The 54,474-nt window shown below is 36.2% G+C and overlaps 1 long non-coding RNA gene across 1 annotated transcript; it reads left to right on the top strand.

Annotated features, from left to right (window-relative positions):
- Nucleotides 1-23,404: 23,404 nt before the first annotated feature.
- On the top strand, nt 23,405-53,207 carry LOC110455894. The gene is made up of 4 exons (XR_002463517.1): nt 23,405-23,551; nt 26,307-26,348; nt 26,926-27,034; nt 53,043-53,207. It is a non-coding gene; the product is annotated as an uncharacterized LOC110455894 (long non-coding RNA).
- The last annotated feature ends 1,267 nt before the right edge of the window (nt 53,208-54,474 follow it).

Below are 54,474 nucleotides of genomic sequence, written 5' to 3'. Positions count from 1 at the left end.
AGCCCGAGGGCTTCCGGGTTACTGATATCATGTACATGGTCAATTTTGGAAATAAGACGAATTTTTTTATTGTGTAAAGCAATATCATACATATATCTATAAAGCGTATACGTGTTCAGAAAAAAGAGAATGAAGGATACTGAAATACTGAAACATACTGTTTTTTCAGAAGATATTTGAGAAAAATGATCATTCTAGAATATTTAACCATCTTTGGCTCTGTTTGCAACAAATTGGTAAAATCGATTTTTTTTAAATTCATATGAATAAAAATAGATACGAAAAATAAAACACATCAATAAAAGGTATCGCTGTCATCTATAATTCCTTCAAAAAGGGAACTTACTCCAAACGTTTTCAGATCAAAATTTTCCTTTTAGGAACATGTTGTGTTGACTTGAAAAGTTAAGTAATGAAACTACGCGTTTTCTTTTCTTTCGTGTGATGGTGGGAGAGGTGGTTTCATCTAGCTTGTTCATCGATAGCTGACTTCCGGTTCTGTTGCCAATTATACTCCATAATACATCATCACCGGAAGTCCATTTGACACATAATGTGAATTTAAAGCAAATAGTACTCAATCAATTGCATTAGAAGGGAAGTTGAATGCAAAACACATGCATTCCATGATTTTTGCTTGGAATGCAAAATTTTTGGTCAACGAAAATGAATTTTGTTAGAACATCATGAATCGCTGTTTAAAATATACATACAAATGTATGTGTAAAGGGCAGGCACGTGTTTTGGAGCGTTCTATGCAGGACTACGGACATTTTACGTGTCCACTTTTGAAAATTATTGTACCAAACATTATGATAACCCAGGCAATATCAAAGGAAACCCATGCCTGACGTCTGAGAATATATAATTTTTTTTAGGGATATGTCACATTTACGAATACATGCTAATGGAATTTGTGTTATTTTCTCTATAAACGGAATCAGAATGGACGATACCTATCATAAACAGTTATTTAGGTCAAAATGACGACAGACCAGGAGTACCTAATGCATGTGACACTTACACTGACATACCATAGCGTGGCCTTTTATTGTTAATGCAGAACCGATACCATAAATCATATAGCCAGCTTAGACACTTTACCGGCGTAAATATAAACAGTTACGACCCTGTCAGTGCTTCGTCTCGTATTTGTGCCTCGTGTTTCACCTTGGTATTTTATAAAACTGTGGTATATCAATAGGAATCGTCTTAGGCAGAGCAGTAAGTACACACCTGGTGTATATAGGTATAGATACTTAGGAGCTGTTTATATATCATCAGTACAAATACGAAAATTAGTAAAACAAGATGAAGTGGAATGTGGAATTGTATAGGCAAATTAAAACAGTTCGAGGCAGGGCCAAGTGTTGGCCAAATACTTATAAACATATTAACATGAACATTTCGTTTGATTATTGTTTTCGACTTTATAGGTCAGGCGCAAATTTTATCTCTCTTGAATAAACACCATTTCAACACAATCTCTAGGAATAATTAATACTGATAACGTGAAAATGTTTTTCTTAATTAAGAATTTTCCCCTCTTGTCCAAGTTTAACCCCCTAAAAAAGTCGAGTATTATTGGATACTCCTAGACCATCGTGCCATTCGATTATCTAAGTAACTGTACACAGAGTGTAAAATAGTTTTTGGCTCGCGCCAATCCTAAGTGACAAACTATTCGGACAGAGGTTTTCAGGAGCCAATCCTAAGTGCCCAAAGCCACAGACAGTCTTTTAAAAGGAACCAATCATGAGTGACAATTTCCTCGGACAGAGGTTTTCAGGAACAACTCCTTAGTGACCAAATATCCGGACAGACGTTTGACAGGAGCCAATCCTAAGTGACCTAAACATAGGACAGCGGTTTTTAGGAACCAATCATAAGTGATTAAACATTCGGATAGATATTTGAAAGGAGCCAATCATTTGTGAACAAAAACATTGACAGACTTTTGGTAGGAGCCAATCCTGATTTACGAAACCTTCGGATAGACGTTTGACATAAAGCAATTCTATGTTTCCAAATCCTCAGACAGACGTTTGATAGGTGACAATCCTAATTGCCCACCTCCTCGGATACAAGTTTGTCAGGACCAAATCCTAAGTCCCCAAATCCTCGGATACAAGATTAACAGGAGCCAATCCTAAGTGTCCCAACCCACTACAAGTTTGACAGGAGCCAATCCTAAGTGCCGAAACCCTCGGTTGGACATTTGACAGGAGCGAATCCTAAGTGACCTAACCCTTGTGTAGACATTTGACAGGAGCCAATCCTAAGTGACCTAACCCTTGTGTAGACATTTGACAGGAGCCAATCCTAAGAGACCTAACCTTTGGTAAGACATTTGACAGGAGCAAATCCTAAGTGACCAAATCTTCGGATAAACGTTAGAAAGAAGCCAATCGTACGAGACCGGACCTCTTTAGATAGAAGATTGACAGGAGCCAGTCTTTAGTGACAAAACACACGGATACACGTTTGACAGGAGCCAGTCCTTAGTGACAAATCACTCGGATACACGTTTGACAGGATCCAGTCCTTAGTGACAAAACACTCGGATACACGTTTGACCGGAGCTAGTCCTTAGTGACAAAACACTCGAATACACGTTTGGCAGGTGCCAGTCCTTAGTGACAAATTACTCGGATACACGTTTGAAAGGAGTCAGTCCTTAGTGACAAAACACTCGGATACACGTTTGACAGGAGCCAGTCCTTCGTGACAAATCACTCGGATACACGTTTGACAGGATCCAGTCCTTAGTGACAAAACACTCGGATACACGTTTGACAGGAGCCAGTCCTTAGTGACAAAACACTCGGATACACGTTTGACGGGAGCCAGTCCTTAGTGACAAAACACTCGGATACACGTTTGACAGGTGCCAGTCCTTAGTGACAAATTACTCGGATACACGTTTGAAAGGAGTCAGTCCTTAGTGACAAAACACTCGGATACAAGTTGGACAGGAGCCAGTCCTTAGTGACAAAACACTCAGATACACGTTTGACAGGTGCCAGTCCTTAGTGACAAAAATCGGATACACGTTTGAAAGGAGTCAGTCCTTAGTGACAAATCACTCGGATACACTTTTGACAGGAGCCAGTCCTTAATGACAAATCACTCGGATACACGTTTGGCAGGAGCCAGTCCTTAGTGACAAATCACTCGGATACACGTTTGACAGGAGCTAGTCCTTAGTGACAAAATACTCGGATACACGTTTGACAGGAGCCAGTCCTTAGTGACAAATCCCTCGGATACACGTTTGACAGGAGCCAGTCCTTAGTGACAAAACACTCGCATACACGTTTGAAAGGAGCCAGCCCTTAGTGACAAATCACTCGGATACAAGTTTGACCGGAGCCGGTCCTTAGTGACAAAACACTCGAATACACGTTTGACAGGTGCCAGTCCTTAGTGACAAATCACTCGGATACACGTTTGACAGGAGCCAGTCCTTAGTGACAAATCACTCGGATACACGATTGACAAGAGCCAGTCCTTAGTGACAAAACACTCGGATACAAGTTGGACAGGAGCCAGTCCTTAGTGACAAAACACTCGGATACACGTTTGACAGGAGTCAGTCCTTAGTGACAAATCACTCGGATACACGATTGGCAAGAGCCAGTCCTTAGTGACAAAACACTCGGATACACGTTTGACAGGAGCTAGTCCTTAGTGACAAAACACTCGGATACACGTTTGACAGGAGGCAGTCCTTAGTGACAAATCACTCGGATACACGATTGACAGGAGCCAGTCCTTAGTGACAAATCACTCGGATACACGTTTGAAAGGAGTCAGTCCTTAGTGACAACACACTCGGATACACGTTTGACGGGAGCCAGTCCTTAGTGACAAAACACTCGGATACACGATTGACAAGAGCCAGTCCTTAGTGACAAATCACTCGGATACACGATTGACAGGAGCCAGTCCTTAGTGACAAATCACTCAGATACACGTTTGACAGGAGCTAGTTCTTAGTGACAAATCACTCGGATACCCGTTTGACAGGAACCAGTCCTTAGTGACAAATCCCTCGGATACACGATTGACAAGAGCCAGTCCTTAGGGACAAAACACTCGGATACACGTTTGAAAGGAGCCAGCCCTTAGTGACAAATCACTCGGATACACGTTTGACAGGAGCTAGCTCTTAGTGACAAATCACTCGGATACACGTTTGACCGGAGCCAGTCCTTAGTGACAAAACACTCGAATACACGTTTGACAGGTGCCACTCCTTAGTGACAAATCACTCGGATACACGTTTGACAGGAGCTAGTTCTTAGTGACAAATCACTCGGATACACGTTTGACAGGAACCAGTCCTTAGTGACAAATCACTCGGATACACGATTGACAAGAGCCAGTCCTTAGTGACAAAACACTCGGATACACGTTTGATAGGAGCCAATCCTTAGTGACAAAACACTCGGATACACGTTTGAAAGGAGCCAGTCCTTAGTGACAAATCACTCGGATACACGTTTGCCAGGAGCAAGTCCTTAGTGACAAAACACTCGGATACACGTTTGAAAGGAGCCAATCCTTAGTGACAAAACACTCGGATACACGTTTGAAAGGAGCCAGCCCTTAGTGACAAATCACTCGGATACACGTTTGACAGAAGCTAGTCCTTCGTGACAAATCACTCGGATACACGTTTGACAGGATCCAGTCCTTAGTGACAAAACACTCGGATACACGTTTGAAAGGAGCCAGCCCTTAGTGACAAATCACTCGGATACACGTTTGACCGATGTCAGACCTTAGTGACAAATCACTCGGATACACGTTTGACAGAAGCTCGTCCTTAGTGACAAATCACTCGGATACACGTTTGCCAGGAGCAAGTCCTTAGTGACAAAACACTCGGATACACGTTTGAAAGGAGCCAGCCCTTAGTGACAAATCACTCGGATACACGTTTGAAAGGAGCCAGTCCTTAGTGACAAATCCCTCGGATACACGATTGACAAGAGCCAGTCTTAGTGACAAAACACTCGGATACACGTTTGACCGGAGCCAGTCCTTAGTGACAAATCACTCGGATACACGATAGACAAGAGCCAGTCCTTAGTGACAAAACACTCGGATCCACGTTTGATAGGAGCCAATCCTTAGTGACAAAACACTCGGATACACGTTTGACCGGAGCCAGTCCTAAGTGACAAATCACTCGGATACACGTTTGACAGGAGCTAGTTCTTAGTGACAAATCACTCGGATACCCGTTTGACAGGAACCAGTCCTTAGTGACAAATCACTCGGATGCACGATTGACAAGAGCCAGTCCTTAGTGACAAATCACTCGGCTACACGTTTGACAGGAGCTAGTTCTTAGTGACAAATCACTCGGATACACGTTTGCCAGGAACCAGTCCTTAGTGACAAATCACTCGGATGCACGATTGACAAGAGCCAGTCCTTAGTGACAAATCACTCGGATACACGTTTGACCGATGTCAGTCCTTAGTGACAAATCACTCGGATACACGTTTGACAGAAGCTAGTCCTTAGTGACAAATCACTCGGATACACGTTTGACAGGAGCCAGTCCTTAGTGACAAATCACTCGGATACACGTTTGACCGGAGCCAGTCCTTAGTGACAAATCACTCGGATACACGTTTGACAGAAGCTAGTCCTTAGTGACAAATCACTCGGATACACGTTTGACAGGAGCCAGTCCTTAGTGACAAATCACTCGGATACACGTTTGACCGGAGCCAGTCCTTAGTGACAAATCACTCGGATACACGTTTGACAGAAGCTAGTCCTTAGTGACAAATCACTCGGATACACGTTTGACAGGAGCCAGTCCTTAGTGACAAATCACTCGGATACACGTTTGACCGGAGCCAGTCCTTAGTGACAAATCACTCGGATACACGTTTGACAGAAGCTAGTCCTTAGTGACAAATCACTCGGATACACGTTTGACAGGAGCCAGTCCTTAGTGACAAACCACTCGGATACACGATTGACAAGAGCCAGTCCTTAGTGACAAAACACTCGGATACACGTTTGACTGGAGCCAGTCCTTAGTGACAAAACGTTTGAAAGGAGCCGATTCCAAGTGATCAAACCCTCAAACACACGTTCAAGTGATGATGTGTTAGTCCTTGACTTTAGTACCTACTTGGGAACCCTATTTAGATCAGTATTATTAAGTAATACATATATATGCTTGTGTAGCTTCATTTGCGTCATCAACAATATATTTCTATATATATACTTAAGTATAAGGAAGTGGTCTCACATTAATGTTTTCTATGTCAGATCATTTTGAATGACTGGGAAAGAGGAAACTTATATCAAGCTAAAACAGTATAACTCTTTCAGTTTTTTGTGTTGATGAAAAAAGGTTTCCCTCAAAACTGATAGTCTTTGAAATAATCACATTGTTAAGTAATATTTTGGCTATTGAAAATCAAGGTCATAGATTTTCTCAATCTACCAAAATTTAGGCGACAGACATTTCACATTTTCGCACGACGTAAAATTCTAATGACATTTCCGACCCAATTTTAAGAAAATGGATTTTGTAGGGACATATTTCATGTCCAATATAGCGGTGTATGTGCGAAGTTGTTAAAACATCCCAATGTTACGAGATCGAGAAAATGCATATTTCAACTTGTTTTTGTGGAACCTGCAATGTTTTATTCGACATGAAAAAATAGCGCCGAAATATAGTTTTAAGAGGGTCTAGATGGATGTTTAAATCAACAAAAGACACAACAGTTTTTTTGCACAACATTCTAACAATAAATAGAAGTGGTTCATAAATGTCTCTGGAGTTGGACAAGTATTAAGCAGGAATGGAGACTGAACAAAACTTACCGTTAAATTTCTGTCAGCGTCCCCCTTTCCTCTCCCACACATTTGGAAGTCAATGGATGAGCGTAGTATACATTATTAAAGGATATTTAAAGTGAAAATGAAGCTGTGCTCCATGTTAGGTGTTGGAATATCCTGGGGGGAGGGGGTTGGCGTCCGATCGGGATATCGAACCCCGGCCGCTTTGGTGAAAGGCAAGTGCACAATCAACTGCGCCTCCCGCCTACCAAGAAGTTATTCGTTATTCTGCAGTACTTACAGAAGGAAAACAGCGAAAGAAGAGTAGCATCCGTGCGCCTATCTTCTTTATTGTTTTTTGTCAATGATGACAGTTATATATACAGAATACTTCCAAAAGATTGAAGACCAATAGACGTGCATCGCAACTCTAAGCAAGTAATCTGTTCTTACAGGATATCTTAAAGTATACAAAAAACGAACAAAATACAGCAGAGACAGCTTCAGTTAAAAGTTTTTGTTGATGAAATAAGTGTTATTATTATGATAAACGTAATAGGTAGTCAATACGGAAATCAATGATTTTGCAACGTTAACGTCGTACTATTCTTTAAATAATGAAAAAAAATCTTCAATTTTTACATTATTGAGAATACATACTGTACGAACTAAATATATGATACACTCGTTATAAATTAACGTGGATTGATATTAGCATGTTGATTATTTTAAATATTTTTTAGAAAAAAATGCACGCTTCTCCTTAAACACTACCAGGTTACAAACATGAAACGGTAACACTGGTTCAGAACGTTAAAAAATGACTCCGAAAAAAACAGACAGTCATCTGGCGGATCATTTGTATATATGTCTGTATTTACATATGAAAGAACGGGAGTTGTGACTTCCGGCAACATATACGAAACATGGAAAATCACAATCGTCAGCATTTGAATCTATTATTTGGATGTACGACCTCAATCCACATGAGAGAGATTCATACAATATTGCTGTACATTGTATTCATATTATTGAAACACAAACCGGATATAAACGCCGTGCTCCTATTAGTGGTAAACAAACCGGATGTAACCGGCGCGAAGGATTTGGTTTACAGGCTTTTAACAGCTGGGTTCAGCAAAGGACGTACATCCATATGGCTTCGTGTGATAGCCTTAATGCCACGCCGAATGCACTCAAAACTGTCTTCTACCCGGTCGCTTTTTACTGACAACGGTACACCAGTCGTTAACCTAAAGCTGAATGTTGAGAAATTAGTAACATCTACCATGTTTAGGGCTTTTATCAATATTTATCGGCACACAAGGACATACCAGCGAACAGAAGGATTACATAACAGATCCAAAGAGTTGCGATATGACAGTAGATCATTTCTTGATGATTCATTATTAGTCGTCTCTCATGATCATGACATAGGGTACATGTATAACGTCCCAGAACCAGTATAGAACGGATTTAGGGAGCAAGAACACAACGGTGAGAGAGAAACAGAGAGCAGGGTACGAGCAAAACGGTAAGAGAGGGTGGACTGGGACGGAACAAAAGAGCAAGAACACAATGGCAAGGGTTGATTGGTTGGTTGTAAAGGGTTTGACGTTCTAGCAACTGCTGAGATCATTAAAGGACGTGCCTCCATATGTGTTGTGTATGCGTGCATGTGTGTATGTGTGCCGGAGACATGGTATGTTGGTGTATTTGCCTCCTTGTGAAAGCACGGATATAGGCTAAGCAAGGGAACGAGAACACGACAGGAAGGGAGTATTTCTGGGAAATAAGGGCGGAGCAATGGAGGGAGAACACAACGTCATGTTCTTCCCTCTATGTTGTGTTCTTGTTCCCTCTTCGTCGTGTTCCTCCCTCTTTGCCGTGTTCTTGTTCTCTCTTTGTCGTGTTCTGTTCCTCTTTTTCTCGTTCTCGTTCTCTATTTGTCGTGTTCTCACTAAATATTGAAGTATTTTAACAAGCTCCGAAACAAATATGACTGACTCTTTGTTCTCTTTGGCAGAAAAACACTTCAAATAGGTCTGGGATACATTTCTGAACCTGACTATAAAGGCCGTGTATCTATTATAAACGAAGTTCTGCGAGCGGTCGAAAGGTCAAAAGGTCATGGTTCAGAAACAGTCTACCGCGTCAATGAAAATTAGGGATGATTAGAACACACACTCAGGAAGAGAAAAGCTAAAAATAGTTTACACTAATTTGTCTGTCAATGACTATTGACGTATGTTATTTATGTAACAATGAAGGACAAAGGATGGCCGTACCTTTGTTTTTCATTGGCGTTAACGCTAGTGTTAAGTGCAAATCGCAAAAATGATGCTTTAAAATGTTCACCTATCAGTCTCATACCTCGACATGGGTAACGCCTACTGCAGACAACTCTTATTCAATTTCCTACTACAAATTTTGTGTTATTGAAATAAAAATATGATTTCATTATTTCAAACCCAAAATATTTAATTCTTTTTCTTATTATTTTTTTATTTTTGTATATATTCAGTAGATGAAACCATACAAAAACACACATACTGAGTGATATATTGCTCCTTGGAAAATTTCATTTCAATTGTATTTCTATTTTAGGGCAAACATTCTGATTTATCAAATCGTCGTTTCCCAAATTTAAATGAAAATAATATTCTTTAGTTATCAATTTCAATCCGTGTTCATTTCGCAATTTTTAAATTGAGCGCGTGCCAGGCACCTAATACCATCGCTCTAGTTAGTCGCGACAACATGCTGGCCGTGTCCTGATGTTTTTGTGGTTGGGGAATATTGCTAAAGCCACGACAGATGTGACTAAATCTTCGTAAAAGGCACCAGATTTGAGCTAATTGGGTTTCTTTTCCTTGGTACATGATTACACCTTAAGGGTGAAAGACAACCGGGAAATTATAATGACGCGGATGCATCGCCCTGTGTTTTCTCAAGAATATATAATGCATACGTTTCGGAGTATTAGTTATATGTAAATAAATAAGTATACAAATGTAGGTTGTGAAATCGACCTGACAGTAGTTTTAGCGAAAGCAATCATTATTTGTGTGATTTCAGTTCTGATTAATTTAACATTTACAGATAATGTGTTGATTTCGCCTGTTCTTCCAGGATGTGTGTTATACGGAATTTTTAATAATCCTGACACGACTCGGTCCCCAGTTGGACGGCCAAATAAACGACCCAGTCTCTCCTGAACGTTCTAATAAGGGGCGAAATGAGGCATATGGTTGTAATGCGTTTCTGTACCTGATGACTTCATTGCAGTGTTCCTTCCGGCATTTCTTTCCAAGTCGCGTCGATATTGGAGCAGTATTTTTTTTCTGGCATGCTGTTCACAAATATTTATATTTTATTATTCGACTTGAACACGAAGATAGCAAAAATGTGTTTGTTATAAATCCTTTTCGTGCTTATAATTTATGCATATATATATTTACTGAGATATTTCTACAAAGCGTTTTTGTTTCAAATAATGTAGAATATGTTTAGATATATGACTGCAACTTTGAGTAAAACGATCACTTCCGGTCGGGATCGAATTACAAATTAATACACTTCAGTACATTTTTTGACATTGTTGGGTTTTATGATCATCATAGAGGCAAAAACGTAAACAAATAAACTGCTTATTCAGTGTGAATAAAACAGTTTGTCGTAGACGTATCCTACGGGCGAAATTGTCACATTTGTACACAAAGCCCAAAGGCAACATTGGACGAACGTGCCTACTGACAACTCGTATGAATGGCAACTACGAGACTGCTTACCTTACATTTATGTACTTACCTCACCTTCACACTAACTCTACGTATGGTTGACAATTTGCCTTCAAGGCTCGCGAGTCGCAAAAGGATCCAGAATGCCTTGGAGGGGTATAGAGATGTGTCAAAACTCCCACAAGGCTAAGGTAGTGATGTAGACCTTTTGTTAAAGTACATTGTCTCCAATATAGGTCTCACGGCACCCCAGGCACTAGGCCATGTATACATCAGATATATATATTTATATATATAGGTGTAATTTCTTCCTTCCGGCATCTTTCTCGTACACTAATTAATTGTGCAAGATGGCTTCGGGATATTTTGTCTGGCTAGCCGCCTCTTACATGTCTGATGACAATGACGACCCAGTTCAGTCAGGGCGATGATAGTTATAATAATATTATTACCATAGACATGAGCAATCACACATTTTGGCATCAAATAATGCCATTACTGCTGCTGGTTATAAGAATGACTTTGCCGAATACACCGACATACATCTGATAATTTAAAGTGCCCTAAGCACTTAAACAGGTCTGAAGGTACAAGCTCAAATATTTTCCTGGTTTCTAAGAATGATTCTGTTTGCAACTGATGTCTCTCCATTTGTTTTCGTGTCTCCTCGGTTGCTGTGGTGTGCTTATGGCGACTTTGTTTTCGTGTCTCCTCGGTTGCTGTGGTGTGCTTATGGCGACTTGGTTTTCCGGGGTAGTGTGGTGACGCTGTTGTACATATATATCTTTATTCCCTTTGCCTCACATGTAAGGATATATCTAGGTTACTTGGTAATATATTTTTGGTGGTATTTCTGTTCCTGTTTCTTCCTTCCTATGCCTTTTTTGGTTTCTGAGTTTGTGTGTTGATGTTGCGACATATATTTTATTCTTTTCCCTCCTGCATTGCATGGGTTTTGTTAACATATTTGGGTGCCTACTCCGTTCCGGTTGTTTTCTGCCCCAGCCAACTCTGGTTTCCGAGTTTGTGTGTTAGCTACATGCATAGATATATTTTGTCCTGCCTTTACTTCCTACATATGAATATGTATTGTTCATCTGTACATGTCTAATCATTTTTCCTGATAGGAGGGGCATTGTAAGGCAATATAAGAGCTGTCATGTCACTTCATAGTTGCGACTCTGTAAGTACACAATTCTAAAAGCAGTTCTATTTTTGTTGAAGGCCAGTGCGGGTGTTGTCCATCACACATATAATGTAGCTCATTTCTATGTCAAAACGTCATATTCCAGGCAACATGACTGTCTGGTATACTGACAATTTCACTAATACAAAACTTTCTATATTTTCAAAAGAATTTGTATTCCAATAAACGTTTAAAGATAATTATAGATATTGGGATATATTAGTATTTTACTATCGAATTTTTGTGACGTATGTGATTATTATCGACCGTTTTATAAACTGAACACCGAGGAAGGACATTTCTGAAATATTATACAGACATTTGGAGGAATAAAGAAAATCAATGCAATGATGTTATCCCCACAAGCAGTAGAGTTATTAGCGTTATACACAGTTTTCTGATAGATTGAAACTTAAAATCCCAGGGATATCCGTACTATACCTATACATCGGATATGCCTTACAATTACAAGCATGCTTATTGAGTATTTTAATTCCTCCGGCGGAAGTAGTTATTTTCAGTAGCTGCCAATTGAGAGAAAGCCTACTACATGTATATAACACTTGTGCTGGTGTTGTGACATATAATGCTGACACCTCGTTGATGATCCACGGCTCAAATAATAATGAAATCTAGTTGATGTTCCACGGCATGCATAAAAGTGACATCTCGTTGTTGTCCACGTCTCAGATAATAGTGATATCTCGTTAATGTTCCATTGCGCACATACTAGTGATATCTCGTTAATGTTCCATTGCTCACATAATAGTGACATCTCGTTAATGTTCCATTGCTCACATAATAGTGACATCTCGTTAATGTTCCATTGCTCACATGATAGTGATATCTCGTTAATGTTCCATTGCGCACATACTAGTGATATATCGGTAATGTTCCATTGCTCACATGATAGTGACATCTCGTTAATGTTCCATTGCTCACATACTAGTGACATCTCGATAATGTTCCATTGCTCACATGATAGTGACATCTCGTTAATGTTCCATTGCTCACATGATAGTGATATCTCGTTAATGTTCCATTGCGCACAGACTAGTGATATATCGGTAATGTTCCATTGCTCACATGATAGTGACATCTCGTTAATGTTCCATTGCTCACATAATTGTGACATCTCGTTAATGTTCCACTGCTCCCATAATAGTGATATCTCGTTAATGTTCCATTGCTCACATGATAGTGATATATCGTTAATGTTCATTGCTCACATAATAGTGATATATCGTTAATGTTCCATTGCTCACATGATAGTGATATCTCGTTATTGTTCCATTGCGCACATACTAGTGATATATCGGTAATGTTCCATTCCTCACATGATAGTGACATCTCGTTAATGTTCCATTGATCACATACTAGTGACATCTCGATAATGTTCCATTGCTCACATGATAGTGACATCTCGTTAATGTTCCATTGCTCACATACTAGTGACATCTCGATAATGTTCCATTGCTCACATGATAGTGACATCTCGTTAATGTTCCATTGAGCACATACTAGTGACATCTCGTTAATGTTCATTGCCCACATAATAGTGATATATCGTTAATGTTCCATTGCTCACATAATAGTGACATCTCTTTAATGTTCCATTGCTCACATGATAGTGATATCTCGTTAATGTTCCCTTGCTCACATAATAGTGACATCTCGTTAATGTTCCATTGCTCACATACTAGTGACATCTCGATAATGTTCCATTGCTCACATGATAGTGACATCTCGTTAATGTTCCATTGAGCACATACTAGTGACATCTCGTTAATGTTCATTGCCCACATAATAGTGATATATCGTTAATGTTCCATTGCTCACATGATAGTGATATCTCGTTAATGTTCCATTGCGCACATACTAGTGATATATCGGTAATGTTCCATTCCTCACATGATAGTGACATCTCGTTAATGTTCCATTGCTCACATAAAGTGATATCATGTTAATGTGCATTGCTCACATAATAGTGACATCTCGTTAATGTTCCATTGCTCACATGATCGTGATATCTCGTTAATGTTCCATTGCGCACATACTAGTGATATATCGGTAATGTTCCATTCCTCACATGATAGTGACATCTCGTTAATGTTCCATTGCTCACATAAAGTGATATCATGTCAATGTTCATTGCTCACATAATAGTGACATCTCGTTAATGTTCCATTGCTCACATAAAGTGATATCATGTTAATGTTCATTGCTCACATAATAGTGACATCTCGTTAATGTTCATTGCTACATAAAAGTGATATCATGTTAATGTTCCATTGCTCACATAAAGTGACATCTCGTTTATGTTCAATTGGTCACCTAATAGTGATATCTTTCTAATGTTCCGTTGCTCACATAATAGCGATATCTCGTTAATGTTCCATTAGTCACATGGTAGTGATATCTCGTTAATGTTCCATTATTAACATGATAGTGACATCTCGTTAATGTTCCATTGCTCACATGGCATTGATATCTCGTTAATATAACATTGCTCACATGATAGTGACATCTCGTTAATGTTCCATTGCTCCCATTCGTTAAGGTTCCATTGCTCACATGATAGTGATATCTCGTTAATGTTCCATTGCTCACATATTAGTGATATCTCGTTAATGTTCCATTGCTCACATGATAGTGATATCTCGCTAATGTTCCATTGCTCACATAATAGTGATTTATCGTTAATGTTCCATTGCTCCCATAATAGTGATATCTCGTTAATGTTCCATTGCTCACATAATAGTGACATCTCGTTAATGTTCATTGCTCACATAATAGTGATATATCGTTAATGTTCCATTGCTCACATGATAGTGATATCTCGTTAATGTTCCATTGCTCACATAATAGTGATATCTCGTTGATGTTCCATTGCTCACATAATAGTGCATTCTAGATATCCAGGGGTTAGGCTCACTTTCGCTCTCAACACCCATGGAATATGTTACAAAAATTGAAGGCAAACTGCTAGCTATTTGATTGGTGTCAGGAAAAAAACCCTGACCAATCATTTGGCTGATACTTGTCCTTTGAAGATTACAAAGGAGCGACGCCCGACTTCAAAGCCTGTCATGTTTTTTCCGTTATCACTTCATATTTATCAGGTGGTATTATACAATAAATTATCATAGTGTGTTGTTAAAATCAAAAACAGAAGAAGAAGGTTTATACTACAATCTGTATTTAAAGAACATCAAAAGGAGAAAGCTTAACTGGTCTTAATCGACAGAGTGGGACATACTATTTTAAATATTCTTCAAATTGTATGCAAAGAAAGGTGGTCTTTGTAGAGAGTTGGTCTAAATGGCAGATTTTACAGGACTGTTTATTCATGATTTGTCGGAAGAGTTACGAATGTCACACGAACTACGCATAACAATATCAATAGAAATGTGCGTCATACTTACCATACAAAACGATTACAATAGAAACGTATGTCACATGAACCATACATAACAATAACAATAGGAATGTATATCACACCCACCATACAGAGCGATAACAATAGAAATGTGCGTCATACTTACCATACAAAACGATTACAATAGAAACGTATGTCACACGAACCATACATAACAATAACAATAGGAATGTATATCACACCCACCATACAGAGCGATAACAATAGAAATGTGCGTCATACTTCCCATACAAAACGATTACAATAGAAACGTATGTCACACGAACCATGCATAACAATAACAATAGGAATGTATATCACACCCACCATACAGAGCAATAACAATAGAAATGTATGACACAAGAACCATATAAAACAATAACAATAGAAATATTTTTCTAATTTATCATTCAAAATAATAACAATAGAAACGTATATCACAAGAACAGTTCATACCAAAGCAATGGCAATTGTATGTCTCATGAACCATACCTGACACTGGAAATTGTATGTCTCACGAACCATCCCTGACAATGGAAATTGTATGTCTCACGAACCATACTTGACAATGGAAATTTTATGTCTCACAAACCATACCTGACAATGGCAATTGTATGTCTCACGAACCATACCTGACAATGGAAATTGTATGTCTCACGAACCATACTTGACAATGGCAATTGAAACATATGTCACATTAACCATAAACAAAATAACAATAGAAATATATGTCACACGAACCAAATATGACAATAGCAATATAAATGTTTGACAATAGGAATAGAAACGTAAGTCACACTAACCATAGAAAATAATATCAATAGATTATAATTTAATACAAACCATACATAACAATATCAATAAATGTATATTACAAGAACCATAGATTAAAATAAAAACAATTAATACAACTTAACGTTGCGTTGTGTCGGTGTAATAATATATGGTCACCCCAACATTTCTCCTACACACATGTAGCTTCCACGTACTGTATTCGTAATGAGGAACAATGAGCTATTGATGACACAAAAATAGAAATTATTCCCGTCTTACCTTGGTAGAATAATAAAGTACTTTCTTGTGATTTATTACTGTTTAGCATTAACATAATATGACATGTGTGAATGTTAGTGTAGCGTGACGATAGTTCATATTCATACACAGTAAAGAACGACTCTCATATATGTATCAGTTTCTGTACAGGAAAGTACGACTCTCATACATGTATTAGTTTCTGTACAGTAAAGTACGACTCTCATACATGTATCAGTTTCTGTACAGTAAAGTACGACTCTCATATATGTATCAGGTTCAGTATAGTAAAGTACGGTTCTCATACTTGTATTAGTTTCTGTTCAGTAAAGTACGGCTCTCATATATGTATCAGTTTCTGTACAGTAAAGTATGGCTCTCATACATGTATCAGTTTTAGTCCAGTAAAGTACGACTCTCATATATATATAAGTTTCTGTACAGTAAAGTACGACTCTCATATATATATCAGTTTCTGTACAGTAAAGTACGACTCTCATATATATATCGGTTTCTGTATAGTAAAGTAAGACTCTCATATATATATCAGTTTCTGTACAGTAAAGTACGGCTCTCATATATATATCAGTTTCTGTACAGTAAAGTACGACTCTCATATATGTATCAGTTTCAGTCCAATAACGTACGGTTCTCATATATGTATAAAATTCTGTACAATAAAGTACGACTCTCATATATGTATCAGTTTCTGTACAGTAAAGTACGACTCTCATATATATATCAGATTCTGTACAGAAAAGTACGACCCTCATACATGTATCAGTTTCTGTACAGTAAAGTAAGACCCTCATACATGTATCAGTTTCTGTACAGTAAAGTACGGCTCTCATACATGTATCAGTTTCTGTGCAGTAAAGTACGGCTCTCATACATGTATCAGTTTCTGTGCAGTAAAGTGCGACTCTCATACATGTATCAGTTTCAGTACAGTAAAGTACGACTCTCATGCATGTATCAGTTTCAGTCCAGTAAAGTACGGCTCTCATACATGTATCAGTTTCTGTGCAGTAAAGTACGGCTCTCATACATGTATCAGTTTCTGTGCAGTAAAGTACGGCTCTCATACATGTATCAGTTTCAGTACAGTAAAGTACGACTCTCATACATGTATCAGTTTCAGTCAAGTAAAGTATGGCTCTCATACATGTATCAGTTTCTGTACAGTAAAGTACGACTCTCATGCATGTATCAGTTTCAGGCCAGTAAAGTACGGCTCTCATACATGTATCAGTTTCTGTACAGTAAAGTAAGGCTCTCATACATGTATCAGTTTCAGTTCAGTAAAGTACGTCTCTCATACATGTATCATTTTCAGTACAGTAAAGTACGGCTCTCATACATGTATCAGTTTCAGTACAGTAAAGTAAGGCTCTCATACATGTATCAGTTTCAGAACAGTAAAGTACGACTCTCATACATGTATCAGTTTCGGTACAGTAAAACAAGGATCTTAGGTCAGTACAAGTACAAAATAATAGGGCTCTTATATCAGGTACTTTGGGGACAACCTTCTGTTTTTGAGATTTGCGGCGGTATAGCGTGATTATAGTGTCGCAAATTGAGTTTTACTGGCGACGTAAAGAGTAACCGGTCAAACGGATATTTGCGACAGTATAATAACAATATACTGACGCAAATCTCAAAATACAGTCGGGTCATCCACATTCTAATATTTAAAGATGTGTTGTGCGTTTACTTAAAAACATGTGTCTCTCTGCCGTGGATTAGTGACGCCTGGAATATTCAAAATGAGGCAGAACATTGACCTTTCGAGGTCAAGATATTGTTCGTGACATCTTTAATAATTAACTTCATGACGTGTCCGGGTCATTTGGGTTATTGCAGGAATTTCCGATTGCAATCCGGGATTCACACACTTATGAGTAAGCGGCCTGTATATTGTGGTTATACCGTCGAAGATTATTTCGAGTGAACAATAAAATGTCTTGTTAAACATCGAATAAAGAATCTTTCATATCAGGTAAGGTCAAGAATAGTGAGTTTGACATAAAAGGCTAGGTACAGTAACGCGTGTTTCACATATCAGGTTAGGTACAGTATAGCGTGTTTCTCATATCAGGTTAGGTACAGTATAGCGTGTTTCTCATATCAGGTTAGGTACAGTATAGCGTGTTTCTCATATCAGGATAGGTACAGTATAGCGTGTTTCTCATATCAGACAATATAGCGAGTCTTTGATATCAGATTAGGTACATTATAGTTTGTTTCTCCTAACAAGTTAGGTACAGTATAACGTGTTTTTCCTAACAAGTTAGGTACAGTATAGCGAGTTTCTCCTAACAAGTTAGGTACAGTATAGCGTGTTTCTCGTATCAGGTTAGGAACAGTATAGCATGATTCACATATAATTCAGGTACAGTTTCAAAGTATGGTACTTGCAATGTTTAAAGGTAACACGTTTTTAACTAGTCAGTCAGCACTGATTGGTCATTATCAACGTATGCATTATTGAATACATTTGAATTTTTTTATTCATTGCATTAACCGTTATTTACATTTTATTCACGATATTTTTTATTTGTTTTTAACAAACATGCCTGTAGCTTAAGCAAGCCCTTTTACACCTTATTTTGTAAACAAAGCCGTATTTATATTTATAAAGCTACTTTGTTGATTGTTATGTTTTCAATACATACTGCATATCGCTTTAAATTCTATTGAGCAATACAAGAGCAGGAACAGTATTTTAATTGACTAGACTAGAATTGAGGTACTATATTGTAACAATGCTATACATTGTAACCAGCATATTGAAACATGACATCATCCCACTGTCATACATGCTACGTAGAGATTACGATGACTCCGCAAAACAAGTGATTTAATATAAAATTCCGCGTGTATAAATCAATGATATAGACTTGTTATCACGTGTCCAATGTCTGTTGTATGTTGTAGGTAAGTGTACGCCAAATTAGCGACGAGAGGAGGCCTCGATACAGGTCAGTGAGTTATTCATGATTTATATCTGTATCCGAGTTTTTGTTTTCTATACTGTTACCATTCAGGTCAGTGGTTATTGTGGTTTTAATGTACAAAAGGTTCATAGCCAATCGTTTAAGGGAAAAAGATATTGAGCAAAAACCTTGCAATTGTGAAGCAATATTTTGAACTGAGAACACTCCTGTGCTTGGTTCCTTTCCTTTAGCAGACCTTACCGGCAATCCAAAATGATCATACGATTGTTTAAGCGTTGCATTTCTGATTCACACTATTTTCAGTTTGATATAAGAAATTTGAAGTTTGAATACAACTGAATGATACACATGTACCAAGTATATTTTTCCTGTTGGATTTTACAACGACTCAGACAAAGTCAGCTTATCCTATATAATGTCAGATGTTAACGCTTAAGTGTAATTGGTATACTGCTGCAATCGAGCAGAGCATACAATTGTGAAGACGATATGTTCAAGGTAAACATTACCTTTCTATTTACTTATGTACTAGACTTACATCTACAATGAAAATTTATACCGCAGTCATCTTCATCTGATTTTTAACACTGATGTTTCTGTGTCGCTTTTATAAAAGACTTTAATTTTAACAGTGTCTTCAATTGTTTGCTGTTTTATCCTTTCCTGGAATTACGTGATCCATAATGAAGAGGGCTACATGTGTGATAGGAACCGCTTACCCTTCCTGAACACCTGGAGACGGTGATTGTTGTGTGCATTCACAATGTGTTTTGTTTGTTGTTGTTTTTTCATTTTTAATTTGAAGTGCTTTTCTGTCCTTTTGCTTTGACTCTGGTAAATATTTAATCAAACTATAACTGCATTCTGTGCAGGGTTATACTTCTATTTTTCTGAACAGATTAGCAGACAAATATTCATAACAAGCTTACGTTTTATATACATATTGACACAGTGTTTTACTTATATGAAGTATTTAATCTCTTGTCTCAAGTAAAACGTGAATGAAATGCATACCTTATCAGGGTCTCTTTGTTTTTATCATATCCTATATGTTATCACACTGACTGATGAATCAACTTGTAATTAAATCATTAACTTGTTATCATACCCGTGTTTGTCTTAGAAATAGCTGCCTTAGTGAATACACATGCGACGTTAAATGAAGACTCTTGTTTCTTATAAGCTGCATACAATCATACTGTTAATGCGTGGGACATTTTCAGTTTTTCAGAACAATATTTTAACCTTGTGGTATTTTTCTATGCGCCACATTTTGCAACAATATGCAATGCATTTTCATTTTTGTCATGAAAAATGTAAGACGTTTCATAGGAGCTACATTTTGGTTATTCCTATCTAATATGTGACGTATTGTTTAATATGTTACATGAAGATATTTTGTTCATTCATCAATTTAATAAACAACGATTATTGGGTCCATAATCTTTGTTATTCATTCATAACCAATCAAGCAATCTGTGAGACTGATATCTCCAATTCCAGTAAAAATTAAGAGTTCAGTACACATGGTGGTGTTTTTAACATTATATATCCACTCCGACAGCATTGAACATAAGTCATATTTAAAAATAGAAATATTACGTTTATCATAAAAATCCTTTCTTGTTTAGTCTATGTCATGAATAATAACTATAATCACAATGAAAAGACAGAACATCCAAAAGTGAATACTGAAGAAAACATATCGGATAAGGTTCATTGTTTTAATCGCATCGTTATACAAACGATTCTCCGTATATCTGAATGCTTCAAAATAGCATTGAACATGTTGTTCTAGCGATAGCTGAACAAAATGAAACTTGTCCAAATGCCTGTCAAACATTCCTAATTAAATTCACAACATTATAGCATATCACATTTTTGAAATTTGAAATTAATTTGTTATTAGACTGACAGTGATGGTTTTATGCCATTATCTGTTATATTACGAAGGTAAAAACATACAATGAGTTATTGTTATAAATATTAAAAAGCTGAATCTAAAGGAAATACAGTTTTAGAAGTGGTATATAAGTACAACACAGTTTATAAGTGGTATATAAGTACAACACAGTTTATAAGTAGCATATAAATACAACACAGTTTATAAGTGGTGTATAAGTACAACACAATATGTAAGGTGTATTTATAAGGGAAAACACGGGTTGTAAGTTGTTTATAACGACAGCTTAGTTCTATTAGCTATATCGAAAGACAACGAAATAAAACAAAAACTGCATCTCAGGACAAAGGGGTTTTATATTATCTAAGACCATCAGTGTTTAATAAGTTGTATATAAGGACAGCACATTTCGAGAAAGGTATTTGCGAAGTTGATTGAGGAGAATTATGGTGTTGTTATTGATTCAGCACGCTGCAACTTTTGACTTGTTCTTCCGGTTGATTCGATATGTGTTTTTGCTATTATATTGATCTTTTAGACTGGATCATTTCAGCCTACAGCATCACTGATGAGATTTAATTAATCACATCGTTAATGACAGATACAGTAACTGTTGTATTATTTTTACGTTTAATAATAATATAATATTTACTACCAGATTAAGCACGCTGCAAATTTTGTTTGATTAGTATAGCTGTTCAGATACGTCGTTTTGCTATAGACTTTTTGTTGAGACTTATTAATTTCGGCCTACAGCATGACTGATGAGATTTAATTGATGAAATCATTATTGTCAGATTTAGTTGTATTATTTTTACTTATACTTATAAAATACAGCGAACTATTTATTTCACACAATGATCACAACTCCATATTTAATCAAGTTTGATTACCCTTTTGATGTGATCAACGTTTTAAACTGATTGGTTAACAATAAACGACGATTGTGTATTTAGCTCACACATTTGTTGATTGGCAAAATCAAGTAATCAATCGAAACCGGAGAAGGAAATAATGAAATTTCATATAAGTATCGACAAAAATACTAATATGTATTATAATCGATTTCATTTTGACACATGTCATAAAACAGCTAAAGTCAACCACCGTTAGGAAACTATGTCCTCAGCGTATTAAAAATTATAAAAAGAAGGAAAATTTAGCTTCAGTCAATTGTAAGCGTGTATTATTATAAGTCGACGTAAATGAAAATACAAGTTATCTTTATTTTTCACTGTGTAGGAAGAAATAGGACAAATTTGGATTTTAACCGTGAGTATTAAACGAAACATTTTTAGTATTTAGAAATGCAAATATAAATGTCGGAGATGATATAATTATTGCATCATTCCCTAGAATTTCATTCAAATGCAAGACAATTCCTAATGGCTCAATACGGACATTCTCATTGAACAAATTCTTCATGGGGAGTGTAAACCTAGAAAAATAAAACTTGCACTGGATATGGAGGTACAACATTTGCTAAAATCAAATCAAAAGCTTGAAAATGGAATAAAAATATGTGTAAATTCAACATGTAGGTTAGTGTATGCCGTATTATCTATTTTTGAAAATTGTATAGTCTACAACAAAGCTATGCTGTCTTGAAACTTGAATTTTCTTAGTTCAATAACTAATGAACATTTTGCGCAATAAGCACACTTACACATCCACATATTGTCCTTATTCGTATTGAGATTCACCAGTTTGGAATGAATAATAAATGGCACCTATTTGAGAGGACTTATATAGGCTTGTCTGTTGTCCAATCCATTTGTTTTATGAACAATATTATTTATTGAAATGAAATAAAAAATGCTAAAATTGTTTTCAACAAATAGAGCAATTGAATTATTTTCCTTTTTTCAACAAATTGTACTGTTCAATGACAAATGGATTGGACAAAAGGCAAGCCCATATAAGTACTATCCAATATATTTTTTTAAAAATAGATTTTATATATTTTACAATGAAACTTATTTCCGAGCTTTCGAAAACGTCTGTTCGAGTTGTCAAATGACCGGTGTCTTGACTCTTTACCGCTCAAAACACCCAACTTAGCCAGTGCGACGAGTCAGTAAAGTAAGCTGTTAGCATAAACTAATTTTGCACATAAAACAAAAGTCACTTTACTGAATAATTTATAAATAAACAAAGACTCCCTTGGTAGCTTACTCAGACATTACAATTACACAGAACACAGGTGTTCGTGGCTTGTTTACCTGTTCAGCTATGCATAGAGACATCACATATACTCGGCTCATTCGCCACTTCATTGAACATGCTACTTATGACATCAGAGGTGAGAATCTGACCTGGAAGTGACGTCAAGTCAACTATCTCCGATGTGGAGTCTTGTTCGCTTAACGGTTCTTCAATAATATATGCCAATCCAAGATATTGCATCATTTTAAGACAGAAATGTAGTTGTTGGTTTGCACAGACACATTGTACAGTGGCCACTATTAGGCAGACCACATAATTACTTTCAAGGTAGGTACATTATACCATTTGAATTGAACACAACGACTGTTTAGGAACTGTTATGTCTGTGTGGTTTTGGGAGTGTCGTACCTAATCAGACTGACATAATGTATATACGTATACATAAACATTAAACTTACATTAATGTAGCCTTCCTGTTTTATAAAAAAAGAAATCTGTAAAATGAATGTTTTGTTATTATTGTACATTGGAAGATTTATGAATCATAAATACCATTCAAGCTGGCTCAATATTCTTTAATCGTCAAAAATATTTTTCAGTCTCCTTATTTAAACCGATCAACATCTAAATGATATTCACCGGTTTCTAATATCAAATTTATATGGACATGTTTCCTTTCACAAAATAACACATGTTTGTAATGAAAATACAAATACATTTTGACGTTGTCTTAAGAGAATGATACTGTATTTTGTTGAAAGAACAATCGCTATTAAACATATAACATGTTTTTGTAACATATAATCTTAATGTTATAATTATCAGTACAATGCATTACTGCACGAACGAGAGAATATACAAACAATTTTTAATTAAACTATTAATTTCTGATTCACGGTTACTCAATATACAATGGAATACACCGATCGTTTCTATCAACAGTATATAAAGTTATTTCACAGAACTGCAATTATTAGACATCACACTGTTGGAAATTCCATCGTTTTGTTTCTTGAAGAAATATAAACAGATCAATTATATTTCAATACATTACAGTTTTTATATGACATTTATATAAATTAATAATACCATTTCTCATGTTATGCATAAATATTCAATACTACTCCTACACAATGATTGAAATACTGGTTTATCTATAAAAGTATATAATAGAATGATAAGCACCGGTAAGTTACATATTTATAACATTTACTTTACGAGATACGTTTTATGAGCACTCGCGAGAATCCAAAATAGGATTGGGCATTTTAATCAGCATAAAAATAATTTCAGATAGAACATAGATATGAATGAGTCAGACCGACCAAACTGAAATAGACGCCGTTGACTGTCCTTGAAAACAATCTGTCCTAAAAGCAAATAGCGTTTTATTACAAATTGTGCACAAATGACATTCATTAACGTTTTAAACAATTAAATGTATTATTTATTGTAATGATTGATACTTTTGTTTAGTTTCTCATCAAAATTTAAATATTTGTCATAAATCAATAGATGCCTAATCTAACTGATGAAATATACATGGACGCCTATATATCGTTACGTTTGTATAAGCTTTTAAGTCAGGTCGTTCTATGCTTTATCATAAAAAAATAGAGTTGTATCGGCATGATAAAATAGAATTCTTCTCTGGCAAGAAAGTGTAGCTTTAGGGCAATAGATAAGAAGGGAAATACATGATGAATGATTTAACCCTATTTTTGAATAGATTCTTCAAATTCTTTTTCTGTGTAATGTTTTAAGTATCATGCAGACAGAATGTGGATTCGATAACATGCTTAACGAGTTATTCTATAAATATATAAATATGTATGTATAATTATATTAAGCAACTGACTACACATAATAGGAATGTTTTCTATTGTGAATATGTCGCTAAGCTTCAATGGATATCAAGGGTAGATCAATGAGTCAACAATGTAATATATCTATGAATGAAGCTGACATTGTATTCTTTGACCTCTGGGTTCATAGCATAAATTGTTTCTTGATAAATTGAAACTTCAAAACAATTTCAAGGGAAATAACAAAAAATAAATAGAAATATTTTTTTGAACGTGTATTCTTCGCTATTATAGCAATACTTTCCATAATATTCTATGATTTGGTTTGCTTGTGTTTTACGTGCTATTAAGAGATATGGGCTTATGAACGAACATATAACAAATATCAATAGAAATGAACAGGGAGTAAATATGGAGTCAACACCATGCTAACAGACCATACACAGAAATAGATATATTTTGACACACAGCTTAAGGTAGGAACTTAATATTTATGGTTCACACATATACTTGCAATATAATTTTCAGTGTAGCAATACATTTTACTCCATGATGGTATTGTACCTAGTTAGAATACGATAAAAAGAACAGTCAGCCAGGTGGAGACGTTCCCACTCCTCAGTCACAAATGTTCAATTTAGTGGTAGTCACACATCGTGACCATACATGTGTGTGTAGACAAAGGGACCTGGATATCTTGTCAACAATTGGCTCCAATCGGCACCGCCCACTAACGTCTATATCACTGCCAATCATGCGATGCCCTCGCTCAAAACAATGACATTCTGTCTTCTAATTAGGTCATGACTCCTTTACAATAATACACATAACACAAAACAGTTAAACTTAAATGCCAATTTAACAACATATAAGATTCGCTTGCAGCTGTTTTATGCATTAATTCATTATGTTATTTGAGGACAATGCATACATATATTCATTTTGTGCATTCAATAACATACTTTATATTGATCTGCCTGTGGATAATACAGAGAAGGAACAGGTTGATTTGATCAAGTTTTACTTGTAGTGTTATCGGATTTCGGTATAAAAAAACTGTGCAGTTTCTCAATAATGATGTGTAAAAATAACAGCTTACTTTCTTGTCTGAAATAATTAGATAATGGAATAAAATATCCATATACCATAGATTTTAGAAATGTATTTCCTATTTCAATCAATCAATTGTTATTTGCAATGATTTGGGCCAACAATCAGCTCTATTATTAACACGTTCCTTTGTCAGCTATAGGCAAATTTCTCTTTCATTTTTGCAGAGTGATTCTTTCAGTACGACGTTTATTTCCAAATGAGGACAGGTAAGCGGAATATCAGCGTCCTAGTTGATCAATTATGACTGATGAACGCGGGGTGAGTGAGGGTAGGTACCTGCGGGTAACTAGCAAGCACCCCAAATGTCAACCTCGCCTGTCAGAGGAGGACTTTGTTGACCACCCACGTGATCGCCGAAAGCAACATCAAAGACACATTGTCAGACCAAGCAAATGTGATTTTCTGCTCTTCAGTTTGACGATCATCCATACCATTGCTGTGGAACGTTTGGATTTGCTCTCCTTGTTTACGACATTATCTCCAGGCTAGCACCATCAACTATTTCATTATTATTATTGTGGGTGCTTTGCTTTGTTTTAAATGAAATTATGGATTTAACATTGTCAGTAAACACCGTTTAAGGTGAAGTGTTGACGTGTTATATAGGTATTACACTACCTGTGATAGACGAGTGTTTAGTTTACGTTGGTGTTTGAAATATACAAGTGGTGCGCATCAGTTACCATTGATTTCGGTTTACTATTGAGTATCAAAATACTGTTTATGAATTATCAAATGAAATATATATGCAATCGTATAGCTAATTAACTCTATCTGTTATAGATAACTACATGTGACGTTATCAATCTGAAGGATTCCAGAAATGCTGTCAAATACAACTTCAAAGGCCATACATCTCTATCCTAAACCCGACACACCTTGGAAACTTAACGTAAGATACACATATACATCTAAAAGCTTTTTAAATAGATAACGTTGATAATAAATTACCTATGAATTGCAAGTGTCCGAAAGGTGTAGTTGTTCATTGATAATTTTAAAAGTGTGCATATTACTATATAACCATGCCACCACTCATAAGAGATACTTTAAGGCTACGGCCAACCGCAGGGACTTAGACATTCGCCGGCAATGTTTGCCACCTTGAACGTTCATGTGATTACACATATACATTTTTATAATACATACAGTATGCCAAAATAAGCTCCACGGCACTTTACAGCGGTTCAGTCCTTACAGAACTCATCGATGATGGCAGGGACAAATTGGTCTAAAATACTCCTAAAACAGTAAGGGAAGCGCATAAAAGAGATTATTAAACCTATATTTCCATAGATTGACATATAACGTGTTTGTTTAACGTTTGACCCCGACGTTTCCTTTGGTTTAGTGTTATCAATTATTACAACATGAAAGGTAAACCAATTACATAATTTAATAACGATGTTTAGAGAATTGTAGTTTGTTACAATGTATAAATATATTATCCTGTATATTACTTAAATCTTGTTCACTTGAATTAAATTTTAATTGAAAACACGATCTTACACAGTGGGGACATTCTACGTTATTTATAAGTCAGTGGTTTCCTGGTACATTTCTATAGTATTCTCACGCTTTTAATTTTTTACTTATGACAAAAAGACATGTGACAAGGAAAAGGATCACATACGTTCTGTAGTATGAACATAAGGTGTCACTTCTAAGCTTTCCTTGACAAGGAGATTATTTTTCAGACCCGGTGGTAATGTTTTAATTTACCAGTTTTAATATTACACCCCCATGAATGTAACTTTTAGAGATTGCCATCGCGTTTATTAATTCCTCCGCGTGGTTTGTCGTTGATCCACTAATGTTTATGTCAGCGTCTAAATTCCACCCAACTCGGTGTGTCGATCCGGAAATAGAATGGCTAACAGATTTGGAATTATTAAATACCGTCCTTGTACTGACGAAGTGAGCAGGAGAATTCCCGTCTTCATCGCCACCATGTTAAACCAAATGCAATAACATGTTTATATTGTACGTTGGCTAAGTGTCACACATGTATACACAGTGCACAAGTCATACAGAGTCGTTTAAAGCCGAGTCTCTCTCTACCTCATTACTTAGAAATGTTAATTACATTTTCAGCTGTATAATCATTTGCATATATTCGATAATTATCCAATATACGCTATAATTGTGTATGTGTCATTCAGAAATATATATAACAGTGCGTTACGCACATCACGATTTGATTTTACTAATTTTAATGTGATTTTATGCAAATAACACGCTGCATTCTTTAAGCGAACATATATATGGATTGTTTATAGTAAGTGCGATATCCCGGGACCACGGTGAGTACATCATTTTCGTATGTAAATATACTAAGAATTTCTTGTACATTATCCATAAATAAAAGATGTTCAATATGACAGATTCACGTCTTGGTGTCACAGACAAGTTGATACAAAATGTACACTATACGTTTGCATTGCTCCAATGAGCAATTGAGGGAATGATATATCTGTGTAAGTGTATATCAGAATAATTCAATATCCAATTTAATGATGTTTATACATAGATTAGAACTCAGATAAATGACTATTTCCTCTCAGATGTATAATTTAACAGAGTAACTTACAGTGCATAGCGGCAATGGATATTAAGTCCAGGTTGTATTTGTGTGTTTAAGTAGAATCAAATCTCGTGTGCTATCCTGGTCAATGCAGTATGTTTTAATATCGTTACAAATATGAGACCTGTGCTGATGTTTAAATATTTTGTATACTTTGGTTTATGAATGATTTACTGTTTCGATCTTGTCATCATATGGCTAAATTATGTTTCTTCAGCAATACGATTCATCAGTTTTGAAATATGAAATATCAATGTTTTACTTTATGCACAAAAAATGTACGTATTAAACGTGTCGCAACGTTTCAAGACCGACTGGTCCCTTTGTCAAGCTTAATGCTAGCTTGACAAAGTAACCAGTTGGTCTTGAAACGGTGCGACACTTTTAATTAATTGTGTATAAAGCAAAACTTTGATATAGATAAATTATTTGTATAAAAGGCAAGGACCAAAACATAGGCTAACAAACCACTTGTATTGGTGATCTTAAGGTAACACATGCACGTGAGGTGAGGTAAAAATAATATTTAGCTATTATATGTGGATGCAATGACGTGTTCAATTTAATATATTGTGGACGTACTGGTTCGATATTAGTTATGATTGAATTGACTGGTCCCCATGAGATTCAGTGGAATTGACTGGTTTCAACATGAGCTGTTGTGGAATTGACTGGTTTCAACATTAGATTCAGTGGAATTGACTGTTTCCACATGAACAGCATTCTATTTAACGGTTGCACGACATCTGTAGATAACCTGAAATGTCCGACATGATCCTTTGACGATTTTCACATTGTGTGTGAGACACTAAACGAGATCCATAAAAGGTGTATGGGCGACTTTTACGGAGGTCATGTGGGGTAAAAACAATATAGTTTATTGACGATTTAATTTTGGTGCCAAATTATGTCAAAGGGCTAGATGTCAGTAGGATTTCAATGAGGTATGAGTAAAAAATGTGCGTTATATTTGCAGAAAGATAGCCTCAGCGCAACGCATCTCTCATTTGTTTGTTAAATTTTATATGAAACATTCACGAATGTTTCCCTTCGTAGGTAGTTTGATTGTCTGTGCTTTATCATTATTTATGTTTTACATTGCTTTCTACAACATATTAATGATCAATATCTGCTTGGTCATGAAATATCACTAGAGTAGCTTTGACCCTTTGACTTATATATTTTTGGTTTTGCTCTTAGCATATACACTAATAGGGGTTCTCTGTATTTATTATACCATTTGATAAAAGAGAAAATTCCGAGAGAACTAAACCACACTTTAGGTGCAAAAATAAGAATATATTAGATGTATAACGAATTAAGCTGATCAACAGGATTTTTCTTTCAAGAAAAAATGGGGGCAAAACTGTTATAAGCAAGCGAACTCATTGCCACCGTGGAAAACATCGTCTGGTTTAGATCAAAGACTAATTCCAAAGTAATCCGCATGTCGGAGATGTACTGGAGTTTGTGATTTCTGTTCGTCTTGGCACCAGGGCGTTAACAGGACGTGCAGATATTGTTCCGGACGATTTTGGATACTATAAACGGAATCAGTGAGACTGTTCATTTTGGCAAGCTTGTTATCTTTTACAGGTATTACCACTGATTCTTGCATTTCTACTTACCGGCGATAATCACACATCTTAGACTTCGCATTACCCACAACATTTTCGGCACAATCCAGTGCTTTCTATTTTATATAAATACCAAGATGAATAATTAATCCAAGAAGAAAGAGAAAATTAATGTTTATCTATAAGGCTTATGTTATCTGGAATGTCGGTATAAACGTTTCTGCCGACTTTCCATCAAAAATCTCTCTCGAAAAAAAATTCATATGCTCTCGACGCTCGACATCTTTTTAAAGTAGTGATGAAGCGATATGCTATTAAGATGTCTAAGATCAGCCTGTGTGAGCGCCGTCCAATGTTGTGTACCATATACCGTGGATGTGAGAGTTCTGGACGAGCGGGCAAGATTGATTGTGTTGATAGTGTAAAAATGATGACTTTATCGTATTCTGTATGCCGGTAACTACAGCACAGCGATCACGTTGAATGCCACATATAAACTACGTATCAAAATACACAGTAGGTATGTACGTAAATCTGGTCATGTTAAGTATCATATTGAACTAACGAACATTATTTGTATCTGGCTATTTCATATTAGTAACGCCTAATGTTTTGAATCCTTATTATAGATGACTATGTCCCACCATAACGAGCGTGAATTTTCTTTTATGTTAGTCATGCATTTCACCAATGAGGCCTAACTGCTTTTTACCTATTTTTCACAAAGGTACACATATCATCTCCACACACCGTCACTGACGGCGCTCCCATGTCATGACCTCTTGACCTCGATATCGTAGATAAGTGACGTCATGTCCGCTATGTAAATTCCATTTGTATTAGTCGTCTTTAAACTTCCAACACTGTATATGATCTTCATATTTATCTTTTTCACTTTCAGGAACATGTGGTTGAGTTAAGAGGAACACATTTACTGTTTAACAGTAGATATATGGGAAAGCCCACCAGAAATGTCTTGTAGCATGATATATTATATCATCTAACACAATTATCTGACGGCTTTGAGTTTTATACATCGTATGAAATTTATCCGGATGTACACAATATATCTTTTTTTTTAATCTCTTCATAGCTGTGATTTCCAAAATATAATAATGTAATTAACACTTCAGATTTTGTAAGTTATCTTCTAGAGGAATACTTGTTATATGCATCATTAACGTTTACTGGGGATATATGTATGTCCATGCATATCTTCCCTGATGAAACCTTTATATAAGTTGAATGCATAATCAATTTCTCCATTCTTTGCAGAGAATTTCCAACGACATGAACATGAGTGGATTGTCGATTCCATTTCATATGGAAATTATGAAACGGTTATTGTTTGGAAATTTCGAGCTTGAATAAAGTTTCGGAACCAATTTTACAAATCTTAGAATATTCCTGTTGAGCTAAACGGAAACTTCTAGATGGGTTATTTTACATTCATTCAAATTACACAGAAAGCATGTTTTTTCCGACCTTAAAGAGCCTCATCAGCTTTATTTGATGTTTATTATCTTCATCAAGACGTTATAGTATATATGTATATGAATATACATCATATGGATAATAATTGATAGAGTACGTGTGATTGGTTCAATCAAAACAGTGATATGTAAATAACCCAACAAGAAGACAGAGTTGCAAGCGCATCTGAACCCATAGGTTACCTCCCCCTAATACCTGTTTCAAGTGAGTGTACCCAACGAGGCTGCTTTTGCCGACCCTGAACCCGCATAGGAAAAATCGTCTGGAAACACATGCGTGACTTATCACCTTTCAAATGTGTTCTAAAAGTGACAATAATAAATTCCAATTCCAATTTTCATAGATTTACTCCGATTTCATTATTATGTAATTAAAATCAAAATTTATAAAGAAAACATGTTTTAGTTTCCTTAATGTAATTGATATGCTATGGTGTAAATGTGTCGTATTCATTCCGATAACATTATTATGAAATTCAAATTACAATCAAAAAATCAAATTTCTTGTTGTGAAAACATGTTGGAAAGAATACGTTTCTCTGTTTTGAAGATGTTATATATTTTTTCTCTATTTAGCTGTCATTGTTCCCAGACTAGAATTCATATCGATTGACGTTCTTACATTATTATCTTACTGTACGATTTTGAGTCACTCTACTAAAGCAAAAAGCATAATATCATAAAAAGGATATGCTGGGTTGCTAATGTCATTTCGGCATTGTAAAGGAAATGTAACTGCAAGTATAAACTGTTTGGATGGCTATCATTTTTTTTTTGAATTATCAATATTTTATTCGTAACATTGTATTTTCCACATTGACTGATAAAAGTATTATGTAATTTTTATATCTTCATTGTCGTCATCCATTTGATAATGTTTAAGATACTTAAATAATTCTCGTTGATTTTGGTTTTCCTCATAGTAATCTTTCAACTTGCTGGAAAATGATAAGCGTTTGCGTGACGGAGCTCCAGTTGACCGCGATAATTCAATTGAAACAATACGGCTTTCACCTGATAACAAACGTTTTGGTGATGTCGCCTGATTTTATTTCTTCCCAAGTAACAATGTAGATTCCGATCTCGGGAATTATCGTGATATCACAGTCGGCGATATCTGAATCTATATCTACGAGGTCGGTAAAAGCTTTTACGGCAGTTTATTGATATTGCTTGACTATTGGTTGAAGTGTTAAAAACTTTCTTCCGCGATAAATGAATAGAAAGTTATTGTGTTGGTTTTACAACGGAACAAATCAGATATTGATGTAGACAATGGGAAACAATGCTGTCAGGTTTACGTTGCATAAATGACGAGATCACCAGTACAATTTGACTTAGTCTCGGCCATACATTAGTCTGCACACTCTAAGAGCATTGTGGTTGTTCGTTTGTTGGAGTAATTTAAAAGAAATGTGAATTCACCTTCGGCAATTTAATAATAAAAAGTTTCTAGTTGTGAAAAAAATGATTTTTCCTTTATTTAGCTGGTATGATGAACAATAATGGAAACAGAGGTAAGTAATACGAACAAGGAAACATGAATCAATATATCAATTGCGTATCCTGTTCACATTCTCATTGTAATGTTATATAATTTGGAATAAAATATAAACAGACATAATGGTATTCTAAAACGTCAAACGATGAATCAAATTGGAGATCATTTCCAATAGCAAAACGACAGAAAATAGACTGAATTGAACGAAACAATCTTCATTTGCTTCGATATATCAGAGGTGAAAGCAGTTGTAACCGAGAGTTCAAATACAACATATAATAAAAAAACGAATTAAGTTGTCTCCAGCATACACCACATGTAACACACGTTTTTTGTCTCCTGTCAACAGAGAATTTTACACCAACTGTTACACTCGACCTTTGTCTCGTAACTACTGAGAATTTCCATACTACTACATGTAACACTCGTCTTTGTCTCCTGTCTGCAGTGAATTTGTACACCAACTACATGTAACACTCGTCTTTGTCGCTTGTTTACAGAGAATTTGTACACCACTACATGTAACACTCGACCTTTATCTCCTTTCTACAGAGAGATTGTTCGCCACTAAATGTGACACTCGTCTTTGTCTTCTGTCTACAGAGGATTTGTACACCACTACATGTAACACTCGTCTTTGTCTCTTGTTTTCAGAGAGTTTGTGCACCACTACATGTAACACTCGACTTTTACTCTTGTTACAGAGAGTTTATTCACCACTACATGTACCACTCGACCTTTGTCTCATTTCTACAGAGAGATTGTTCGCCACTAAATGTGACACACGACCTTTGTCTCCTGTTTACAGAGAGTTTGTTCACCACTTCATGTAACACTCGTCTTTGTCTCTTGTTTACAGAGAATTTGTACACCACTACATGTAACACTCGTCTTTGTCTCCTGTCTACAGAGAATTTGTACACCACTACATGTAACACTCGTCTTTGTCTCTTGTTTACAGATAATTTGTACACCACTACATGTAACACTCCTCTTTGTCTCCTGTCTACAGAGAGATTGTTCACCACTACATGTGACACACGACCCTTGTCTCCCGTCTACAGAGAGTTTGTGCACCACAACATGTAACACACGACCTTTGTCTCCTGTCTTCAGAGAGTTTGTTCACCACTTCATGTAACACTCGTCTTTGTCTCTTGTTTACAGAGAATTTGTACACCACTACATGTAACACTCGTCTTTGTCTCCTGTCTACAGAGAATTTGTACACCACTACATGTAACACTCGTCTTTGTCTCTTGTTTACAGATAATTTGTACACCACTACATGTAACACTCCTCTTTGTCTCCTGTCTACAGAGAGATTGTTCACCACTACATGTGACACACGACCCTTGTCTCCCGTCTACAGAGAGTTTGTGCACCACAACATGTAACACACGACCTTTGTCTCCTGTCTTCAGAGAGTTTGTTCACCACTTCATGTAACACTCGTCTTTGTCTCTTGTTTACAGAGAATTTGTACACCACTACATGTAACACTCGTCTTTGTCTCCTGTCTACAGAGAATTTGTACACCACTACATGTAACACTCGTCTTTGTCTCTTGTTTACAGATAATTTGTACACCACTACATGTAACACTCCTCTTTGTCTCCTGTCTACAGAGAGATTGTTCACCACTACATGTGACACACGACCCTTGTCTCCCGTCTACAGAGAGTTTGTTCACCACAACATGTAACACACGACCTTTGTCTCCTGTCTTCAGAGAGTTTGTTCACCACTTCATGTAACACTCGTCTTTGTCTCTTGTTTACAGAGAATTTGTACACCACTACATGTAACACTCGTCTTTGTCTCCTGTCTACAGAGAATTTGTACACCACTACATGTAACACTCGTCTTTGTCTCTTGTTTACAGATAATTTGTACACCACTACATGTAACACTCCTCTTTGTCTCCTGTCTACAGAGAGATTGTTCACCACTACATGTGACACACGACCCTTGTCTCCCGTCTACAGAGAGTTTGTGCACCACAACATGTAACACACGACCTTTGTCTCCTGTCTAAAGAGAGTTTGTTCACCACTACATGTAACACTCGTCTTTGTCTCCTGTCTACAGAGAGATTGTACACCACTACATGTAACACTGGTCTTTGTCTCCTGTCTACAGAGAGATTGTTCACCACTACATGTCACACACGACCTTTGTCTCCTACCACTACATGTAACACTCGTCTTTGTCTCCTGTCTACAGAGAATTTGTACACCAACTACATGTAACACTCGTCTTTGTCTCTTGTTTACAGAGAGTTTGTGCACCACTACATGTTACACTCGACTTTGTCTCCTGTTTACAGAGAGTTTGTTCACCACTACATGTACCACTCGACCTTTGTCTCCTTTCTACAGAGAGATTGTTCGCCACTAAATGTGACACACGACCTTTGTCTACTGTTTACAGAGAGTTTGTTCACCACTTCATGTAACACTCGTCTTTGTCTCTTGTTTACAGAGAATTTGTACACCACTACATGTAACACTCGCCTTGGTCTCCTGTCTACAGAGAATGTGTACACCACTACATGTAACACTGGTCTTTGTCACTTGTTTACAGAGAATTTGTACACCACTACATGTAACACTCCTCTTTGTCTCCTGTCTACAGAGAGCTTGTTCACCACTACATGTAACACTCGTCTTTGTCTCTTGTTTACTGAGAATTTGTACACCACTACATGTAACGCTCCTCTTTGTCTCCTGTCTACAGAGAGATTGTTCACCACTACATGTCACACACGACCTTTGTCTCCTGTCTACAGAGAGTTTGTACATCACTACATGTCACACACGACCTTTGTCTCCTGTCTACAGAGAGTTTGTACACCACTACATGTACCACTCGACCTTTGTCTCCTTTTTACAGAGAGATTGTTCGCCACTAAATGTGACACAAGACCCTTGTCTCCTGTTTACCGAGAGTTTGTTCACCACTTCATGTAACACTCGTCTTTGTCTCTTGTTTACGGAGAATTTGTACACCACTACATGTAACTCTTGTTTACAGAGAATTTGTACACCACTACTTGTAACACTCCTCTTTGTCTCCTGTCTACAGAGAGCTTGTTCACCACTACATGTAACACTCGTCTTTGTCTCTTGTTAACAGAGAGTTTGTGAATCACTACATGTAACACTCGACTTTTACTCTTGTTACAGAGAGTTTATTCACCACTACATGTACCACTCGACCTTTGTCTCCTTTTTACAGAGAGATTGTTCGCCACTAAATGTGACACTCGTCTTTGTCTCCTTTCTACAGAGGATTTGTACACCACTACATGTAACACTCGACCTTTATCTCCTTTCTACAGAGAGATTGTTCGCCACTAAATGTGACACACGACCTTTGTCTTCTGTTTACAGAGAGTTTGTTCACCACTTCATGTACCACTCGTCTTTGTCTCTTGTTTACAGAGAGTTTGTGCACCACTACATGTTACACTCGACTTTGTCTCCTGTTTACAGAGAGTTTGTCCACCACTACATGTACCACTCGACCTTTGTCTCCTTTTTACAGAGAGATTGTTCGCCACTAAATGTGACACTCGTCTTTGTCTCCTTTCTACAGAGGATTTGTACACCACTACATGTAACACTCCTCTTTGTCTCCTGTCTACAGAGAGTTTGTTCACCACTACATCTAACACTCGTCTTTGTCTCCTGTCTACAGAGAAGTTGTACACCACTACATGTAACACTCGACTTTGTCTCCTGATTACAGAGAGTTTGTTCACCACTACATATACCACTCGACCTTTGTCTCCTTCTAACAGAGAGATTGTTCCCCACTAAATGTGACACACGACCTTTGTCTTCTGTTTACAGAGAGTTTGTTCACCACTACATGTACCACTCGACCTTTGTCTCCTTCTAACAGAGAGATTGTTCCCCACTAAATGTGACACACGACCTTTGTCTCCTGTTTACAGAGAGTTTGTGCACCTCTTAATGTAACACTCGTCTTTGTCTCCTGTCTACAGAGAATTTGTACACCACTACATGTAACACTCCTCTTTGTCTCCTGTCTACAGAGAGATTTTTCACCACTACATGTGACACACGACCCTTGTCTCCCTTCTACAGAGAGTTTGTGCACCACAACATGTAACACACGGCCTTTGTCTCCTTTCTACAGAGAGTTTTTGCACCACAACATGTAACAATCGTCTTTGTCTCCTTTCTACAGAAAGATTGTTCGCCACTAAATGTGACACTTGTCTTTGTCTCTTGTTTACAGAGACATGTAACACTGGTCTTTGTCACTTGTTTACAGAGAATTTGTACACCACTACATCTACCACTCGACCTTTGTATCCTTTTTTCAGAGAGATTGTTCGTCACTAAATGTGACACTCGTCTTTGTATCCTGTCTACAGAGAGTTTGTACACCACAACATGTAACTCACGACCTTTGTCTCCTTTCTACAGAGAGTTTGTACCCCACAACATGTAACACTCGCCTTTGTCTACTGTCTACAGAGAATGTGTACACAACTACATGTAACACTCCTCTTTTTCTCCTGTCTACAGAGAGATTTTTCCCCACTACATGTGACACACGACCCTTATCTCCCTTCTACAGAGAGTTTGTGCACCACTACATGTAACCCTCCTCTTTGTCTCCTGTCTGCAGAAGAGTTTGTACACCACAACATGAACCACTCGACCTTTGTATCCTTTTTTCAGAGAGATTGTTCGTCACTAAATGTGACACTTGTCTTTGTCTCTTGTTTACAGAGACATGTAACACTGGTCTTTGTCACTTGTTTACAGAGAATTTGTACACCACTATATGTAACTCTCGACTTTGTCTCCGGTTTACAGAGAGTTTGTACATCACTACATGTGACACACGACCTTGGTCTCCTGTTTACAGAGAGTTTGGTCACCACTACATGTACCAGTCGACCTTTGTATCCTTTTTTCAGAGAGATTGTTCGCCACTAAATGTGACACTTGTCTTTGTCTCTTGTTTACAGAGACATGTAACACTGGTCTTGGTCACGTGTTTACAGAGAATTTGTACACCACTATATGTAACTCTCGACTTTGTCTCCGGTTTACAGAGAGTTTGGTCACCACTACATGTACCACTCGACCTTTGTCTCATTTTTACAGAGAGATTGTTCGCCATTAAATGTGACACACGACCTTTGTCTCCTGTTTACAGAGAGTTTGTACACCACTACATGTAACACTCGTCTTTGTCTCCTGTTTACAGAGAGTTGGTGCACCACTACATGTAACACTCGTCTTTGTCTCCTTTTATAGAGAGATTGTTCGCCACTAAATGTGACACACGACCTTTGTCTCCCGTCTAAAGATAGTTTGTACACCACTACATGTATACTTCTTCATTTTATTAGCTTTAGTATATAATGTCGTAAGAACATGTTTTTCATTCAATTTGCCATGGAATATATTGTCTTGGGAATGCGTTTTTTGAGCATTATTTAAAATATCGGCGCTAAATTCCCCTAATGCATACTGACAAATATTTTTTTTCAGTCAGCAAGTAGTGTACCTACTCGGAAACCATTTTGGTTTTTCATACCAACCATGAAAGTTGTTTATAAAGTCCCTAATCATTCAGGACCGTCTGAGCTATGTGTATAATGAGCCCTGTGCACCCTCTATGTATTACTACTCTATGTTGCTGAAGCTTCATCAGGTCTTTTCTGCTGCCACCATGTATCTTCCATTCTCGTTGTAATCATTTCTGTCGCCTTTCAGTTCCTCACTGCGAATTTAAGCTGTGGTTATATACCCATATTTGTATGTTTTGTACTGTACTGTAATACTGCATACAAGCTTCAGTTTTATTATTTGCTAAAATACGAGTCGAAGCAATTGAGTATTATGCAGTCAAGGGAGTTAAAATGAAACCTAGAAACATCCATATTTGAAACATTTAAATTGTTTACACCTACTTGCTCAGCGTAGAAATATTATACCAGAGCATAATTACAACTTACCTGTAAACTTCTATTAATATACGCGATAATTCATGTTTTCCTCATAGGTTGGTACTTTATAAAATATTCCTTTTGTACCTAGCCCATAACGGCAATAGCATATGAATTATTGAATGCAAAACATTCCAGTATTTAGCGCGTCACACTGAAGCGAGAACAAACCTTGGTCTCCGTACTTGCATATCGTTCTTGTCGATCTTATCATGTATATTGGGATACATGTTTCTACACGGAAATGGTGAATAGGTGTATTTCACAGGTGTAACATGTAATCGGTAGAGAAAATGTGATATAAAGAAAAACTTTGCCATGTCGAAGTCGTAAATAACAGGAAATTCGGTATATCCAATATACTGCATTGCGCCATAAATTGACTCTCTGAAAACAAGAGGGTTTCAACATGTTATATTGAAGTGGGATTGTCAAAACTTATCTGCTTTAGCAATCGAAACACTAATTATTCTGAACATCTGACAGGCACTATCGTAATTAACCTAACGAAAATAGTTCACGTGTACATATGAGGTGTTTGCACACATAAAAAAAAAGAAGAAAAAAACTACTTTACAAACTAAATACTTTGCAATATGCATTTGATCATTCAACCTAAATAGTATTTGTCACGTCATTACATTTGATTGTTTACATTTTACACGCGATTGCAGTAGGACAGCAAGAAATAAGGATTCATTTATATTAGACGGATCACTCCGACTTTCAGTATATGGGATTATCAATGAATTTTTGAAAGCTTTTGTTTCGCTCAAGTTATCTTGATATCTATGGCATTGGGAATTCATGCACATTACTTTTGTGGAGTAAATACTTGCATTTATGTATACTTGTCTATATACATAATGATTCACTACTCTCAGTCATCATTTTTCTTACGGAGAATTAAAAGAACGATACAAAGACTGGTATGCTATGTGCAAGAAGTCTTTTAAAAGAAAAGTAGGGCAATGATATACGGACACTTATTGTTTAGTTATTGTTCTGACAATAAAAAATAATATTGATTTTAATTTGTTCGTAAACGAGACTACACATGGGCAGCACATCGTGAGATTCTGTTGAAAATCTTCTGGGAACGAATATTGGAATTAAAACAGTGATGTTATGCTAATGTTTATATTTTCCTCTGCGGTTACGCACCTGCCTCACCATGACCTTTACTTACGTGGAATATGCATATGCGATATTCTAACTGATAAGGGTATGCCTTCACTTCCGGAACACCTGATTCGTTTCCGTTTTTTATGTTCTCTTCACGACGACTTTATTTTTGGTGTCATATGAATGGATGCTATAGTATATATTTACCTTTTGGTTATATATATCAACGCATTAATCAAGGAACTATATCGATGTGCCGTTGCTTTGCTTCCAGTTCTATGTCGACAATATATTTCGTTCTAAAATAATTAAATATAATTACCCCTTGATATATGTAAACGGAGTCCTATTATATGTCTTCGTCAATATACCTGAACGGATCGGGACGGGGGGCTATTTTATCACTCTGGCATCAACAACTAATGTGAGTGGTTTTTGGGAAGAAGGATTTACTCATATTCCCTCCCGATTAGGCGATTTACTGAGCGAAGGTTGACTATTAACATCATTGCAATATAAAGTTTCGTTATCTTTTCCTTCTCACATGTTTTTTTTGTCTTTATCAGCATGTCGCTCTAGTCCGTTTGAAGAAGCCCTCGTTCACCTGTGATTACACAGACATGCTATCTTTCGGTTGAGTTCGTTGATCGACACATATTGGATAACAATCTTAAAGTAATTACCAAATGCATTTATGTTGAATTTATATTTTGTATAAATTAGCATCGGCTGATATTTAGACTGAATATAACGACTGGAATAACCCCATTTTTTACAATTTACGTTTATCAAACCATGGTTGACTTATTTACTGTACATTTAACATCAACTGTCAATATGCATGCAGTAAACAACGTATCGTGAAGGTGTTCATTGCACTCACTATTTTCACTCGGAACAGACAGCATGATACAAATGTCTTCCCTATAGATGACCATGTCATGTGAATAAACTAAATGAACAATGTCTCGAGTGCATCAACGCACAGTTCTAGAATGTGAAGCGTCAACACCAGCAACCGGAAAGAAGACACAAATCTAGAGCAAAAACAAAGTGTTTAAGAAATGCAGGCATTTCCTCCACCACTTGTTGCACCCAGAAGAATGATGTCACATTAAAAGAAACATTTAGGTATGTGTGTCACCAATTATCTGAAACATTGACAATAAGTCTTTCATCATTGAAGACTCCTAAACGTCATTGTTGAAAATCAGCTGGTCATGATGTTTATCTTAAATTAGTTAAACGTACATCAAAATCTCTATGATAGAACATCAAAGCTATGTTGTTCTCTTACTAACAAAGGTGGTGAAATCAAAAATACATCTGATTAAGAATTACATATATCTACTCCTATGCTGTTAGATTAATAGATGCATTCAAAATTGAACCGTGACATTTTTCGAACAAACGTACACGTGTATATGGTAATAATGTATTGAGTGATGCCTTAACTGCTTCTTGTGCTAAAATGTTATAAAATAATCGATATTTGTACTTAATAATGTCGACGTAGTATGCTCTATCCCTTTTTACATATCCGTAACTGGGTGCGTGTTTATACCTTTCACACAAGGCATACATCCGGTATAATTTCCATTGATAAATAAATGTATTTGCTTTTGAGACAATTTAGCAGGGAGATGGGTTCATGGATCCGTTAAAACTGTGTAGGACATTTCACTCGAAATGACACCATGATTGACAGTTAGAGAGAGCAACCAATATGGAATTAAACATTCGTACCATCAGTGTTCACTGGTACGATATGGGTCTGGTTTTCCGGGCCACTTAGAAACGTGATAGTAATGTTTGATGGTTAGTTTGTGTATTAAATTAATTTCCTTCCGCCAAATTGCTGAGATAAATAAATGCCAGTGAAAAGATAAATTGTATACAGAAGACATTCAAATTTAAGTACAAGAAAGATGAATAAATTACATTATGGCATGAACTGTTGACATAGCGTATCTGAATATAGGCCAAGCCTCTACACTCGTTTCTATAGTACATTTTTGGTTGGTATTTTTCATAATTTTAAAGGTTTAACACAACGTAGATTTTCATATATATTTTTTGTTTTTTCAGGAAGAATTGTCTTTTAAAATGTATATTCAGTTTTATTTCAATATGGATATTATTCTTATGAGTGAAAACGTATTTCATTTAAAGAAAGGTATTCACCTACGGTCCGAATTAACAAGAAGTTCTATATGTATCGTGTTATAACACTAAATGTAACGTTACATGTAACGGTGAGTCTGAATCATGCAACTATGACAACGGCAAAACACGTTTTTTTCAACAGTTCGTTCCAATTTCACTAATTTCATTTTACTTTTGTGAATCTCCGGCTATATTAGCGAAATTAAATTCTTAATAAGCTATATAAAATACTCTAGCTGGCTAATGTCGCTATTTTTTCAGACTTCTTATCATATTATGACAAATGCACATCATATAATGGTGCCTGCACTTCACGTCTTAAAAAGACCTCTGGTATAATTGAAACTTCAACAACTTATAAATAAGGAATGAACCACTTCTTATTGCAATAGTCACCTCATATAACGGTAGATTATCATATTGTGTTTCCCGTTCAATTAATCAAGGAAGTGGGCATCTACAAGCCGTATGTTAGTTCAAAAACTAAAACATACTTGCAGACTAACTCCGTTTGCAAACTGCCTTGGGTAAACGAACTAGTTGATCATTTTGAGGCGGGAAGAGTAGATGAAGCTCTGGTAAGGTCTAATGAATATTAAAGAACAGTTGAGGTATGGGCTTGAGGGATTCAGCAAGTTTCTTGTTTCCCTCGACTAGACCTATTTTCCTTGGGTTCGGTTCTATAAATAAATCTGGTTTCTCGGAACCAGACACATGCTATATCCTTATATTTGCCTGTATGGTTTAAATATCCTACACAAAGCTTCGCTTTTTTTGGAAACCACCTTTTCTCTGACACTTCATTATGCTTGTTTGCGGAGATAAAACAGGATATGCTAGCATTTTATTCTGGAGCGCCATCGAGGTAGGAGCTAACCTCATATATCAGGTATGCCTTTCCAGATTATGACGAAAATAAAAGCTATATTTGTTGAAGAAAACACGTACATGACATGGAATTCCAATTCCACCAATATGTTTTTATATGAAACGTGATATACAACAGGGAGCTCTATTAAGTCCTTTTCTAAAAAGTAATTTGTTCTTAATTGATTACTCTTGTAATTTATATTTTGTGATGAAATTTGACAACTGAATGCGACTGAGTAAAATACATAAACTAATTACATACTGCACACCTACTGGCTAACAACCCCTACCATCTTAATCCTTAGCAAACAGAAAGACATATACCTGATGATTTTTTTTTATTTCTTCATTTTTGAAGTTTGTTTTCATTATTTAGATTGATCAACTCCCTGTACTTCCTATTCTATTGATGCAGCATTCAGTTTATTCCAAATAATGTATGAGCTCTCAATAGGGGTGGGGTGAATAGCAATTCTTAAATATGTATTTTGTTATATAATCAAAGATGCAATTTACCGTGATAAAGATGGTGGTATATATCTAGGATATGAAAAATAGCTAATAGTAAAATACCTACCCCACATTTTTTTTTTAAATTATGCGTATTTTAAGATTTAAAGGTTTGAGGCAGGAGTTTCCTTTTTAGCATTTCGATTTTCATAAGCGGTTTTATATTTCACTGATTTTGATTTCATATGCAATAATTGTTATACTTTATTTTCTTACTTCCCCATTTTGCGCCTCAGAACCAACTGTCGATCAAGAGGTAATCCAGAAAGCAAATGGCCAAAAAATGCTTAACCGGCACCCATCCTTGATGTTTATTTTTTATTATTTGTGATTAGCACTTTTTGTATTAGGCAGGGACCAATATGACGATTGCTGAATAAGGTGCCAGAAACACATACACTTCCGGCGTACATTGACTGGAATCCCTTTATTTAGTGTGTGAGTACATTGTATTACCTTGTTTAAATAAGATCCTGGCATTGTCTATCCGTATCAGAGTTCAGAATTTGTTCTTGTGTGCCAATACTGGGATAGTTTTGTTCTATTTGACTTTAGATTGATATTATTAGATAGATTACTTCTTATGTAAAATGTAATTCTTCTTAGCAACATAAATGTTATGAAAAGCCATCTTCTGCTTAATATTAAAAGAAAAATGTCTCAGTCGTGTGTAATGTAAAATATTTACATCATGTACGTGGTTCTAATATAAAAATTGGTAAGCTAGATATGTAGTAATTGGTCATAACGAATAGGCCATCAACACCGTTTACCTAGTCACTTATAATCCAGCCATTTTCTAAAACAAAACTCTGACGAAAAACCTTTTAAGGGTAAACAAAGCTTATGCATGTAGTAAGATGTGCAGAACATCATGGCTGTATCCGGATCGATTTACATATAAACAAGCATGCCTTACCACAGTGTGTGAACTCGTTTTCTTGAAAGGTTCAACTTAGCGCTCTGTTTAGATGTTCATCCTCTTTTTAGAGTGGACAATTTAATGAATAAATACATTAATGGAGCTACTTCTCAGATTAAATGCCGATATCTTTAATGTGTCAGTAAAATAAAGGATATACATTATATATCAATTTTTATGACAATCCACTGTAATTGTTAAGTACTTCAATTTTTAAGTATATGAGTACTTTAGTAAATCAGGATTGTTTTAGTAAACGTGTACAATTCGATATCCCGTAAAACGTACCAATGGAGACACGTTTCATCTTCTTTTGTGTGTGTAACCTCGCGGTTTTGACGATTACCTTTGTGTTGAGGGATAAAGCTTAAGATATTGTTTACTCGATTAACAACTTGTTGATTAAACGTTCTTAGTCGATCTAGAATGAAGTGTCTATATGACAACTATTATAATATTAAAGATGATATTCGAAAAGAACGATTTGATCTCAGTGTAACTTATTGACGAAACAGTGGGAGATGTAGATGTAAATGATCCATTATAGTTTTGTCCTGTATCGAAGAAATTTAAGAAATACGACCATTAGAAGACAATTCAAATGCGAGTTTGCTATTAAAGTTAGCGCTCGTTAAGCAATTAATCTAGTCTAACCATACTTAAAAAAAAACATCCAACAAAACCCCGTAATGTTGACACTTTAAAACATAAGTCAGACGTATTTTTGTTGAAGAATATGGTATGATAAATATAGAGGTATGCTATATGCAGGCACTATTTTTTTATGTATGCACCTGAATGTTCCCTGTATGCATTTTTGCATACGATTGGTAGTATCATGTTTGTAAACTTCAGACCTAATGTAATTACCGACTATCTTTGAATAAACTTAACATAATATAAAGCAATTCGCTTTAGACATAGAGGATCTTACTTGAGTGTCCGTGTCATATTGAATTTATTGACCGAGTTAAATTAATTCAATATGACATTGGCACTCCTGTAATTTTCTATTATCACAAAACATTCACCATGTCATAAAACAAGCCTTCAAACACAATTATGTGTTATCAGCTGACTCTATGCAGGTCAAAACCAAAGTACTCCGATTATAGTATTGTCGATCCGCGCAGCGCAAAGTAGTTCCAGATTTTGTTTTAATAATGATCAGTGTTAAATGTAATAAAAAAATTAATGACAAAATAAACCTTAAACGTATTAGAAAAAATATAGTCACGGTATTGTAAATAAAATGTTCACTCGGTTTTGACCTATCGCAGCAGCTTTAAGTGTATTTTAGTGAACATGGTTTTGACCACTGACTTTCTAACGGGTGATATTTGTATTTTTAGTATACCTGGTTGTAACAGCTGACTGTATGACGGGTGATATTTGTATTTTTAGTAAACCTGGTTGTGACAGCTGACTTTTTGACGGGTGAGGTTTGTATTTTAAGTAAACCTGGTTGTGACAGCTGACTGTATGACGGGTGATGTTTGTATTTTTGTAACAGCTGACTGTATGACGGGTGATATTTGTATTTTTGGTAAACCTGGTTGCGACAGCTGACTGTATGACGGGCGATATTTGTATTTTAGGTAAACCTGGTTGTGACAGCTGACTGTTTGACGGGTGATGTATTTTGAGTAAACCTGGTTGTGACAGCTGACTGTATGACGTTTTATGTTTGTGTTTTAGTAAACCTGGTTGTGACAGCTGACTGTATGACTAGTGATGTTTGTGTTTTTTGTAAACCTCGTTTTGACCACTGACTGCTTGACGGGTGATGTTTGTATTTTTAGTAAACCTGGTTGTGACAGCTGACTGTTTGACGGTTGATGTTTGCATTTTTAGTAAACCTGGTTGTGACAGCTGACTGTATGACGGGTAATGTTTTTATTTTTAATAAACCTGGTTTAGACCGCTGACTGCTTGACGGGTGATGGTTGTATTTTTAGTAAACCTGGTTGTGACAGCTGACTGTATGACGGGTAATGTTTTTATTTTTAATAAACCTGGTTTAGACCGCTGACTGCTTGACGGGTGATGGTTGTATTTTTAGTAAACCTGGTTGTGACAGCTGACTAAATGACGCGTGCTATTTGTATCTTAGTAAACCTGGTTGTGACAGCTGACTGTATGACGGGTAATGTTTTTATCTTAGTAAACCTGATTGTGACAACTGACTTTATGATGGGAATGTTTATTTTACCTTGTTGTCTGACTGTATGACTGGTATTGTCGGTATTTATATTATATCTTGTGGTGAAAGCTGATTGTATGACGGTTGTTGTTTGTATTTTAGTAAACCTGGTTGTGACAGCTGACTGTATGACGGGTGCTTTTTTGTATTTTAGTAACCTGGTTGTGGCAACTGGCTGTATCACGGGGATGTTTGTATTTATATTTTACCTTGTTGTCTGACTGTATGACTGGTATTGTTTGTATTTATATTATACCTTGTTTTGACAGCTGACTGTATGACGATTGCTATTTGTATTTTTAGTAAACTTAGTTATGACAGCTGACTGTATGACGAGTGATATTTGTATTTTTAGGAAACTCAGTTGCGACAGCTGACTGTATGACGAGTGATATTTGTATATTTAGTAAACTTGGTTGTGACAGCTGACTGTATGACACGTGTCATGTGTAATATGTGAACGCCTGTCCTTCAGGATCGTCTTTTGTCGTCTCCGATATTTTGTTGTTGATCAACATGTATTTGCTATATTTTGTTCTCTCCTCGATTTTTGACAAGTGAGTTAACCGTAAGCTTGAGAAAGACGAGTAAATTTTCTGATTAAAAATCAACTTTTACATAATAATCACAACTGTATATTTTGAATGTTTTGATCACTAAAAAGGTTTAAAATTGTGTTAAAGAACGGGTACTGCATTTGTGTATTGAATTGCTCTCATTAGTAATAGTTTAGACGTAAAAGATCTTACATGCAAATCATATGTCTTTGGCTGTTAAGAATAGAAAAGCAATGTATCCATATATTAAAAAGGATTATAGAGATTTAAAATTGATAAACGTGACATTACAATCCTAAAAATTAGATAACGACCCTGTGGGTTCCAAACGATTCGGGAGTAACTGATTTAACTTCATTCTATAGACATTACCTGGAAGAGGGTCGTTCATTTGATAATTGAAAGACATATAATTTTATCAGGATGGCAACAATTGAATAATTTAATAAAAAACGTGTCGTTTTTGTACTGTTCCAGACCACCCAGTTGTACTCTTGTATTTATAATTCATACCAAGAACATAGCAAACCATGATATCGAAAGGATACACACGATTCAAAGATTAGCGTTAGGAAATTATTAGTAAAAAAATCTTTAATTAATTTTAACAGTGTCTTCCCTCTTAGATAAAATAAAGGCATTCTTCTGAATTGAATTAATAAAATCAAACCTAATTATTCATTGAACATGAATTTAAGTTATTCATACTTTTCCGAGGAGGTCTGTAGCGTTCTAAAGCAAATGATCTCGTAAAACATAACTGTATAATCTTTAATTACAATTACACAGGTCTCTATTCAAATACATCGAATTAAAAGTCGAAATTAATTTGAAAATAATCTGAAAGCTTTTTCAATTGTAACATGTTTTGTAATTCATGGGTTTTACATGTCAGGAAAGCCTCGTAAAACACTGAATGTACTCTAACTTAGCAGAAATTATGCATTGCTGGATTTGAAGTCAGTTAAATACCTTTTTGGGACTGATTACATTAAAGTATTGTTAGTTGCATATAGTTTAAACCTCGGTGGGTTTAGACTAATTAACATCATAAAGCGGTGGTATTGTCTGAACACCTTCGAGAACATGGAATGACTTTAACTGATCAATATAGTTCCTGAAACAAACCTTCTGCAAAAAGTGTTGAATAAGTTAATGTAATGTGTTTAATTCTGTCATCTTCTGCAGACCGAGTGTTGAATTCTGTCATCTTCTGCAGATCGAGTAGGCCAAAACCATATATTGTGCAACACGGAGCAGCTGTCTCCTTCAAACGTTTTGTTCAGGGGCAAACAAAATTTGACAGTGGAGCTTCTTGACACTGTCTTAAACACATACACGAATAATGTTTAACAGTTTGTAAATTATGTTTTTATATCAGTAACTCATATCTAATCGAAATAGGCACATATATATCTATTGTTTGTCAATACGAAACATTTCGTGTTAGCTATGTTACACAGCACACTCGTAAATTATATTATAATTTACATTACATATTTCATGTTCATGTAATAAAATAGCTTGACTCAGTATTAATTTGAAATTCACCAGTACCCCTTTATTTAAAAAAGAAATCAAATCATTAATAGAATTTACGTATTTCCTTATCTATTTAAACGCTACTTAAGACCAATTTGGTTTTCCAACTTTTTGGCCCCTAGCATCACCAATGAGTTGTAGAAGGAGGAAATAACTGTATGATGTAATTTAATATATGTCATACTGTTTTATAGGTGCAGTGACGTGTGGGTCTTACGTTCATCCTTCAAACGGAGCCCTCCCGTTAAGTCACCATTTGAGGCGATACACTCCATGAACAACCTTTCTGTTTTGCAACAAACTTAGTTCTTAGTTACAGACTTGCTCACGTTAAGGTTCCTGATTAAGAATATTCATTGTTATTCTTATTAGTTGCAACGATCGTTTGAGCAATAAATAACACAGCCTTTTACCGTCATAAAAGCCATTGCTTTAAGGTTTTCAATATATCTTGATAATCTGGATATATGCTAACAACATAGCTCATTATGCTATGGTATTTTTTGCAACATGCACACTACACAGGTTTTGTACTTATTGTAGCGAAGCTCGATTCTTTATTTCGAATAGATTAAATCTGTTTAGTGAAACATGATTGAAAAAAGGGAACAGACAATCGTGTGTCCCTACTGCAAGGGCATACAACACAGAAATGTTAGGCTTATGCTAACGTTGCTCGTAACTCTGATTTGGCATATTTTGCTTCTTTTTTTTTTTTTAGAAAGGTTCTGCATAGGGGAAGCTCGAGTGTAAGAGAAAGTCACAACGATTTGTTGACCGTCAGGTGGGCAATATGATCCTTTTGGTTTGGTTTGTTTGTGTTTTACATCCTATTAACAGCTATGGTAGTTTAAGGATGTTCCAGGTTTTGGTGGTGGGGGGAAAGCCGGAGTTCCCGGAGAAAAAACACTGACCTACAGACGGTACATGGCGACTGCCCCATGTAGGCCTCGAAGCCGTGGCCAAGTGGTCGAGTGCTAACGGTAGCAGAATGGCTGACACCTTAACCACTTGGCCATCGCGGCCGCCAATAAATATGATCCAATCCGACACGCTGTTTAATAGATGCAGTATAATAAAATTTGTTCGACAATGCTTCAAAGGACTATCTTAAAGTGTTACATTGACGAACTATCTTCATTACGTTTTAGAGGTTGTATCAATTATGATTACTGACGCTCCCGCCATCTTTGCGGTTTTCCAAGCTCTTGCTTAACTGTCAAAATCTCAATCTCCATCTTAAACTGCATCTACAATTGCTGTCAGTGCGTGTAACATATTTCCTCTTCAACATGTTTGCTTGCAACTATCTCCTTCTACGGAGGCAATATGCATCTTCTTTGCCAATTTGCAATTATCATCAAAACCATACCATTGCAAGTTCGTACACTTGTCATCCTAAAGAAATAATTTCCTATCAACAGTATTTCTTTGTACACCTTCAGCTGTGATTTAGTTGCTCCCGTTTGTCAAGCTTACACACTCTCTAAATCAGTAGACGTATTTAAAATTCTTATTGCGAGTCAATAGTCTATGACTGACTTCCCATTTACTTGTAGTGTATTTTTCTTCGTAAACATTAATTGTTCATTTTCATTCAAACTCTCATTTCATCGTTTTTCTCTAAATAGCGATCGAAATGCACCTTGAACACCTGTCTTCTTTCCTGTTTTGCCATATGAACAACATAGTACGCAAATATACTACCAAACCACTTTGTCTGTAGTCGGCTGGACTCTTGTAATATATCTGCAATAGATTGAAGAATATGCGCGCTGTACTATCAGCTGCAATTACTTTTCCTTTTACGTTGGAAACTATTCCCGCTATTATCCAAGTTATTGCGAGTGTCTATTCTATATGTACAATGTACCATATGTAGTCGTATTATTTACTGTCAATATCATCACTAGTCCAAGTCCAAAATGGGTAGCTACCTTGTACAAAAGATCAAGTGCCGAGCCTTTCCACACATAGCTTTCGTCTAGCAACTTGACCTAATCTATCGACCATGTTCTTATTCCGTACATCTACAAGGTCCTATCCTATAAAACAGTTATGTCCCTTTTCTTTCCCTATTTTCAGCAGTGATTACCTTCCTATCTGCGACACCATGCAGTCTCGTCTGGAGCGAACCGGCTTCACTATCTATAGTGCGATGACTACCACCTAACTATTTTCGTGACTAGCGCCCATTCTGGGTCGTCTCCACGATAGCTATCTCCAGTCATCTCATTCCGGCACTGCAGCCTTATCAATCAATTTTTCATGAACAAATAAACAAACGATAACTAAATAACGACTCAAAATAAGCTAATTCCAAATAAATAAATCACAATTAAATGAAACGAAAAAGAATGAATCTGTATCGATCGAACATGTTGGACGATGATGTTTTAAATGAAGCCTGGATCAGATTTGCCCGATAAGTTCGTTTTCTCCCGGAATACACACGGCGGAATGATGTCCTTTCCAACATATTCCCAGGAGAGTGGATGCAGAAACGTTATAGATATTCCACCTACCCGCATGGATCCTACACATTGTATACTGCCATACGTGATGTACTTGAAAACATATATTATTCAGTTCATGTGCAGTAGTATTTAAGTTTGGCGGTGGTATACATGGTATATAATGCTGATAGCTGACTGGTAACTGTATGATGTCATTCTGAGTCTTTCTATAACATCAGCGTGTTTATGGAACCAGGAACTATCGAGAAGTCAAACCAAAAACGGTTAAGAAAGCAAATCCAGGGATCCGGGACTCATGAACACGTTGACTCTGATTGTTGGAATCATTCACAATTCTACCTGTTCGCACATTAGACTGAGGTGTCTGATACAATCACTGTTGTCCTCAACCTTGACAGTAGTGGTTCAGTAATTATGTCCGTGTATTCGTAACTCATATGCAAACCGGATATTGACATTTCTTACATTTACTTTATTATGTTTATGACACCTTTAGTAGAGTGCTTGTGTACGACGTGTTCCCACACCTACATGAAACCTGATAGTTCATAAACCGTACAGAAAAAAACACTCCCCCTTTCAACCTTCCTCCTCCCGTTTGTGAACCATAAAGTAACTGTTTTTCTCTTAAACTCTCGTTCGTTGATGAATTGGAGAATTGTGGTTTCTCTCTCACAACCCATTATGCTCGTTAACCGGGTACCTTTTATTTTACTTTACAATGACATCTGTTTATAAACCTATCTACAAAGCGTTTCTGATAATATGACCTTTTTAGATCCTAGATATCAGACAGTTCTGAATTAATGAACAAGGTTTTCAGCTAAACTGCTTAATGATATAAACCTTTTAACGTGTACACTAGAGATTAAGTTCTTCATCACCGTCCGATGTAACATCGAATCATCTCTTGATACCCCATAAATAGATAATAAATAGTTTACACAATGATATTAACATATGTACTACCTTTAAGTTCATTGTCGGGTACCTGAATTTGTCCAACCCAAGGTATTATTGATCAGACAACTCGTACATGAACAATGTGTTTACAGCTTCGATGATCCGTTAAACAATTGATGTGGATATTTCACGGAGTATGTTGATGCTTAAAATAAATCACATTTATATATGTTGGAAGATCAGTTTTGTTTACACCTGTCTACTTTTGTTTATGCAAAGTAGTCATCTGTGTTAATTAACTAATGATAAAGTATCCATACGCCACTGTAGCTCCTTACTCTGACGTATCTTTTTCTATATCTATCATGAAGCCATTGACTATTTCAAAATATATTTAATGTCAGTAATGAGTTGGAATTATCCATAATTTTCATACACGGTATTAATTTGTACCTTTTTTTTCACTATACAGGTAAAATGTTTGAGAACACTGGTCACGGGAAGATGCATGAGAATTGTCTTCATCGTCATGAATAAGATATACGTTCAACGTATACTCATGAACACTTACGACTGTCAATCGGCATGATCAGGCGATTTCGTAACAATCTTGCTACTTCAAAGCAGTAAATCTCCTGCCTCAGTCCTGGGTCAGAGTTTTTTTTGAAACCATTAGGGAGAGAAACCCTTAATTAAAATATAGTGACAATTTTCACAAATTAGATTAACATCAGTCATGCATGGTCAAATTGATTGGAAAAGTAAATGTGACCTTTTTGTTGATCTTTATTTGAAATATATTAATATGAAAAACTATACAATATCAAAAGAAAAGATTGGATTGTGTTGCAAAAGACAGCAATAGTAACTAAATAGACAACAGCAAATTGGTAAGCAAATATGACACCTCATCCCCCTCCTGAACAGAATAACGAAAGCGATACCTGGCGTTCAAAACAGAGTAAGCGAGAAGTGCACTGCATGTGGTACATTCATATGTTCATTAATTTGCATTATAACATATCCCAAGCAAGCGAACAACGGTATTACTCAACATACTAACATTATAACATATCCCAAGCAAGCGAACAACGGTATTACTCAATATACTAACATTAAAACATATCCCAAGCAAGCGAACAACGGTATTACTCAACTACTAACATTATGACATATCCCAGCAAGCGAACAACGGTATTACTCAATATACTAACATTATGGCATATCCCAAGCAAGCGAACAACTGTATTACTCAACTACTAACATTATGACATATCCCAAGCAAGCGAACAACTGTATTATTCAATACACTAACATTATGGCATACCCCAAGCAAGCGAATAATGGTATTACTCAAAATACTAACATTATAACATATCCCAAGCAAGCGAACAACGGTATTACTCAATATACTAACATTATAACATATCCCAAGCAAGCGAACAACGGTATTACTAGATATACTAAAATTATAACATATCCCAAGCAAGCGAACAACTGTATTACTCAATATACTAACATTATAACATATCCCAAGCAAGCGAACAACGGTATTACTCAATATACTAACATTATGGCATATCTCAAACAAGCGAATAACGGGATTCATTTATAAACATACACTATAATCTACCTACATCAAACAAATAACATCACTAAAGCAAGCGAACAACGGCAATACTTTAACAACATGCATAAACATACCTCAAACAAGCGAACAACGGTAATACTTTATAAACAGTTATTATATCATATCTCAAACAAACGAATGACGGGATTACTTTATAAACACACTCTATCATCTACTCAAGCAAGAGAACAACGGTAATACTTTAAAAACATGCATCAACATACCTCAAATTAATGAATAACGGTATTACTTTATAAACATACGTAATAGCAAA

This window comes from Mizuhopecten yessoensis, unplaced genomic scaffold, assembly GCF_002113885.1.
Source record: "Mizuhopecten yessoensis strain PY_sf001 unplaced genomic scaffold, ASM211388v2 scaffold8393, whole genome shotgun sequence".
NCBI lineage: Eukaryota > Metazoa > Mollusca > Bivalvia > Pectinida > Pectinidae > Mizuhopecten > Mizuhopecten yessoensis.
This window is presented reverse-complemented; position numbering and strand designations above follow the sequence as displayed.